The following is a 58,118-nucleotide window of genomic DNA, read 5'->3' as shown; positions in this document are numbered from 1 at the left end:
CGCCAAAACTTAATAACTTAAATTTTATTTCCTTTTTTCTCTCGAGTGAAAGACGTTCTAGATAGCTAGACTTGATGATGTCCGGTCCAAATATGATAATATTTGCCAATATTATTGATCTATGTTAGTTCAATTAATATTTTATGAATAAAATATGAATAATATAATTGTTCTACGTTGCTAAATTTTTTTGTTTAAATTATTCACAAGAACTTCAATGGCTTTCAAATATATCAAAATATTATATAGAATATTACAACAAATATTCTTTTATTTGAAAAACCATTTTATTTTTTGTGTAAAAATTTGTTCAAGATTTAAAAATCTGAAAAATATTAATAATTATTATGACATATCAGAAGTTGTATTAATATAATGAGAATCCTAGTTGAGGTTATCTTTTACAATTGAAAAAATTGTCTTTAGTAATTCACATTAAATAAACATTTATTGAACAGGAAAGTGACGCACAAAGAAGAGTAGTATTGATGTGTAATTATACAAATTGAGTTTCTTTTGTTTTTGTGTATTATTCACATTTATATACTTTAAGTAAAAATATGAAAATTAGGTATTCAATGTAAATTACTAAAATGTATGCAGTATAATAAATAATTTAAAATATACGAAAAATATATATTTTTGTATTTTATAGTTTATTTATCTAAAGTCGAAATCAAAACATATATTATTATATAAAAATATATTTTTTAATTTTTATGAATTCATTTATTTATTCTTTGACTTATTTAAAAAGAAAAATAAGCAGTTTCAAGTATTGAATTTCATGTATTGAAAAGTATTGGTTTTTATACGATAAAAATATAAATGAAATTACAAAAAAATATAAATTACCTAATACAAATCAAAGGAGAAACTTTAAACCAAAATAAATTACAAAATTGTATTTTCCATAATCAAACGATAAGAAAATCACTTACCTACAATCGAATTAAAATTGAATTTTACGTTTTGGACTTAAGAATATAATACAAACCATATCTTAACGTATATTTAAAATGTTCGTTGCTTTAAAGTAAAATAAAATCAATTTGTTTTTATTTGAATGTTCATATGTTTATAATAGTAACATTTTCCCTTAAACTAGAAACTTATGCAAACTTAATTATAAAAGAAAATTATGTAATAATTTATTTTTTAATTTAAATTAATTTTACTTTTTAAACTTAGATTAGTTCTTAAGATTAGACATCTTTGTATAATTACCTATTTTTAATTGAAAAGGTATAATTTTTTTTTTTTCCAATAACCGAATAGAAAAATATTAAAAATTTTATCGGTTTGGAAGATAAATGAAATAATCGTTTAATGAGAGAACTTGAATGATTAATACATAATAAAGCTTAAGCAACACGCTAATGGCTCTCAATTAAATTAAGGGGAATGTGCTGTTGTTTTTTCACTAAAAAAAATTTTATTTAACTCAATTATAAAAAAAAATGTAAAGACAAATATTTATTTTAAATTTATGCTTACCGACGTTATGGAAACACAAAAACAATCATGCACAGTTACTTGAAATTAAACATCATAACATTAATTGAGCATACGGAATTTTCTAAAATTTAATTACTTCCACTAGTATGCTCTATAAACTTGTAGTTATAAAGCCAACAAAGTATTATAAAATTAAATTTAAAAATTCATGATTTATTAACTAAGAATGAAATTTTTATATTTTCAAAACTTTTATAGGTATTTTTATAATAGGTATGTTTACATACTATCAAATTATCAAATTAATAATATTTAAATATTACGTATTTACTAAAGTTTCACAGTACAATCACAAATGAAGTATAAATTGATAAATTTCTACAAGTTGTTTAATTATTCTTTATGCTCTTAATTATCTAAGTTGTAACATATGTATTAAAACATCGAAGCTCCAAGGATGTTTTTTTTTATAATATGCTTATTCTTGTATTTATTATATAGAGGTGTATAACAGAACATTTTTTTTAATACGTTTTATCAATACATTTTTTCATCACATTCAACACATTTGCATAGTGTGGTGGAATATAAAAATAGTAACTAACGAATTTAAAAAAAAATTATTCATATCCAATGTTACAATAAAAATTTAATAATATGTTATCAATGGTATAATCTATAAATGACTTGGTAAAACATAAAATTATTTTAGTATACTAATTTTGCTAAAATAAATCTATTAAAAAATTATTAATTATTTAAAATTATCCTACTAATAGTAAAATTAATGAATAAAATTGTTGAACTAATACTATCATGAAAATAAAAGTTTTTTTTTATATAAAACAATTAATTCATAATTAAAAATCAGAGAGCAATAATAATTAATTAAACAATAACAACATATATTTCATAAAACATTATTTATATATTATGTTTGAAACGGCGAAGTATCATTTTTTTATAAAAAATTAATAATCAACAATTTGAAGAACTATAAGTTATGTAATAGCGACGTAAGTGTAATCTGCAGTAATTATTGCACTAAAGTATTGATAAATTATTGAAATACTTTTTTAATGTAATTTATTTGCTGATTTCTATTTAGAAAGAACTATACATCGTACTAGAATTATATGTGGTAACTTCGTTGATTTTACCTTGTATCCATTACGTGAAGAGCATTAAACATTAAACAGCTAAAATTTTATGTGAATTTTGAGAATCAATTTGATATTTATAATGTATTGGAGAAAGATTTGTCGCGCTACTCTAATATGCTCGAAAAATATTAATTTGTTTAATATTAAAACGTTTCTTATTAAATATAAGATGATTAATTATGTCCATCATACATTTAACTTTCAAAAGTATTTAAAACTATTTGATTACAATTTTCAAAATCAATTATTTTTTCAAGTTATTATAATTATTTCAATAAAAATTACACAAGTGTTGTGAAATTACTTGTGATTAGATCAATTATTAATTAATCAAATAGAATTTTACAAAACATTAATGAAACTTTTTCAATATTTGACAACTGAATGAAGCTTAGAATAAATAAGTTTTGCTATTGTAAATTCTTTAATAAGCAGTTTGGCACCTCGAATAATAAATTTAATAAACAATCTCTAATTTAAAACTAGCAGAAATATACAACGAATTTATATTTTATATAAAATTGTTGACATTTCACACCTCATAATCTTGCTAAAAGAATTTCTTCGCACGTTTAAATTTTTATTGAATATTTTGCTGTACTTGGGTTAGCATATTACATAAATAATATTAAACAAAAAATTACTTAATTCATATTAAGTTACAAATTAATTTCTAAATATTTTTCTAAATACATGTTTTACATATTTACGCTATTCGGAATAATAGTATGGATTACACTAACATTTTATTTATCTGTTAGAAATTAAAATATTTATAAAAATTTTTAATTTTTAAAGGGAAATTTTATTTTATAATATTTTTTAAATTTACAGATATGTTAATATAAATATTGTTGACTTTCAGTTGAATTTCATATTATTTTATATTATTTGATAAGTGTTCACATCTTGATAAATTTATTATTTAAATTTTTGTGATAATTTCAATGATTTTAAACTTTTTAAATGAAATTTTATTTTGAATTATAATCTAGATTGTAAATTATTTAAAAACATTTAAATTCATTAAAGAAAACAATCATTTCTTCAACTATACTTCAAATATACAGATATAAATTCAGTATACATTTTTATTATCTTTGTTAGTATTTTCATTGTAGTAATTATTATTATGTCCTTTAAAAAAATTTATAGTTTTTGTCTATCTAGACTATTTGTACATATATGTATTCACATTTGAAGTATCAATTATAAAATTCTTTTTAAATTGTTTTGTGCAATTCTGTCGCTTTCGATTTTTTAACACTTATAATTTGCATTCTTTGTGCATCTTCTTTTTACTTATAACCGCCTTATATTATTACATCTTATAATTTTTCATGGATGTTATCTGCACTCCCCAAATTAATTAGGTTTAGATAGATTTTAATTTCGGTGCTGAGAAAATATTTTAAAAAGAAAACGCATAATTAAATTTGTTATAATCTGGTCTTTATTATTTAGAATATTTATTCTTTATTATTTAAAAGCAATAGCGTATCTGTCTGTTGTAACTAAGATTTCTCGATATAAAACTACATGTAATATTCTTGAAATCATTTTAATTACTTACATTTTTATTCTGCGTTTAACTAACACAATTTTATGTATAACAAATTAGAAGTTTGAAGTTAGTTGTAGGCTACATGAATAATACTTCAAACGTATATTCTAAATTCATATTTCAACTATTACGATCTCAAGTCGTGGGTCATAATCAGCAAGTGTACAAAACGTGAACCGTTTTGTAATGATCTCTAATAAATCTCTAATAAATCTAATAAAAAAATCTCGATTTCAAATCGAGATGTTTCGTTGTACTCAAAAATCATTTTGCGGTGCAATATTGATTTTTTATCTAAAATTCATAATTTTATTTTACCATATTTTTTTCTCTGAATTAGTCATGTACTTGAAACATGTCAACGAATTTCTTAATTATAAGTGTAATTAATCTTTTACGCATTTTATTCTTAAAATGCTTTACTTATTATATTGGTGGGGGGGGGGGGATAAAATGTACGCACACTTTGATATTTAAACATTAACTAAACAGTAATGCACACGTATGATTAGAGGAGTGATATCCCACTTGCCCATGTTTTCGCTGACTGTACGAAAGATTCATCTATACTCTTTTTGCAAAAATAAACTATAATATAATTTACTTATAATAAACTATAAGATAATAAACAAAAATATCCGGTCAAAGTACCGATGTAATATATATATATATAACCATACAAAAAAATCTTCAAATTTATCAATTTGCGTACATAAAATAAAACAAGTTCTAAAAATTAGAAACTGCTGTAGGAGGCAAAGTAAACTATTATCAGGTAAAATTTGCAAAGTAAATCAATAGTTTGTTAAACCCCTTTGCGTTCTCATCTCCTACTCTTGCAATTGTCTTTTCTTTTTAATATGGGTTACCCTGTTTAGGAATAAGGAGAATTTATAGAACCAAAATGTTCATATTCGGCAGTATTCGGCAGAAAACCTTGCTTAGGGTCAAAGATCATGAGTCAGTATATTTCAATGAATCATTCGCTCAAAGCTGACACTTGATTGAGAGTAATTTAAAGGTACAATTTCGTATGCATGTGAAAAATAGCTGGTTACATTTATTTAATGTTTTACATGTGTTTGTTGTATTCCTCCAGTCCTGAAATTAACTCTTTTTTAGAACTAAACAAAAACTGTTCAAACTCCTATAAAACTTTTTAATCACAAAGATACTGAATTAATGTTCTAAATAAATAAATAAAAATGTTTTTATTTTGAAAAAAATCATGTTTCTAAAGAGCCTTAAAATTTGAAAATTGACAAAAGTTGCTTAAAAATTCGTTTTATGCACAAATATTACAAATCAAGACATTTTACTTTCATAATTACAAGATGATCTCAAAAATGATTTGATTTAATCAATTTCTCCGAATCAAATAATTTATCACTTTCAAACAAAAAACATTCTCATTTATAAATTGATAATGTTGCAATTAATTTAAAAAAATTAAGAACACGAATTTTTAAAACTTTATATCATTAAACAATCGAATTTCTTTCATCAATATTGCACTAAATCCAAAATTTATTCTATTATAATATTCAAATATTGTACAATGAAATATTACATATTTGCATCGGTTAATGCTCCCTTACGTAATATTTGCTTAATTATAGAATTTCTTTGTTTTTTAAGTTCTTACATACTACTTATTCATTCTCTCTTCTTTGATAAGTGTAAAATTATTTTAATATAATTCCTGTTTATTAATAAAAAATAAGGATTTTAAATATTTTTTTAAAATGTTGTTCATTTACATTATTAGAGTTACTAGATTTAAATTAATTATTTGAATAAATTATAATTGACCAGGGATTATTTTACAATCACAATATAATTTTCTTTCTAACAGTAACAAAAAAAATAATGAAAAATCTTACAACCTTTAACATTGATCTATAATAATGAATTATATATAATATAAAATTTATTATAATTTTCAATTTACATAAGCTTGATTAAAGTATTTTTCAAACTTTTTCAGCTGCATAAATTTTAGCACCTGCTCACCTTAGCAGATATACCAAAAACAATTATAGTAATTTAAACAAATATAATGAATATAACCCAAAACTATTAAATCATTTTGTATTTAATTAAATGTATTTCTTACTGTATTAATAAAGTATTAACATTACACTTTATACAATGAAATATTATAATTTTATTAAACACAACTTCATGTAAAATCAGATACATGCATATGCTGATATACGATAACTTTTCAGGCTTTATGTATTAAATATTTCAAAATATAATTTGTTGAAATTATGATTTTACATTAAGCATATTTAAAAATTTGACATTTTCATAGAAAATCATTTCATGTTTCTTCTTGTAGATGAAAATTTACTCTTCATTTTAATAAAAACTTTAATTTATGCAGTTCCTTAATATCCAATCGTTTTAATATTATCTTTATAATTTATATTCTTGTATTCTATTAATATTGTTTTATATATGAAATTATTATTATATATAGAATAATTATATTAAATTAAAATGTCTAATTTATATTTTAATATATAAATTATAAACTAGCTAATCATACATAATTTATAAAAACTATAAATGTAAAATGATAAACGTATCTAATTGTTGATTATTTTTTTTTAATTTATAATTTATTTCATTAATATCACTTAAAAATATAAGTGCTTTTAATAAGTTATATAAATTAATTGTTATACATGTATGAACATGTATTATCTCAGGTATTATTAATATTAATAAAAATATATATTATTGATTGAAATTTATTACGCTCATTCTTTTACATCAATTGCTATTTCTCATTATTATAGTATTGATTAAAATTTAATAGTAAAGTAATAAAGTACTTAGTTTTTATTATGTTTTATACGTTATTATTTTTTAACTTCGTATTATAATATATATATATATACATATATAGACGAAATTTATAACTATTGATTATAGAAAAGTTGATCATTTATAGAAAACAATAACTGCGTATGTACCAAAATATTTTAACTTTGTTTTGAATCACTACTTATTTAAATATAAAATTTAATGCTTGTAAAATAAAAACAATTAATAAAATTTTGATCGATAAATCATTCTGATTTATCCTGAACTTTAGATTAATTATACTTAACCTCACTTATGTATGTACATAAGGTCGTACAATAAATGTTTGTATAATTTACTTCGGACATTAATAAACAACGACTATAATACATATTAAATACCTTCTATTATATAAAGGTGCACGTGTTGTCCTCGAATAATATTTATTTTCATACGATAAATATTATTTAGTCATTGAGTTGTATTCTTCTAAAGAATTATATTTTATAGTAACTTCAAACACTTTTAAAACATGAAATTTATTATAGAGACAAAAGTCAGATGCACTTATTTTGCCTTAATCACGTAATAAAAATAATATAGCACAAACTAAAAATAAATGAAAATGATTACTGATTAACATGAAACAAAGGTAATCGTAAACTACCGATCCTAGCGGTCAGACATTAAATCGTATTTACTTGTGCATGGCAAATAATTACGAAAAAGCACGTGTAGGGTGGCATACATATATAGATAGTTCACCCCACCGTAGAGATTCAAAAATATAAAATGGAGATCAACATTTAGATACACAGAGCATAATTAAAGTTTCCAACAGTAATGCGAATTGCCATTTATGAAGTACTAAATACTACGAGTAGCAATGGAAAAAAAAAATTGTAGTAATAAATACCGCTGTTAAGAGTCTGGGATGCCTGGGTAATCTACATCTTAGGCGTAGAAACACACAAAGTCCCAACATAATCGTAAATTCGATTTACAATCGATTCAGGCGTGCATGCGTGTTGATGGATATTTTGCGTAGCTAAAAGGTGCAATTCGCAACTTATTCGAGCATTAATTTATAAAATAGTTGATGTATTTTATAAGATTTCTATTCAAAAAATTGAAATATTTTTATCTCTATAAATAATTTGGAAAATAATTGTGTAATATTTGGAATATTTTGAGCTGAAACTAATTGTCCTTTTTTTTCCAATGATTTAAATAAATGATTAATTCCACTCTATTATTTAGCGTACCTTCCTTTAATTTGTATTTCGGTATGATCTTGATTACGACAAAAATCGTCGTGCAGCAGTTTAATTAGTGTCTTATCGATAGGACCGATTTATCGAACACTTTCATTTATTTGAAATATAAAATAATATAAAACTATCTGTTTTATATTAAATTTGTCTTGTTGCTTTGTAAGCATAAAGCATTTTTTACGAAAATTTCACTAGATCTATATGATAAATGTATGATCTATTATAAAAAGAAAACTATTATAAACATTTCATTTTCAAGATTTTTCATGATTCATTTTCATATTCAAAATTTGTTTATATATACAGAATGAAATTGGTGTTTCCTTAGAAGTAAAAATCGTAATAAATTCAAGTTTAATGAATATAGTTTTTCAAATAAAACAACATCCATTTTATAAGTAATTTCATCTTGAATGATTATTAATTTCTGTAATTAATAAAATCATAAAAAATTTATAATAAATGAAATTATAATATACAAAATTGTACTTACCGCAATGTCATATAATTAATTAATATTTGTAAGAGATCGTTAAAAACATTTTTAAGCAATTAATTACATGTCTGCACATAGATTTTAGATTTTTTTTCAAATTTGACTCACTTATAATAAGCTATTTTTTCCAGTATCACATAATTTTTAAAATACTTTTATAAACATTATATTTATATTTTATTTAACCTATAGTTACAAATTAATATGGATCTTATATGAAAATGTATCGTAAAGTTAAAAAAAAACTAGCTTCTAACGTATAATTAATTAGGTGCATATAAAACAACTAAATAAAAAATTAAATACATTAATAAAAAATTTAAGATTTATTTATAATTTAAGATAATTTAAAATTTTAGATTTAATTTAAGATTTAGATTTAATAAAATCACATTAGCACCAATTTTGCAGACTAAAAAAACAGTTTAATCGAATAAAATATTTTATTTTAAATCGAACAATTATTTTTTTATGCATAATACACTTTTTTATTTCATCAAATATAATATTGCTACGCCTTAAAATTATATAAAAAATAACAGAATAAAATCAAGTTTTTAAAGTAAAAACTAATGAAGATTATAATCTTTCGAAATATATAATAATCTTTCGAAAAAAAATTAATTTTTGACTTAGTACAAGTACGGTAGCAACAAAGTTGATGACAAAATCAGCACGTTACAATCATATAGTCCCTTTATTAAATTTCACAAAAAAATAGAAAAATGAAGCCACATTGATAACGGTATATATATAATATATATATATATATATATATATATATATTATATAATGTTATAAGTATATAATATTTATTATGACAGCAGCAATGATTTAACAATCAATTTATACACTAAAACGTGTGTTAAGAAGTTTGTAATTATTACGACCAAGAAGTAAACATGTAAGAGATTAATTCAGTACTGCCAGTTTTTAAAGCTATAATATGTTGACCTTTTCATTATAACTTCGGTAAAATCAATCTTCTTGAAAAGAAAACAATTATGTTTACCAATTCCTAATCGTATCCAAGAAATACAATTTAGTAGTATAATAGCTAATTATTTACTAAAATAAAATTTTAACACTGTTAAGATTATTTTAACATTTACAAGGCATAAAAAATATGTTTTCCTCTTTCTATTGTAATTTATTGTAATTCATGAATTGTAGATATATTAATCTTTAACGTTTTATTTTAGTAAATTTTTTCTAAATACAAGTTACATATTTATTCTGCATTTTGGAATGTCGGGTACAACAATGTAACGTGTTGAAACATAATCGGACGCACTTGATTTTCCTTCATACTGTAATACTGACTGATATATAACAATTTATAATCTGACATGGGTAATTTTTAACTTTGTAACATGTACTTATCAATAGTCAAGATTAAGTAAATATATATATATATATATATATATATATATATATATATATATATATGATTTTTGTTTTGTGCTTGAAATAAAACACCCTGTAAGAATTTTGTTATCGCAAGTAACAAAAAAACTTTAACAATAAAAAGTGAAGATGTGACCCATGTCTGTTTATAGTTTAATACTAAAATAACTAGACGAGCGTACAAGAGATATTTCACAAAGTTTTACCATATAGCAATTGATATATTGTTTAACTATTTATTTTGGTATGAACTTCTAAAAATATCGCAATACACTACGATTAGTGACATTAGCAAACATGTACAGAAGACTTTTCGTTTATAATATGACTTTTTATGAGACAGTTTCAACCTTTTAAAAAGAAAATTTTTGTAAGAAAAAATTGATTTTTCACATCATAATTATGAAATCATCTATATAATCATAATGTAAAATTTTTGTAAATATTTTTGCAAATTAAATAAGCGTTTTGGAAAATGTCTATCTTAAATTATTTATTTCACATCTGAATGAGTGTATCCACATTACTTTTTTCATTTAAATTTTTATAAAATTATTGGTTTTTTTTTTTTTAAATGAAAAATCAACATCGCCCTAGTAGAAATTTACTACTTTTTTTAAGATAATGAAATAAAAATTTTTCTTTTACTTATAGAGGTTATTCATTTAATAATTACCTTCTATATTACAAGTTTTCAAACAATTATTCATATAAAGGATTTTCTTTTTAAAAAAGTTAAACCAGAAATAAATATTCATTAAGATTTTATTAAAAAAAAAAGAAGATATTAATTACTGCTACGAAAACAATTATCGACAAAATAATTAATGTCATAAAATTAGATGACAAAGCTAGGTAAAATATAATAATTCGTAAAACTTCGCATTTTCAAGCATTTTTTCACAAGGGTCAATTACCTTGGTATATATATATATACTTCTCTCATTTCCTTCATAAACTATTCCATTATTCACATTAGGCTGCATAACTTCGTTTTAATTTTTAATAAACTACGAAGATATTGGATTCGATTTTTCAACGCTTTAATGGCGCGAGTCTCTGGGATAGAACTCTGCAAGTGTACTAGCGGGAATTCGTTTCAACATCTCCTTAGGGAAAATACGAAGCAGCTGCCAGCCAATGTCAAGGGATTCAAAGACCGTACGATTTTCATAGCTTCCCTGAGAGATAAAGTTTTTCTCAAATTTGGAGAGAAACTCAAGATAGAGAAGATCATCGGGTGTCAGAGCTTCTTCACCGACGACGGCCTTCATTGCCTGTACATCCTTGCCAATAGCATAACAAGCATACTGGAAAAATAATGATTGATTTTAATAATAATCGATAAGTTGAATCGAAAGTAATATATTAAAAATAGAAGTATTATCGAGAAAAAAACTATCAAGTGCTTAAATTTTTATTGTGAAAATCTAAATTCACTTGTAATTTAATTAGCATGTAATTTAATAAGGAAAATTTAATTAGCAAATTGATTATATATCTACTCCCAATCAATAGATTAAAATACATAATTTTAATTTAATTTTAATATAATTTAATATTATTGATTAAACTATAAAATATGATGAATATTTAGAATTATGACGATACTCAATGTCTTCCTTGTTAAATGAAAAAAAAAGAAGAAATGTACATATAAATGGATAATAGTAGATATATTTTCATATTATATTTGCAAATATTTATAATCTAAAATACAAAACGATAAATAAATACCATAGTATACTTACTAATTGATTAGACACATCGGAGTGATCTTTGCGGGTCATGCCCTCACCTATAGCAGACTTCATAAGACGCGAAAGAGATGGCAGTACATTAACCGGAGGGTAGATCTGTCTATTATGTAATTGACGATCAACATAGATTTGACCCTCGGTAATATAACCCGTCAAATCAGGAATAGGGTGGGTAATATCGTCGTTAGGCATAGTTAAAATTGGAATTTGCGTAATCGATCCATTTCTACCTTCAACACGTCCAGCGCGTTCATAAATTGTAGCCAAATCAGTGTACATGTAACCTGGGAAACCTCGTCGTCCAGGTACTTCCTCACGGGCAGCTGATACCTATAATGAATTTTGCTTATTATAATGCTTTTATTTGACTTCCGTTAATAATTACGTCAAGCAGTGTAATCGCCTTGTATTATATATTAATTTAACGAAATTACTATTAAATTAATTATAAAAATATTCAAAAATATTTTAATCAAATATTTGATACTACTGAAAAATTGAATGTTTAATCGAATTCGTAACAATTATCTAATCGCATACATCTTCTTAATTTCAATAACAATAATATCGAGATATCTTTAATTTAAAGGAAATTCTTATAATAATCGACGTATTAATAAATTTAATTTGGCTTTGCTAATAAAAAAATTGACTAAATGCATAACTTTAAAATACAATTAGTTATAAATATATAATACAATACATGCAATTTAGTTTAATTTTAATGTTATCAAAGAGAAATAAATATTAAAATTTCTATTTGGTAAAGGATAGTTTTGGTTCATTGTATTCCCATTGAAATTGAAAGAATTTTTAATATGGAAACGTCAATAATATTGAAATCATTGAAATTAATAATCATGATCGGACACCTCTCGAAGAGCCTCGGCGTACGATGACATGTCGGTAAGAATGACAAGGACGTGCTTTTCACACTGATAAGCAAGAAATTCAGCGGCCGTAAGAGCAAGTCGCGGTGTGATGATTCGCTCGATGGTTGGATCATTGGCCAAATTAAGGAAAAGGCAAACATTTTCCATGGAACCATTTTCTTCGAAATCTTGTTTAAAGAAACGTGCTGTCTCCATATTAACACCCATAGCGGCAAATACAATAGCAAAGTTATCTTCGTGTGAGTCAAGAACAGATTTGCCTGGTACTTTCACAAGACCAGCTTGTCGACAGATTTGTGCAGCGATCTAAAAATAAGTAAAACACGTTGGTTTGAATTATTTGTTCATATCAAGATAAGAATTGATAATGAATTTTAGATTAACATGGTATCTGATTAAAACTTCTTGATATATTAAAATAAAATTATAGTCCATTTTATTTATCTTAATTATTAGAGTAATGGAAATCAGTATATTTTGCTGTTGAATTAAGATTCAATAGTATACTATTTAATTTGAAAATTCATCTTATTCTAGTTTATTCTATTAATCAAAATTTAATTTCTTACAAGAATTTGATAATTTTTTTTCTTATTTATTGAAATAATAATTATATATTATATTAAAGAGATAAAAATATTTTGTTTATTATCTATTGAAAATCTGAAAATTAAAAAATTACAGCAAAATATAAATCCCTTAACATAGATAGAAATAAACTGTGCAGGATTTGATACTTTGTGATAAATAAAATTTCTGTAATAAAATTATATATTGAAAATTGCTGCAAATTACTTCATTGTGTGGTAGACCCGCAGCTGAAAAAATAGGAATTTTTTGTCCTCTGGCAATAGAATTCATCACATCGATAGCAGAAATACCGGTCTGAATCATTTCCTCTGGATAAATACGGGACCAAGGATTAATGGGCTGTCCTTGAATATCGAGAAAATCCTCTGCCAAGATAGGAGGGCCTTTGTCAATGGGCTTTCCAGAACCATTAAAGACTCTACCCAACATATCTTCGGATACAGGTGTGCGAAGAATATCTCCAGTGAATTCACAGTGAGTATTTTTAGCATCAATTCCAGATGTGCCTTCGAATACTTGAACAACGGCCTTAGTGCCCGAGACTTCCAATACTTGACCAGAACGTATCGAGCCATCCGCAAGCCTTAATTGAACAATTTCAGCAAACTTGGGAAATTTAACTTCGTCCAAAATTACTAAAGGTCCATTCACACCGGATACCGTCTTGTAAGCTTTATAAAACATATATTCATTTAATAGGTATACATCTTTATACATGTGTAATTATTAAAAAATAAAATTTTATTTATCAAAAAGAATGCAGATTGTCTTTTATATTTCATAAAATGAAATAAACATTTTTTCATAATAATAGAACTATTGTATAGTAGGAAATTATTTCATTCTAGGCTTGTTTCATTTTCAACATAAGTGCAATCTTCTTTAAACTTGTTGTCTAAAATATGCTTGAAATATATTATAATTTTGATGATTATTATTTATAGTATGAAATTAATTTTACCAATAAAATAATAAGATTCTTATGCAAAAATTTTCGATAAAATAAATGTTTCGATTATAACGTATAAATCATTTTAAAATTCAACAGCCTAGAAATAAATGCTTGTCCTATCAATATATTTGCTCTTGCTTTCAGAATTATTACAAAAACTTACTTTAATAAGGCAGAAAAATTTGTGCATGCAAACAAGCACGTTAAAAAGTATCGAAATCAAATGACATTTCTTTGCGAACATCTCGTGGGCTAGCACAAGCTGAGACATCCGTCGTCTGCAGTCACATGACACGCGATCTATACTATCACGAAACTAACTTCGATTACTATTACGACTAATAAGCCACTATTACTTCTTCTCTCGACCAGCTGCTTTATTCGTCTTACTTTGCTCTTAGCTCATCCAAAAAGTCTCCGACTCTTATAATCCGATATTATCGGACCATTTGAATATATAGTCAAATGTTTGAAAACAATACAATCAGCTGACAAACTGAGAAACTTATATTATTAAAAGGTATTGCTACGCCCATCTAGAGAATACTTCGGCATAATATATACGATGTCTACTTCGCTCGGGACATCAAGTGCGCATACAAAGATAACGCCCTTTATATTTACTTTTAAAAATATCAAGTTCGTGCTATGTTCGATCAAATTCATACCGAACACTTGGAACTTAGACATTTTTAAAAGAGCGTTCTCGTTTTGCAAATTTATAATGGATACAAGGAGGCTTACGTCGAATGAAAATACGCATAGAGACAGAGAGAAAGGAGAGAGGGAGGGAGAGAGAGAGAGAGAGAGAGAGAGAGAAAGTAAGAGAAAGAATGAAAGCGAATATATGAGAGAGAGAGAGAGAGAGAGAGAGAGAGAGAAACTTACTGAGTCGAGGCTGGGCAATGAAATCGCGGGAGATGGCTAGGACATGCTCCTGCTGAGCCTGTTGAGCTCCGATCGTCTTCGAGAACATATTGCAAGACTAGTCCACCAGCCTTCACTTCGTTAACAACAAATGTGAACACGCGTATGTGTGTACGTGCGAGGGAGAGAGAGAGAGAGAGACAGGGAGAAAAGGTCCTTTAATTTCACAGGGTGATAACTGTCGTCACTGTCGCCGCTGACTTGTGTGTAGCAGAAGGCTGAATGCGTTGCGATATTGCGCCGACGGGGGATGCGCCGCAAATAACAAAGATAGTAATATGATAAGTCAGTTGAGTGGGGATGGATTGTAAAGGATAAAATACAGAATTCGTCTTGTGAGACGATAACATTTTCATCTATTGTACGGTATAAAAAAAGAATATTTTTTTAAAAAGAACTTGAGCCTCGAGGCTGCTTTGGATTTGTACAAAGAAATGTTTTTAAGACTTTCAAAATGATGATCGATCTATAGGTGTGAGAAAGATGAAAAGAGCAGGAACGAAGCACGTGGGATCACGTGGCTTAAGTTCTGGTACTTATTAAGTCGAATTCAGGATTTTCAAATGAATAGGAAATGCTTTTGATCGATTCCAAAACTAGGATAACATTATAATTGCAGTTTACTTTTTATTAACTACATTTAGAATTTTTTATAGACATAATTTTTTTTTAATAATAAAATATTTGACTCCTGGATGTGACTAACTTGGTTCTACGCTTATCATAATTTTTGGCGCTGAAATTCAAATTTTAGTAAAAGAAATGATATTAGAGATTAATAGATGCAACATTCATAGTAGATTCTACATAAGATATGAATATTTTCTTAATAAGAATTTTTATTTTTCTTTGTGCCTAATATATATATATATATATATATATATTCAATTATTTATTTCAAAATTCTTATATAAAACTATAAAATATTATAAAAACCATAAATTATTAATAAAATATTTAATATGATATTAAAATTATAATATTCTTATATTATATATTATATTATATATATTATATATATATATATATATATACACTAAAAAATTGTAATTATGTTATATTAATTCTTCTTTATTTGAGAAAATACGAAGCAAATTAATTTTAATTATATAAAATAATTAAATCAAATTAGATCAAATTACGTTTAAAAAGTGCAGTAAACTATTATTATTGTAAAAAATACAAATGATGAAGTTAAAATATATGTTAATAGAAACTATTTGAACACTATAATCTTATAATTTTTTCTATTTACATGATCAATTATTTCATGTTAAAATTTTTCCCAAACTTGTATATCTGTAATTGCTTTTTTATAAAAAATTATTAAATTATTAGGAACAAATATTAAATATATCAAATTGTTCAATAAAGTATTTGTTTTAAAATAATCTTTATATGTCAATTAAATCAATTTTTTATTTAAAAACGTTTCATAATAAATTGTAATAATACATCAAATATCTTATTTAAATAGTTCCTAAAGTTATAAAAAATATTTTTAAATTTATACAATTTTCAATATTTAAGGAAATTAAATTCATTCTTACTATACGTTTTTCATGACAATAATTTAATTAAACTACATACAAAATTTATTAATAATAAATATTATATATTTAAATTTTAGTGTATAATCTAGATGCTCTGATTTGTACTCTTAGGTATGTATAAAAATAAATGCTTTGAAACATTCCAAATTGAGAAGTAACTTTACAATATTTTAAATATATTATCAGTATCTATAAAATATAGTATACATCAAAATATATACATATGTATATTATTAGATTAAAGTACCTCAAAATGTTTGTTATAATATTTATTTTTATACAGCAAATACAAGAAATTTTTTGATCATCTAAATATACTTATTAAATATTTTTGAAATTCAGATATAGAAATTCTGTTTGTACAAATAAATACATGTTTGTAAATACAATCTCTGATAATAACTTCCACTCATGAACTTTGAAAAAAAAAAACAATACCATGCATCGCATTTGATAAATACGAGCAATCAGTCGTACAAGATAACTACTTATAACTGTACTCGTGGTCCATCTAACTAGATAAAACAAAAATATACAATCTATTAATAATGCATTATGTTGATATTAATAAATATGTTTAATTATTAGATTTGTATTACAGTAATACTATAGTAACATACATTGAATATGTACACCATTAAGTCATATTAATAATTTTATTTAATTTAAATAATTGAATCGTTTTCGCCTTTGTACAAAACAAACTTGTGATAAGTCATAAAACGAATACATGTATTATGTATCTCTGGCTAATGCAAATTTTAAAACATACGTCAATTTAAAAAATCTTTTAAAGAAAAATAATGGATTTATATAAAAAAAAGGCAATAATTTAAATTTTGTCGACAATGGTTATTAAATTACATATTAATTTGTATTGCCCAACACCTCTATTTTTCAAATATATTTCAATGATAAAAATATAATCATTACATATATGTACAGTATGCTTATCTAGTTTAAATTAATGTTCAAAAATGTTTATTTTTGAATCTTTATTTTGAAATATTAAATATTTTGAGATACTGTTAAAATTTAAAATCAATCAATTTACAATTATTTGAATTCTACTATTGAGTTTTACGATCTCATTTTTTTAAATATACAGTTAAATAATAAACATATAAATATGTCAATACCATACTTGATGTTATATAATTTTGTATGGAAAAATTAAGAAATTAAAAATTAATTTTTATTTGAAAATATTTGCTAATTATTTTTCATATTTGAAAGTGGCCTTATTCTTTAATATTGCAATATTTAAATATTAAATGTATTGAATTTGAACAATTATGTTGTAAAGAATAATTTAAATTGTTTATTATAATAATTTTATTTTACAATTTAATAATATTTTACAACAATTTATATTGCTAGATGTTTAATTGTATATGATACTAGCATTTTTAATAATTATAAAACATCAAAAAAATGTTAAATTTTTATACAAGCATATTATACATATTATATATAGAACAACATTTGCACGTTATTTTTTTAAATGTAATGAATATTAGTTATTGAAATGTATTAAATATTAACTAATAATAACTGAAAATAATACTTAAATAAAATATAAGAATAACTTTCGATTTGAATTAAAAAAGATAAAATTTTTTTTCCAAATACAACGTATAATAAAACTATAGCACCACCACTTTGTTTCTGTTGCTCAGTCTTTCTGTCTGTCTTTCTTCTCTGTTGCTCTCTCTCTCTCTCTCTCTCTCTCTCTCTCTCTCTCTCTCTCTCTCTCCCTCTCTCTGTATATATATATATATATATGTATAGATCAATGCCTGTTTATCATTACGAACTTACATTACATTATATTAAATTATTAAATTTTCATTTAATATTGTTTTTCATATATTGTAATAATATTTTTATATTGGGTTGAACATTTTTCGTATACACATATGTAGCCTTTTTTGTAAAAAAAAAATCCAAATTAATAAAGAAAAAACATGCTAGTGAAGAAAAAATTGCCTAAAAATGAATTGATTATTTTATTATTAAATTTACCTACTATAATTCCATTAGAATACGTTATGATTTTTTTTTTTTTTTTATAATTCATTATTTTATATAATATATTTTATGAATATAGAATATAAATTCTTTTTAGTGAATCATTACAGTCGCACAATAAATTCATAATGCGCGCGTGATCAGCGACTTATATATACAATACTGTAAGTTCGATTTATCATTTCGATTTATGACTATCGTGATGATGACGATTATGATCAGCATCTGATAATGAAATTATATCTACAAACGTCATTTATATAGCAGCATCCAACAAGTTTGGCAACTCTTCATTTTTTCATTTCAAATGCAAGCCATCGAGCGCTAGTGAGTTGCAGCCTGCACTCTTCAGCTAAATTTTAGAATCTTAGTGGCTTAGTCGGTTTGAACATCAACACGGTTGTGAGAACTATTCTGTGCATCGTTTGAGGTATTCAGTCAGTTCAGTTGATTTTTGATTGAATAATAGTTAGTGGTCGTTTTGCTGGCGGTAGTGTATAATTTTTCACGCGTGGAAAACAGTGAACATATATACTTATACAAGGCATTCACGTCATCGGTCTATATTCTAAAACGGGTATTTTTATTTTATTTTTCTATTCAAATAAAACTTAACGGGGCAACCCGGTCAATTTCATTTGTATTTCAACCTTTAGCAGCTGTTAGAAAAATTGGACGCCAAACGCGTACGTACTTAAAGTGAAGGTAAAAGTGATTTCTGAACACTTTTAAATTGAGATATTGAGCAATTTTAGAAAACTTATTCACATTAATTATGTCCATCATAATTCAGAGTTAAATGCAAACGGCATTGTTAGAATAATATAACATATTTCTAGTAATTAAAGAATGATAATAATTACTTTAATAAACTGTATTTTGTTATAAAGGTTAACATTTATTATAAAGATTGGCATTTCTATAGCTATAGCACAATTTACTATTTATAGATAAAATGTATGAAATATATAAATGTATATTATAATTTATTAAATTATAAAAGCTAACAGTAATAATCAATGGTCTGCAAGAGAATAGATTTTCACAGTTTTGCAACATCAAAATTTAATGTCAAACTCTTAGTTTAATTTTTGACATTTTTTTTAATCATTTCATTAATTAAACTCTATAAAATTAAAAGAGATCAAGATTAATTTTATATGCAGTAAAAATGAAAATAAATTTATATAAACTAAAATTTTTTATTTAAGAATTACGGTTAAATATCATATAATTTTATTCTGATTAAAAAACAATTAATATAATTGGAAACAATAAAATAATTAAAATAATATATAATTTTTAAAATATATATTTTTAATTACGAATTATTGAATTTTACTATAGATTCTTAAATGTAATTTTTTATTATTAAAGAAGAGTAAACTATAAAAGTAGATTCAACCGAATGACATTGCAGTTTTAAAGAAACCATAAATCTTAAACTTTAAACTAAGCTTATGATTTATGCACTTAAAATAATTAAAAAGGAATAATTCTCAGAATTTTTATTTATATTTTTTATAAAATTTTATAATTCATGATGGTATGTTATACGATTAGACCTGTATTAATTTTATGAATAACATATTTCTTAATGTATTCTAAAAAACAAGAGTTCATTTATATTATACATATATAATTATATATAAAAATGTTATAAATATATAAATTAATGTGAAAAAATTACTGCAATAGAGTTTATTATTAAATTATTACTATTAGATTTATTCATCAAACTTCTATTTTTTCGTTCTAGAAATCAAACTATTTATTTATTCAACGTGAATTATACATTTCTTTTCTTTATTATTATAAAATTTTTTAATAATTATTTCATATTGATTACTAATTTTTAAAAATAAGTTAATAATTATTTTTATTATACATTTTAATTTACTTTCATTTTGTTATTGATTAAGATTGATTTAATTTGCATTTATTTTAGTGAATCAAAATAATCCCAGACTATTGATTTTCTTGATAAAATTTTCAAATTTAATTCTTCGAATGGATTATTTGTATACATTTATTTCTAAAACAGAGAAATACTTTAAAATAATTTTTAAAAATACAATGTACTAGCTCAACAGCTTTTAAATTCAATAATAAACATTGTTTGGAATTTATTTCGCTTAAAATTAATTTGAAATAAAATATATTTTTATTTAATTAGAAGAAGTTTGTATTTCATATTGTACTCACCATTTTAAATAAAACAAGTTATATATATCGAAATTATATTCAAATAGTTATTAATTGCTATAATAATAGACTTATAAGAAAATGATGCTTTTATTATTAAATATTTGCTTATTAAATGCTAATTTTTGTAAGATTCGATGACATAATGAAAATCCAATGTAATTTGAATATCGAATGTACTGAACAGAAATTATACAAGTTATTAAATGAATTTTGTAAACAATTTCGAAAAAATGTAAACTTTAAAATCATCAATATTTGTACAACTATACAATACATTATTGTTCAGTACTTGTACAGTAAAATCATACGATCTACGTAATTTATGCTAATATATCATGTTTTATTAAAAAAAAAAAAAATTATCTTTTCAAAGTTTATAAATACTGAGACTATTTTATTTATATATAACTGAGTTTGTTAAGTGCTCATGTACCGAGAAATATAATAAGATTAAAAAATATTTTAAATTATACTAAATTTAAATGTACTTGTTACATTTTTATAAGCTAGTGTAGATTAAGCTTCAATAATCATTATCGATCGGCCATTAATTAAAAGAATTTTGCGATGAAGTATTTAATTTTAAAAAGCTATTTAAAAAATATTTGAAAAATTGTATTTGTTAATTTTATGATATTTATACAATTTGAATAACTATGAAAATATAACCTTGCAAGCATTTAAATTTTAACTTCGAAATAGTTCTCCTCGAACTACTTTTAAATTATATTTTTGTCTAAATTAAATTCATTTATTTTTACCTCACAATAAATTTTCTCTATTTTTAATGTATTTTTAAATTTTATATTGCGCTCTCATTACATTTCATAATAAATAAATGTCTCGATTTTAAATAAATTATATTTTTTTAATTTAAAAGTAATTCAATACATTTTCTAATAACATTTAATTGATCGATTGTTTACATTTTCAAATCGTTTTTGTCGTAATTTAAACGATTTATTTATTAAATTTCCAAGAAATGCGCATCGTCTTATCTGCAGTACTGTAAAAATAATATAATTGATTCGTCGTCTTATATTCTACAATAGTTTTTATTGTTTTTATTGAGATATCTAAAACAAATTTTGTTTGTTTGTTTACTTGTGTTTGTGTTTGTGCGCGCGCGCGCGCGTATGTATATTTTACTTTTAAGGTAGAATAAATTGGCATTATGTTAATATAGAAATTTTTAATTGTAATGAAAACAAATTAAATTTTTAATAATTTGATTATGTTTCTAAACAAAAAGAGATGGCTGAAGAAATAATTTAATTTTATAATCTTTTTTTTTTTTTAATTGACACACTCAATGTTGATTTTTCTTTTTATTTAAAACAAGTCTAATGTTAATAGAAAAAATTGAAAAAATTAAATCTCATTCTTAATAGAAAACATGAGTTTTTTCATACATAAAATATCATGATTTATAATAATAACTCGACAGTTTTTTTCTTTATGTATATGAAAATATCCAGGTAATTTGACGAATATGCCATCAATTCTTTGATCAATTCTTTGAAACAAACAGATATTTGTTTTTCTTAATTTCCGATTACAGTAACAATACATTGCATTATATAAGCTCGATTAATAAAGAAAAAAGAAATAATTCATCGAATCGTTAATTGTGTATTATGAAATGTAAAGCAAAGATAGTAAACTTTATGCGTTTCGGATGAAAGAGTTTCTTTGTTAACAAATTTATTTGATAATCAATTAATAGGCTGTGTTTTCAATTATTGTGCAGTCGCGTTGACCTTAACGTTCCCAATTCCAAGTAGCCGAGGAAGGCAGATTGGCGCGTATCATGTCGCTCCAAAAGATGACGAGTATGACGCGATGGTTATCAGCCCTGCGGCCGTACCGGGTTACATTTGCCTCAGCGACCAAGAACTACTATACATATGTGAACGAGCCGTCAATGCTGATACCCAACAAGGAACCTTGCTATCTTGAATGCGCCGAGGAGGCCCTCGAGTCCGCCGGCTTAGCCTCGAGTGAGTAGCCTACGTGACCGATGTCGTGACCTTTAACCCACTTGGCACGAGAAGAAAATGCTAAATTAGCTACTATTCGTCATTAAATGAAATCTTTTTAAACGAGTTCTGATTCTTGTAATTGTAAACAATAGTGAGCTTGATATAGAGTAACACTGGGAAAGAATTTTTTGTACGAATTGGTCGACCGTTGTTATTTAAAGTGCAATTCGAACTGAAAATTCTATCCTGATAACAAAAGGCTATTACTGACATTTCTAGTTTTAAGACAATTAAATTTTTAAAAATAATTTTATGTTTTTATAAATAGAGAAAACATCTGATTTTTTTTTCATTTTGAAAAAGAATATATAGATTAGTTTATTGAAATTGGATGAATAAGAATTAACTAGTAATTTAATATATTTATATATATCGCCAATATCTTATTTAATACATAATGCATGTAGACGTAAAGCGAAATACTGATCAAGCTCTTTTGAAGAATTTTGAAGAATATAATTAAGAGTATAAACCTACCATTAGCTTATCACACGATTATTCATCGTTTCATGCATTGAAAATCGCTATGCTAATAGTAAAAGTATATTTACAGAATTTGACAATCTTGATGAATAAATTATTTAACCATTAAAAGTTATTCCAACAAATATTTACTTATTATCTACAAAAATAATTTTCCTATTTTGTGAATTAAATCTGAAAAATAATTTAAATTGAGATAATTAATTTAGCTAAATATCATCTATTTTTACATAATTTGTATTATTTATGAAAATTTATGCGCTGTTTCAGCATTCATCGAATTTGAAATATCGTTACAAACATTATTAAAACATGTTTTATATTTCATATAAAATGCAAATCAAGTACTTTGAATATCTAATTAATTATATATAATATAATAAAATATAAAACACGAACAAGTAATAATAATAGAAATATACATTTTTTAATTATTTATTAATTCATTTAATTACTTTAATTTTATTAAAATATATTTTTAGCAAGTATGCTATACATAAAATTAGTGATGTATTACTGTAGTAATTAGAAATTTATATAAAATCTGTTTAGAAAATTTTTTCGAAATTATGCTGTTTTAATTTAAAAATTAATGAAACAAAACTTTAACCATTTATATATAAAAAATAATCTTATTGACAAATATTATAGATTAAACAATTTATAATTTGATTTTTCGTCTATAGAATTAATTACTTGAAGTTTTTCCTATTCATTCATTGCATATTGATAACATTGATAGCAGAAATATAATTTTGTTGATAATATTAATATTCATTTATATAATCGATTATAACATTTTTCAATGATAAGTATTTATTAATCATAATTTAATATTAACATTAAATTAATAATAAATTTCAATTTACAATCTGATAAAACATCATTTAATTTGAATAAATATGTTATAAATACAGCCTTTTTTAAACTAGTAAAAAAAATGATATTTTATTTACTTTTGTTTTTATTTTTTTCAGTTCAATAATATTTTTATTAATTATATTAATAAATTATAAAACAAGACATTTAATACTTGTACATAACCACTACATCAATAATAATTCAACAATAATTCTTTGAATTATATTGAATATATAAGGTGCCGTAAAAGACAATTTATGTCCTTGATGGCAAAATTAAAAAAACATACATTGAACATTGTTGAATGTTCGATATTTGTTAGTAATATAAATTTGTACCTAATACAAATATTATGAATAGAGATGTAATTATATATAAAAAATTTATCAAATATTTAATTTAATTAACGATTAAGTTTAATCATTATTCTAATTGCTTTTTAAAGTATTTCCAAGATTATAATTGAATATGTACTTTTATAATAAACAGAAATTATTGTATTTATTTTTACTACAATTTGGCTAAAGATATAACAATAGCGTGTATAATAATTATATTATTATATATTGTATATACGAGTGCATTTAATTTAGCCGTGATGTTTGTTCATTGCAAAAAAAATGTCTAAAAGTCAAGGATAACATAAAAATTATATATCTGAAAAGAATCATACAAGTTAATTTTTTGTTTTCTTTTTATTATTGTTACTCTAATATTTATTGAGTTGGAATATTTCATTGGAATAAATTCAAGCAAATATTGTATTCTGTAGTTTGTGAAAAATTTTCGTTAAAATCTTTAAACAAAGATAATCTTTTAAATAAGTAAGATATACTTACATAAACGATATTAAATTCTTTCACTTCTAAAAAAGCGTCGAAGAATTAGTACGATTAAAAAAAAAAAAAAAAAATGTTTCATAAGGTAGGTTTTAAAATGAATTATACAATTATAAAGTTGAAATTTTTTACATTATGATAAATGCAAAGCAATATGACTTTAATATCTGCATTCGATTACTTAATAATAACAATAATGATAGAAAACTTTTAAAATTTAGTATCTTTACTGAGACAATTTGTCATGTTCATAGTATCATGTCGATAAACCATTTTTTCTCAAACCTCCATATTATATACTTACACCCATAATTATGACACAAGATCGATTTATTTAATTAAATTTGTATTAATAGATTTGTTTTATCAACCTAATTATTATATGTCAAATATTTTTATTATTCTGATTTAATACATACTTAGAGTATCATGTTATAACAATAAATTACAATTGAAATGCTAATTGGTGGATCGATATTTGTAAAAAATAAATTCAATGTTTTAATAATGTATATTTTTTATATTTATATATTACGATTTATTTTTATACATTTCAGATTTTTATTTGTTATTCAATTACATAGAATTATAAGTGTTATATAAGTTTGTTTGTTAATTGTATAAACAACATTATAAGGTAGAAAATTGTGTTTCGTATAATTACATATTGAAATTATTGAATAAAGTTCTTAATTTAACATATTAAAATAAACGATTACCCTAAGAAGAGGCTGCTTCTCTTAAATATTTACAAATTTTATAAAAGTAACAAAGTGCTTCCATCTATGGAAAAATATGCTATTTGCTCATTTCACAAGGAACAGCACTTTGGACTTGATATTCTATTTTCACGATTTCAACTAATTATTAGAATTATTGAATAGAAAAACTAAATAAAACTTTTATTATATAATGAATTAGTAGTTAATATTAATACAAATATTGTTTAAAGTATTTATGAAAAATAATTGGTAAAATATTCTTGATTTTTTTTTCTTCTATAAAGCAAATGAAAGTTTATTTGACTGTATGACGATTAAGCTACGTACTTATCATCCAAATAGCATAAGATTGTAATAAGCTACATTTTAATTTAAAAATTCCATCTATTAAAAAATTAATAATATTATTAGTTATTATTTACTAGCCGCTAATTTCTATTACAATTTATGCTCAACTGCATAAATGTAACTTTTATAATGTAAAATTTTTATAATAATAGATATAATAAAACTTTGAATTTGCAAATCTATAATGCCATCAATATTTTTTTAATGTTTTTAGATCAAATTATATTCGTTCAAGGAGCAGCAGCAACGCCAATAGAACTTCTTCGAGGAATGACCGAAATAGGCATAAAAAAAAATGTCGACAATGTTAAATTATTCCATATGCATCTTGAAGGAAAAGCTTCGTTTGCCAGTAAAGAAGCTGGAAGTACGTTTTTAATTTTCTACTGAAAAATATATTTTCGAAGTATTTACAATGTCTTGTATTATCTTGAATACAATGAAAGTTTTAATTTTCAAAACGTATTGATTAATATTATTGGTAAATTGCAATTATGAATTTTTAACTTGTTGTTTTCGAACCTAATGTAGAAATTGATTCAACTGCTGTTGACGTTTAATCGTAATCATACACAAGCTTAATAGTTAAATTAAATGTATACAAATTAAAGAAAGTAAATAATAATAATATCATAAAATACGTTAAAAACTAAAAATTCAATTATATGAGACACGGTATCAAATACGCTTAAATATTAACAAATCAGAAATTGAAAATTTCGATAAAGAATTTACGAACCATAAATACAAACGAATACCGAAAATTCGATCATTAGTTTTTGTTAATTTGTTATCTTGATAAAATTTAAACTTTCTTTGCTGATATTAAAAATATTTGTTTAAACACTAAAAATTAAATAATCATTCAGTAATAGTTGCTAAAAAAAGAAAGTTTATTTTGAAATTCCTTTTGCAATTGTTTAAAGTAAGACGGTTTCGTGATGTCCAGAACACTTCAAATCGATCAGTCTATTCATTGGTGGTAATGTGAGGCAAGCCGTGAACGAGGGTCAGGCCGATTGCATCCCAATCTATCTAAGCGAAATTCCAAAGCTTTTTAACGAAGGTCATATCAAACCAAATATTGCGCTGATTCAAGTCACTCCACCAGATTCGAAAGGTTATTGCTCATTAGGTACCAGCATTGATTGCGTTAGAGCAGCTCTCATCCATTCCAAAGTAGTTGTTGGTAAGTTGATCTATTTTATATGTTTATTATTCTAATGGTATTAATTAATGTACACATTTTGATTTAGAATTATATATTATTAAAATAATAATATATAAAATTTCATATTTTATTCTTAAAGTGATTTCAATTACAAAAAATTGATTTTTGTGATTATATTTCATGTTTGAATAAAAAGTTTTTTTTTTAACATAAGTAAATAAAACATAATATAAAGTGACAAAATATTGTCAATAATATTAAGACCAAATATTAGAAAAAAAAACATGAAAGTTTTTTAATTTAGTTGGTTAATTTAAAAATGTATTTAAATAAACAAATTAAAATAATCGGTATTTAATAAAATGTACTTCATAATTACGGTATTATATAAAAGTTCCAATATGAAATTTCATATTAACATATTAATTGCATATATATATATATATATATATATATATATATATATATATATTTATTTATTTATTTATTTATAGCCCAAATAAACGAGTATCTACCAAGAACATTTGGCGATGCATTGATTCACAAAAGCCATATTGATTTTGCTATATGCCATAACGAGCAGTTACCGAATCATGGCGGTAAAGCACCAAGTAAAGAGGAGCAGCAAATCGGCAAAAATATTGCAGATAATCTTGTGGAGAATGGTGCAACATTGCAACTAGGTATCGGCAGTATACCAGATGCGACCCTTGCTTTACTGAAAAATCATAAAGATCTCGGTGTTCATAGTGAAATGTTCAGCGATGGTGTCGTAGATCTCTTTAATTTAGGATGCGTCACGAATAGTAAAAAGCAATTACACACAGGGAGAATTGTTGGATCATTTTGCGTTGGCACTAATAAACTCTATGAATTTATGAATGATAATCCCTATATTGGTAAGACTAATAAATTAAGTATTTTCACCCTTTTTTATTTAAAAACAAATAATTATCATTTCTCTTTTGGATAAAGAAATCGTATTTTGTTTTATATAGATAAAGAAAGTATATTTATTGAAATTCATTTTGTTTTAATTTTCAATAGCGGTATTTAATTTTAGACTGTGTAATTATAATTAATAAAAAACACATATTTAGGAACTTTAATTAATTCGATTTAGTAAAAATATAAAATTTATAATGAATATAATTTTCATATTCATTAATATCAGTTACATTTTACAAACATCAGTTTTTTTTTTTGCATTTTTAAATGTGTTTTTTTTTATAGTAATAATTTTTCTTGTATTAGTAAACAATTTAAAAATATTTTTTTATAAATAATGTAATTGTTTAGGTAATTGAAAAGTCTTTTATTAATAAATTAATTTAAAGAAAAAAATATTTTTTTAATTTTTCTTTAAATTCGTAATAATGAGAAAAAAAATTATATTGTAATTTACACATAAATGAACGATCTCAAATAATAATATTTATCTCTTTTTATGCATTTATAATAATGCTTTATAGAAATGCTAAGAGTTGATTATGTCAATGATCCAAGAATCATTGCGAAGCAGCCAAGAATGACAGCAATTAATTCTTGTATTGAAGTTGATATTACCGGGCAGATTTGTTCAGATAGTATTGGACCGAAAATGTATTCTGGTTTTGGAGGTCAGGTTGATTTCATTTCTGGTGCCGCAATGAGTGAAGATAAATTAGGGAAGCCAATTATTGCCCTCAGATCCACAACAAACAAAGGCAATAGTAAAATAGTTCCAATGCTTAATTTAGGTAAATTTCTTGAATGATAATTAAATAAATTTTAGTATGAATGCTTTTTGGCTATTTTAAGTTAATTGATCTTATAGGAACAAAATTTATAAAGAGAAACAGTATAACAATATTTATATATATGTATTGATTAATATATGTATTGATAAATACATATAATACAAACATACATTAGCAAATATAATATTTTTTTTAAATACAAAGAATTATTATTATTACAACTATTTTAGTAATATATTTTTTTTTTCAATTATTTCTTACGTTAATCATCATTATGATTAAATGTATTCAATATTATTGTAACGTATTAAATGTGTGCTAAGGAATGTTTGAAAAATCTAAATTATGAAAATTTATTTTGAAAATAAATCTTTAAGCTTAACTATTTTACATCACTAATATTAATTATATTATATTATATTTATATATTGTGATAATAAGCTTAAATGTTGATTGTGACTAGTAGTATTCATTACTAATAATTATTCTTTTATATATTCTTATTTTTTCTATTTTTAATTTAAAACAAATGATATATGAAAAGTTTTATTTCGAACTGTTAAAATAATAATTTTATATTAATACAATAATAACATAAGTTTAAAGTCTTGTATGATTTTAAATGACGATTTAATATGATTTCATAATTGTAATAGTCAATATAAATCTTATGAATTTAAGTAAAATTTAAGTAAATTTTATTATTTAATAATATAAAATTGTGTAAAATGGTTAATTTTTTTAAGCGATAATTTAAAAATTCTTTAAATAATAATTAATTTTCTCATATTTATACGTAAAATATATGATGTTAAAATGATGTTTTAGGTGCTGGAGTTGTTACATCTAGAGCTTTAGTACGATATGTTGTGACAGAATGGGGAATAGCTAGTCTTTTTGGTAAATCGTTACAGCAAAGAGCTTATGAGCTCATTCAGATAGCTCATCCAGATCACAGAGAAACTCTTGAAAAAGCTGCTTTCGATCGTTTAAAAGTGATGCCTGAGAAAAAAAATTATTAATTATGTGTAAAACAAAAAAGTAATCAATTAAGATACCATTCCATATATTCGGAATATTCACTGATTAAATTTGTAATTATTTCTAATATTTTTTAAAGACTTACATCAAAAGTACACTAAATTAATTCTCTTTTCAAAAAATAATATAAAAGCGATACTTTCAATAATTCAATAATTTTGCACAAATATATTTATCAAAATACCTTCAAAATTACAAATAAATTAGATTCAAATTCGTTTAATTATATATGAGTCAAATGCATTAAAATGCAAGTATATGAACAATCTTGTACTTTTTTACGACAATGTATATAATTATAATTAGAGATAAATATTCTTTTCTATAGACATTGTGTTCATAGACATTGTATGAAACAACGGAAAGGCTAAAAATATAAATCAATATAGCACTATAAATTGGATTATAAATATGAAAGAGCAATGCTAAGTCATGTAGAAGTAAATTTATTTACCTATACGACATGTATGCCATGTCGATATTTTCTTATGGTATATAACTGTTTAATCAGTTGTAAAATACGCTTTGAGAGAGGAAATTGACAAGTTGTCAATATAGTGTCATTTGAATATTTACCAATATTATTTTGTACTAAATTTACTTTTATATATATTTTATATGATCTTTCTTATATATCTATATATACGTGTATGTGTGTATATATATATATATATTAATGTAAAAAAGGCTAATGTAAACATTTACTGCGCACTTTATTTGAATTAAAAATCCAATTTAATACTAGGAATGTATAAAAGAGTTTATTTTATCATAATATGCAATGGAAATATTTTTAAATAAAAATGCTTCCAACATTTAATATATTTTTTTTGTATCTTACATTATATATTTATAATTATTTAATAATTAATGGATCTACAGTGGATATTTTAAGTAACATAATTTTTTAAATAAAAGTATTAAAACATATTTTTAAATAATAAAATAAAATTTTAGTAATAATTATATTAATATTTTTTATGTTATTTTTTGTTTTAAAAATTATAAATAAATTAACTTAAATATTAAATTAAAGATATTGTAATATTAATAAAACCTAATTCCTTATAATATTATTTATAGAATAAAATTTACTTGTATATAAAAATTGAGAATTTAGAATTTATATATTAATTATATAAATACGTAAATAACATTATACAAGTAATTATTTGTTTTATTCTTTTACATTAACGCTTGAAAAATGTTTACTAATATACAATTGTATAAGAAATTCTCATGCATAATCATTTTTAAAAAAGTTCAGTTTTTATATTTACATCCGATATCACATGATCAAATGTATATGTATCCTGGGTTTAATAAGGTATTTAAATACAAGGAAATCATTCATCATAATCGTAAGATTGATCGTTCTATAGAATGATCGGCTGTTCAAAAAAATCGGCAAAATAATGAGTAAAATCGGTTTCATATTAACGTGATTATGCATATCGAGGATTCCAAGTTCTAATTTATTGTAAAATTTATGGATCATATTTTTTCGATAAATTGAACAAGTGACGTTCTGATCAAAAATATAAAATTTAGATAATCATGAATGGCTGGCAGTTTTTTGTTTTCATCAAATAGGAACTATTGTATAGTAACTGATTTTTTTTTATTTAATACTTAAATATTTAATAATTACTTATTACTTTTTTTATTTAGAACTTTTACTCATTCAAATTTTGCGTGATTCATTATAAACTTTTATTGATATAAACAATAAATTTCAAAGAAAAATAAATCAAGTATTTTAATAATTAAAAGTTACATATTCTATATTTTTAATGTCGAAATCTTAAAATTCTCTTTTAAAATAAATATTTATAGAGTATTTTATTCAACTAATAACTTTATCTATAATTATAAGTAAATATATTATTTAAATAACCAATGCCTATATATATATATATATATATATATATGCATGTGTATGTGTGCGCGCATGTTCGTGTGCATTTATAAATTAATTATTTTAATTCATTATTATGAATGCACTATATATAAATAATATTGAGTTACATATTTATCTTCTTATAGTTAATAATTTTATTTTTCAGAGAAGAATATGTGTTAATGTTAAACAATAAAAGTGTAATAAACAGTTTATTTGTTAAATATTCTAATTTATTCTAGTATTATAATATAATATATGAACACTATTTTAATTACCTAATACTTGAGTGAAAAATGTTTAATGATCAAGAAAATAATATATTTCCATTTTTGCCAGCAATAAAAACTAAGGATATAAATTTAATTAAACGTGAAAAATTAAATTTTAAAGAATAATGACGTAAATCTTTGGTATCGAAGTGAACTTGGTGAAACTTTAGTGCATATTGCTGTACGCAATAATTTTAAAGAATTGTTAAGGTTCGTTATAAGTAAAGGACTTGATATTGATAGTATTGATTTTAATGATAAAACTGCATTACATTTAGCAGTTGATATGGTTAAATATCTTTTAGAATACAAAGCAAATATAAGTATTCAAAATCGTTATGGACAAAGTCCTTTTCACGTCGCTATTACAAAATGTAGAAATGAATTAGTTGAATTATTTTTACAATATGGGGCAAACGTATTAGAAACTACATCATTTATACATGAAAGTGGTTTTGATATTGCTTTAAATAATGAAGATGAAGAAATGTTTCAATTACTTTTAAAAAATAATTTTGATATTAATGCAGTAGACGTATATGGGAACACTCTTTTACATAAATTAGCAAGACATAAATTTATTGAATCAACAAGAATTTTACTTGAAAAAGGATCAAATTTTGAAATAGCTGACGAAAGTGATAAACAGCACTTTATATTGCTATTTTTTTCAGAAATTTCAATATTTCTAAACTTTTTATAGAATTTGGTGCAAATATTAATGTAACAGATAAAAATGATGAATGCCCATTACACATAGCAATTAGACTTCAGGATCTAAATCTTACTAAATTACTATTAATAAATAATGCTTATATAAATAATTATACAAATATAGATAATACACTTCGTACTGCACTATTATATTTCACTGAAGATATTGTAAATTTACTATCAGAGAATGGTGCTGTTATTGATATTATGAATTCATCCAAATATAGCCTTATTCGTTCTGCAATTAAAAATAAAAATTTAGAAGTGGTAAAAATACTTGTAAATAAGGGTGTTGATGTAAACTCTAAAGTACATGGAAGTTTTGTAACTATTTACCAAAATCAAATTAAAAATCAGGGTGAAATTCACTTGATCTTGCAATTCTCCAACAAGATATTAATATAATTAAATTTTTGTTAGAAAATGGTGCAAAATTGAATATCACGAATAACCATGAAATATTTTTAGCAATTGAAAAAGGAACTCCAGAAATTGTTGAGGAATTAATTAAACATGGAGCAAATGTCAATGTTAAAAATTATTTAGGACATTCGCTTCTTTATATGGCAATGACTACTCGTAATCAACAGAAAGTTGAAATACTTCTAAAAAATGGAGCTGATTTGAATAATATTAATGAAAGGGGAATTAACAATGAGTCTGCCCTTTATTTAACTGTGAAGGCGAATGATAATAAGTTTGTTGAGTTGCTTTTGGATCTTGGTATTGATGTTAATATTTGTGATATATATGATTCTACAGCTTTATTTTGGGCACGTAAAAGTTCACGTGCTGCTCCACCTTTAATAGAAAAAATAGCATTATTAAAATTCAATAATTTTGTTGTCAGTGAAAAAAACGAATTTGTCATACATACGGTTTATCAATTTCAAGCATATTTTTCAAAATGCTTAAAAGAATTATTGATAATAAAAAAGGAAAATTATTATAATATTTCTCTTATGAACTTTTTGACTGATGATGTATCTTTATTAGCTAAATATGTAAGCTCAAAAACAGTTATAATCAAGTTTCAAAAGGCAATTAAAAGAAATGAATTTCCTATATATCTTAAAAAATTAATACAGAATATGAACAAAGGTATTGAAAGATGGAATTTAATAAAAGAAATGAAAGTGCTTTTGTGTTTAATAGCTCCCTTTAAACTTCTGTATGATGTATTAGATAAAATAGTTGATAATTTTTCGAATAAAGAATTAAAAAGTTTTATAAAATACTCAAGTGATTTTGGAAAAAAAAATTAGATAATCTGAGGTAATAATGATTTAAATAGTTATTTAAAATTATTAGAATAAGTGACCAATTGCTGTAATATTTATTGTAGTTTAATTATACCAAATATACATGTATTTAGCCTTTTTATGAACTTTTTCATAAAATTGTATGCAAAGTATGGATAATTATTTATTTAAATAAAATAAAATTATAAATCATTCTTTAATTTAATTATATTTCTTATTCTTTTACTCCTTTGAATTTAAATATTATTTAACTCACTAAATACCTATGACAATTATACATGGTTTTAATGTTAATTAATAATATTAAAAATATTTAATAAAATAATGTTATCAATTTATATAAATTGTACTGCATATACAATGATTATATTATATTAATTAATAATTAATTTAAAAAGTAAGATCATTGTTATGGCTTAAGACATTTTTCTAATTGTTTTCTATATAAAAATTTATGTTAAAAATTATAAATATTTGATTCCTAATTTTTAATTCGTAATTTTCTTATGAAATTTTTGCAATCATATTGTTAAATTTATTATAATCAATGAAAAAGTAAGAATGAAAGAGAAAATGAAAATTCTAAAATTATATTTAATAATAATTCTAAAATAATAAAAATTATTATTAATAATTATTTATTCAATTATTTCAATCGTGACTTTAGAAAAAACTACTTTATTTTAAATAGTACACAATTTCGAAAATATTAGTAACAATGATTATTATTATAATTATCACATAAATTTTTCTTTCTGCATTTTAAAAAATATATTTTGTAAAATAAATGTCCTTTTTATAAAAGGAACATGATACATTTTAATATAAAATAATCATATTTTTTATCTTTTATATCTTAATATGCAGTTTATTCAATTAATTATGTGTCAAATATTTATTAATATTTTTTAAATGAATAAAAATTTAATTATAAACATAATTTTATAAAATTGTATTGGTTATTAAAATATAATAAAAAGTGATTGGTAAACATTTCTTTTTATATATTCACATTCTATATTTATATGTGAATTGTAGTATTCATATTTATATTCTCTAAAAATTTTACAAATTGTCAACTGTTTTGGAATTGGGGCACTTTCCAAGACCTTTGGCTCTCCGAAATTTATAATCTTTCGAGCTCTTGAATTTTTGTAAACATTTGATTCCAAGTAGTCTTGAATATTCCAAAGCCTTGCTTTAGAACGTTCTACAATGTTTATCTGGTCTCCGCATAGTAACGTCGGTTGGAATTCTCCAACTTGTCCAAAGCTATTTTCTCGCTAGTCTGCAAGTTGCTCTAGTCCGTATAGAAACACCTATCCATTGTTGGCAGCTAACTAAACTGTCGCGTGGATAGATAAAGCTAGCACGCGACAAGTCAAGGTTGCCTTTCTCTCTCTCTCTTAGTGAAGACGTCATGGCACGGAACACGGACTGTCTTAGCAGGACTGCCATGGAAGAGCCATGATCTATCAGCGGAGCCGTTACGGAAGATACATGCATCAGTTTCATATAACTACTCAAGTACAATCGCATACAGTGCCCCGAGCACAAAGCTGCTGCAGACCTTTCTCAAGGAGGAGACCACAATCATGCAACCACCACGTGGCACTACACAAGAAATGCCCAGAGATTTATGATCTCACACTTCACCATGTAAACATCCACCACCCAGAGCATCACGTCAAGAAGATACGGAGATTAGCGACCTCCTACCTCTACATGTAGCGCATGCCAACACCACGATTCTCATCCCCAACTTAGAATCATTATTGTGTAGTTTGTAAAGTAAAATACAATAATCAAGCAACAAAAGCAGATGCGTTGAATAGTGAATTGAAGCGATACCCCTTCCACTTGCCCACACTTTTCTCCCACCAGTAAACTGGTGAACTTGGTCTAATTCTAAACATCAATTAACATTATTTTGTCAATATTAAAAAATTTACAATATTTAGCCATTATTATTATTAATAATTTCAGTATATTAAGGATGTAATACCTAATATTTACATTAACTTTTCAATTAATTTACTAATAAATAATTCTATTGAAATCTTACTCAAGAATAAAATCTACATTTAATGTAAATTTAACTTTCTTCTTATAGATAATTCATTGTAAAATATTAAAAATCTTATAAAATAAATAATATTTATATTATAATGTAAATATTAAAAATATTTTTAGACTTCTCTATGATATTAGAAAAGGATATACAAAAACTATATTTTCATTTTTATAATAAACAGTTTTAAAAAATTTATTATTCTCAAAAAGGAATCTATTATAACCACTTAAAGTTATATAATAAATACAAAATTGAATATAATAATAATGAGCTATTTTCTGTTTTTTTTTTTTTTTATACTTTACAAAGCATATGAAATTCTTAATTGAAATAAGTAAGTTTTTGGTAAAATATCTTTGTAGATATTTTAATTGCCATTACAAATGAGTAAAAATATTGCTTATGCAACATATAACTTGAATTTAACAGAAAAAAATTTGTAAAAATTGTTGAATCAAATACTTATGAAAATATGATTACAAGTACATTTATAATAAATACGTAAAACATTATTTTGTAAACTCTTAATAATTACATGAATTTGAATTTTATGCTTAAATTTTTAACAATGAAAAATTCTCTGCTACTCGTTAAATTTTAACAAAAACTTTGTTGGCTCATTCGTAATATTTGGAAATCAATTTACAATCATTGAGTACAATGTTGCATGCATATATATATATACATAAAACATTATTACCATAGTAATAAAATAGTATACCCAAATATAGCTATTCTATTGTATTTGAAAATCTGATATATTAAATGAATGATAGTCTGAAAACGTTATTAATCATGGTTAGATAGTAAAGCGAAAGCAAAAGTCAATATTCTAAATTTTGCTTGATATTTATATTTGAAGATATATGAAATATAATTTTGTAAATCATATAAATCTTTATATTACTGTTATTATTGTCATTAAAAATTATTTAAGTTTTGTTTCATATTTCATATTTTCTAAACTTTTCTACAGATATCTATTTAATTTCTATTCAAATTAAAATTCTATTCATATTAATTCAATTCAAATTATTAATGGAAACGTAAATATATTATATTTACAATAACGTTTGTTTAATTGCTACACATATATTTTACATGTTTATCAATATTAGAGTAAATAAACTTGCAATATTATTTATATCAGTTTCTTAAATTTATTAATTTGATATATATATGCACACCTACAAACATTTATATGTACAGATATTTGAGTAAAAATTAAATATACATCAAATTTAAAACTGAATTCCTTTAGGCAGAGTACCTTCTTTTCTTCGTTTTTCAACATTTGCGTAATATTCAGAAAAATCTACGTACGGCTTAATTCTTGCGTTTCTTTTGTCTGCCAATTTCGTAGTGTCACATGTTTCAGTCGACGTTTCATCACTTATAGAGGTAACCTCTTGTTTCGATGTCCCACAATTACTATTATTCTCAGATACACAATAGCTCTCAGTGTTTGTTATTTGAGGATTAAAATGCATTGATGCTATAGTAGGACTTTTAAGAGCATTTGGCATTGGAAAGTTGAAGTTGCGAACAAGTAGTGTTATATCATCCCGTTTACCATTTGTAAGAGTATTTTGCGAATTGCTCATATTCACATCGTGATGAATACGTACAATCTTATCGACCACTGCTTGGGCTACTCCAGTCAATGTTGATTGTACTCTAAACTATAATTTTAATTTTTCAATCAATACTTGATTATGGTTTAAAAATTAAAATAAATATTTTAAATTCCACATAAATTAGTATTAGCTTAGGAAACTGTTTATTTTAGTTTATTTTATTTTAATCAATAACAATAATTTTACATCAACAATAAATAAAAAATTATTGCATGTAATGATATGAAATTATGTACAAATGAAAAAGGTTTATCGATATTTTTGAATATTAATATATAAATTTTAAAATAATTTATATATTAATATTTATGTACTTTTCTTTTGTTAAGAAAAAATTATTAGTATTTGTTTTAATCAATATTCAAAGTAATATTATTATAAAAAATAATTTTTAATTCATAATATAATACAATAATAATTGTTTTATCCAAATGTAAAATAAAAAGTTGTTTAATCAGTAGCTGTAATTGAATTATTGAATTATTTCAATATTAATTTATTTTAATTTTATTAAATTAATCTTATTTTGAACTTATATTATATTGCACAAGGGATAATGAGTTTATACATTATCAACGTATGGTATTAATGTATGGTTTATGATATAGTTTATTACCTGTTCAACAGCTAATAAGGCTAATTCTTTGTTAACTTGATCGGTACCAGTAGCTTCTTCCAAAGATTTGTACACGCCTCGTGACATTAATAGTAAAAATCTACATGATTGATCGAGTTCAATACCTGCATGGATTTCTGGTTCTGCTATAATTGGCTCACTACTGGCAGAAGATAATTCTTCAAATTCTTTGTAACCACCTTTAACCAAATAGTTACCTAAGCATCTTGTATTTTCCTGATTGCCTAAATGAGATCCTAAAGTTATATAAAAATTATAAAACATTGTTTCATTTATTACTTATATATTAATTACTATTTAAAAAAAAATAAAGTTAGTTTTATCACCTTGTCTAATTGATTTAATATCCAATCCAAGTTGACATAATCGAAGTATTTCATCTTCATTTTTTAGATCATGGTCAGCACTTAATTGTACAACCCTCAATACTTGATTACTATCAGTTTTACATAGTAAAGCTCTACCGTCACCGACATTAGCTACATAGAGCTTCCCACGGTATATCAAAACCACAATGGCACTAGTTCCAGCAGATAATTCACAATTCAATGTATTTAATTTATTTACCTACAAGAATATCTTTAAATAATTTTTTAAATATCTGTAATAGGAATAAAAAAGACATATTTGCAAATATGATTACCACATCGGGAAATTTTTGATATGCCTCATAAGAATTAAGGCCATCTGGAATATCGCATTGCAAACTTGTTCTTTCTGCTAATAAATCACCGATGGAATCGTTATAGCCACGTTCAACTGATATAAATGCTTGTCTATGAAAATAAAATTGAAAATTTATAACAAAGAAATATTTACTATGTTAATTCAAATAATTTAATAAAAAATTGTATTATTTTTACACGATCATTAATAAAAATTAAAAAATTAATATTTGTTTATTTAAAATACCTCAACACTTCTTTGACTTCTTCATCTGTAGTTTTGTCATTTAATTGACCTAAAAGAATCTCTGCGGTCATTCTTTGCATAGCAAATGTAACTGCTTTGGTTCCTTCGTGCCCGTTGAAAACAGCATAGAGAAATGTAGAGTCGTCGTATTTAAAATGAAAACTTCGATCTTCAAATGAATGCTCTTTCTGGCGATATCCATCTTCTCTATAGATTTGATTAGTTGAGAAACCAACACCTAAAATACTCTTTTATTGTTGTTTGCAGATAAATATAGACTATAATTAAGTAAAATTACCAGATTGTTTGCAGACAGGTAAATCGTCAGTCCAGCTTTGTTGAGTATCTTGAAAGAAATTTGATTGTTCGGCTCCAGAATTCATTTTTTTTATTATATTTACAAAATTATGTCCTTCACTTTTTATGTAGAAATGAAAAAATTGTTTTTTAGAGAAAACTTTCTACATAATATTACATACGTATATTATAAAATTAAATTATTACTTAAAAGTGTTTTTCAAAATAAAAAAAAAAAAATAAAAAAAAAAAATAAAGTATTCCTTCTTAAGACTACTGTTAAACTACTATAAAGTTGTAAAGTCAAATGGATAAGTTACATTGTTGATTTCCGTACACAGTAACATAATCCACACTTGAAAGCACTTTTGTGTTTAATATAGGAAAAAAATTCATAGGCGGCAGGTCAATCGTATTGTAAATTCTTTCGGGTATTGCGACCAGCAAAATTATTCAATTGTTTGTAGATGAAAGATAAAAAAATGTTACAAAGTAATAAAGTAATATGAAAAACACTTAATTTTCCTGAAAGAAAATATCAATTAATAGGGCTTGAATAATTGTGCATTTTAAAATAATCTTTGGTGTATATCCAAATACTTTAGAAATTATATGTAATTTAATACTTACAATTCATAACAGAATAAGATTATTATAAAATTGTAATATCGAATAAATACTGAATAACGGAAATGAAATCAGTTCTTAATATTTATGCACAAATATATGTATATATATATATATATATATATATATATATATATATATATATATATATTAAATCATTAAGAAAAGTTAATTTATGTGTTTACGATTGAATTGAATACCATGAAAATTGGTAAAAAAGTACACGTCTTAGTCAATTAACGGTATGTTGGTGGGAGAGCAGGTAGGGCCGGTTCGTAAATTGTATCCTAATAATTATCATATTGATCATAATGTAAAATATAATCATTCAAAGCTACGAAATCCGTGTGTGACGACAAATTCCTAATGACAGCAAGATTTAACGTTCTACCTAAATTCGACAGCTTCTACGCGATACACAGCTTGGTACTTGGGGCATGCGCAGTAGTCTCCACCACTTATTCCTAAATTGCGCTATATGGCAATATCGCATACTGTTGACTATCGAGTGCTTAGCGCTTGTATATCTCCATTGAACATAACTGGTCCTTAGTGCCAACTGACCGCAGGTTGCTCACATGATTGTGGTGTACTTTTTATTGTAGTGCACATGCAAACCGCGGGCAACATGGCGAACGTGCGGGATAGTGATACATCTCTGTGGCTCCACAACAAGCTTGGCACATCAAACGACAGTTGGACCGGCAGTTCGATCTGTTCGCAGCTTAATGCCGAAGTGCTGCGTAATATTAAGGATTGTTTTCCGGATCTTCAAACTCAAGTCAAACTGAAATTATTGCTCTCCTTCTTCCATATACCCAGGAGAAATGTCGAAGAGGTGGGAGTCTATTGCATTTTTACTTGATAAAAATTAAGGAATCCAAGGCTTGAGGCTTTGGATTCATTAAAGATATTGACAAATATTCTATTTTTGGCTTATGCTTGTAAATATTGTAGGAGGCAAGTGGGTTTATTTGAATTTATTGAGCTTTTGAATTATTTGAGGTTATGGTGAGATCAGTCGAAGCGGAAAACTACTCAAAATTGTTAGTGAAGTTTGAGGTAGCCAATTAGAACTACTTTCCATTTAATAATATAAATCTCTACTATTTTCCCTCTCTAGTTAATTTTGGGTTTAGACCGTAGATTTTTTTGTAAAGATGGTCTGTGCATTGTGTGATCCGTGCTTGAAAAATAAAACGCGCGCGCGAAGAAATCGGCATATTTGATTGTTGCGCGCGTTCTACGTTTTTTGAATGTACAGTAGAATACGGAGCTTATAATGAATTAAGTAAGTGGATTTAATATGACTAATATTGATTATTAAGTCGCGTATGTCTGCACTTCCATTTATTTTTATAATATATATATATTTGTTTTGTTGAAAACTATTGTCTTCATTATGAAATATGCTTTTATTAGCAGAATTGTAAGTAGTCAAGGTTTTAGGCCGAATATATAAATTATATTTTTTTATATTTAAAAATTATTTTAAGTTCTGTTTTATATTATATAAATTAATACCGATTTAAAACTGGTTGTGGCATCGTTATAAATTAATGTTTAATGAGTCACTTTGTATAGCCAAATTATTTGTAACGCAAATGATAATTATACTAAAGCGGTAGAATATAAAATATTAAAATAATAAAAGATAAGACTTATTGGTTAAATTATTATCAAATTAGATATTTCAATTCAAAGGAAATTAAATGTTCAAGTTTATTTATTTAGGAATAATAAGTAATAGACTCAAATTAAATTTTATTATGATATGTATTATTTGTAATGTACTTAACAATAATTTTCTCAAATTATAAAGTTAGTATGTAATTATTTATCATATTTTAAATTATTATATTCTAACATAATTCTAAAAAATATCGAATTATAAAAAATATATATATTATTTAAATTCATAATCAATTTGCAACAGGATTTATATTTGTCATTGATAAACTATTTTATGAAATTTTTTGTTGTAATATTTAATGATATGTTATAAGTAAAAAGTTTTTTTTTTCAATAATTTGATTTATAAATTTATTTAAATAAATGTTATATATATATATATATATATATATATATATATATACATACACATATTTATTGATACTATTATTTAAAAATTTAATCATTAACAAAATTTTTAATCATTTATTATTTTTTAATGTAAGTCAAATTGTTTTTAGTGGCGTATTGAACTGGAAGAGATTATCGAGGTTGCTTGTTTGGATAGTGAATTATGGGTTTCAATGTTATCCGAAGCAATGAAGACTTTTCCATCCACCGGTTCATTAAACACAGATATCTCAGATCTTGACGAGCATCGTCCTATTTTTGGAGAACTTGTAAACGATCTTCGAAAATTATTAAAAAAGCAAAATGATCCAGCGATGCTACCGTTAGAGTGTCATTATTTAAATAAGAATGCTCTCACTTCTGTCACTGGCCAATTACCTTCACCTACGAAACATTTTACCTTAAAAAGAAAACCAAAAAGCGCAGCTCTTAGGTCAGAGTTGCATCAAAAAAGTTTGGATGCTGCAAATAATATGAAAAAGAGTACAGCTCCGACAGTACCAGTACGAAGTAGAGGAATGCCAAGAAAAATGACAGACACAAGTAGAATATATAATTTATATTGTATTTTGAATTATATTTGTAGATTTTTTTTTGAGGTTAACCTAGATTAGAATACTTTATGTCTAAATAATTTACGCTCGAAAAAAGATTTAAGGTTAAATAGATGTTTTAACTAAATTTTGGGTTGTTTCCTTTGATCTATATATATTAATAATTACAATTTGTGGATTTACTAATTTTTAAAAACATGGCCTTTCAAAAGGATAGCATTTTTAGTTCAGTTTTAGCATTGTTAATTTTTATGGAAATAAAGTAGCTATTTTATAGTATACATACAAGGGTTATTAAAAAAGTTAAATTAAACAAATTTGTACGTAATAATTTAAATGAAGAATAGATTGTAAATATATAATTATTTAAAAATTAAAAATAAGCAAAATATGTAATTATTATTTATTATTTAATTATTGTATGTTGAATTTTTTAATACACTCTTTGTTTTTATATTTTGCTATCCAAAAAATTTAATAAATTAAAATTTATTTTATAGCACCCTTAAAAGGTATACCGAGTCGAGTACCGACGTCGGGATTCCGTTCACCAGCCCTTACAGCATCACCAATGACAAACCGTACCCCCATTAGCAGCCGAATACGTAAGGATGGTGGTATTAAACTCCTTGACATAAATGAGCAACCATTGGGCTATGCCCAAGCGAAGCGACGTAAGAGGTTGATGGAGATGGAAGAACAACAAAAGAAAGTGGAAGAAGCGAAGGTTGCGGCAACAACAACAACAACGATATCGGCGACTCCAACAACAGAGACATTGACGACGCCAGAGTATGCTCAAGGGTTGGCACCAATTGGCGCTCCCGCGGCGCCAGTTTCGACCACTACGACAGTTTTACCTCAACCATATAATACGTCAATTAGCACAACTGTACCAATTGCTGTTATTGCACCCAGTCCACAAACGCGTGAGTATTGCTCTATATTTGTATTGCTCATAGGGTTCTTTTAAAAAATTAAAAAAAAAATTTGTATAGCGAAATATTTATAGATAATAAAAGTACAATATTCTCATTAATTGATAAGTATTCATTATATTTTGGAATAACTCTTTTTAGCTGTGACACCCGTTACATCAACACCAATAGTAACGACACTTGTTACTACTCCCATGGAAACTGCACCGATAACAGTGCAAACGATCAGGCAACCTCAAACTGTAACGCAAACTCGTATATCAATCAATAATCAACAGATACCAAATACAGCAAATACAAGAAAAGGGCTCTCCCTTACGGTAAAAATTATTTATTTTCATCAAAGTAATAATATCAGTAGTATAATTAACAATTACATTGCATAATGTATTAATTGGCTGATATTGATAGATGTATTACGTTTTGATTTTTATTTTTCAGAGGGAACAGATGTTGGAGGCTCAAGAAATGTTTAGAATCGCTAACAAAGTTACCAGACCAGAGAAAGCTCTTATTTTGGGATTTATGGCTGGTTCAAGAGGTAATATTTTTATAATGTCAATAAATTAAATTTAGTATTTGTATATTATCATCTATTCATATTATATTTGTACAGATATATATTTATATGTATTCTTCATACTTTCAGATAATCCCTGTCCAAAATTAGGTAATATTGTAACGGTAATGCTTTCCGAAAATATAGAAGAAGTTGAACAACCTGATGGTACAACTGTATCGATGCAAGTTGAAACACATTTCCAAATGAATTATACAAATGGCGAATGGAAACGCATGAAGAAAAATCGACGAATTGTTAATGATGAAACGGCTAATGTGATTACAAATCATAGTAAATTTACCCATTAAATAGACGTTTATTATAATTTCTTTATTGTTTTGTTTTTCTATTTCTTTATTAATTTCAATTTTTTATGTTTTCAATTTATGGATCTCAAGAAAAAATTATCTACGATTATATTTAGATTTTACATGTTTGTAAAATATTATATTTTTAAATACATATTTTTAAAATTATAAAAATTATAAAAATTTAATATATTTACATAAACATAATAAATTCAGGATTTGACTGAACTTAAATATTTATTAAATTCATTAAAGATTTAAGTAATTTAATCTCAATAAATTTTAATGAATTTTAAAAAATTAATAAATATGTAATTATTCAGATAATTGAATATAATTATTTTTCTCATATATTCTCTTGATAATTAGTTTCCTCTTATAAAAATTCTCTATACGATATTAATGTAAAAAATGTAAATTAAAAACAAAATCTTTAAGTAAGTTTGCGTTAATTGCGTGCGTTCCAATGTTCGATTTAAACGCTTCGCTTTAATCTCAAATTGCGAATACTTTTGTAAATACACTGACAGCAAGAAGTTTCCTTTTTGTGAAATTACCTATTATATTTAGTATTTTAATCAAAGGTAATTTACTTTTTGTAAAGTATAATAAATTAGATAAAAATAATAGGGAATTGAAAGTGATGCTAATTTGCTTGAAGCGGATTAAATATAAATATTACTGTAATATGAAAATATATATTCTATAAATTTCTGTTTTTTGATTTGAAAAACAAGACTAATATTACTGTTGTTTGAATAAAATATATTGATTACAAATAATTGTTAAATAATAATTTTTATCCAAAAATTCATAAAAGAAGTCTTATATTGATTTAATGATAATATTAATTTCATTTGTAAAATTCAAGCGTACAGTCAATTGTTTTGTTTATTTTTAAATATCGTTATTAGAATGCATTTAAGCTTTACATGTATGAAAATTATATTTTGAAAAACTCTGATAAACGTTTGTAATTGTTTTTAAGTAAGCTTTTAAATGGAATATTAAATGGCTTGATAAAAAATGAAATCATTATTTTGTATACATTCTGAAAAATGTATAGTAATTTTCGGAAGGAAATGAATTAGATTACAAAAATTTTAAATTATTAGTTTTTATTCTTTATATATGTATTATAAAGTGAAACATATATAAAAGTTTGAAGTACTTTTATAAAGAATTATTTTCAAAATTGTCTAAATTTTAGTTAATATTATATTCATATTCTAAATAAAAGTGTAATAAAATATATATATTTAAATATTTTAATTATTCTATCCGTTAAAACTTAATTATGAAGATAAATATGCAAAGATTTTGAACAATCAGGTTTAGTCGATAGTTTAATGATTAGCGTATTATTATACCAGTAGATCCTCATACATAAACTTAAAATATAATAATTTTTTCTTATAATTATATATATATATATATTGATAAGATACGTAACTATATTTTTTATAGTTATTGAATTTCAAAATATTTATTATAAATTGGGATTATTTAATTTAATTATGTTTTAGTTATTAATCACATCCGTCAATATAATAATAAGTCTAGCTAGTGTTAAATAGAAGTCTTAAGTTTAAAAACATTATTATCAAAGATTTGTTACACGAACATAAATACACTTTACATAATTAACAATTGTGTTATTATCGGCTAATTTGCGATTATATAATTATTTTATTTTCTATTAGGTGTAACATGATTCTTTCACTAGACTTCAAAATGTGATGTATTTGTCTAGCTTTATATTCTCCCTTGTTAAAAATTCATACAATTTTATTCCTAATTATGAACTCATAAACAGCTTTCGCATTCATATTTTCAACTCATCAATTGATCGAATAAATCTTTCAACTTTAAACATTCTTAAGCTTTTAGGTCACTATTCTCAAGAATCATCAATTATTAGTTCTTAAATGTGATTGAAAAAATTGAGGAAATTACATTTTTACAATTAAATGTCATTAATTAATCAATAAAAATAATTATATATTAATAATTTTCTCTTTCTTCTAATTTTCTTTTTAATTACTAACATTTATTATTTCTTTCATTACAATTATATTTTCATTAAAACATTATTAACATTATGTACTTACAAATAAAATTTTATCGCTATCGCCACATTCATTATGTTAAAACTTAAACTGCCAACGAAATTCCAACCATTCCTTCAAAAAATATAATGAAAACTTTATTTTCATATTTGCCGTGTTTATCGTGTCACTTCCGTTAGCGGCATCATATATTTGCCTTCAACAGTTGTAACTGCATATTGGCTGATACCGGTCGTTCAACCTGATTGACCATTCCTAGATAATCTACAGGTAAACACATGGGAAATTACTTCATCTGGTTAACCTTAAGTAATGAATATTGGTATAACCTTGTGCTTTTCAGATTTACATTGCGAGAGTTTTGGTCTATTATAAAAAAATATTCGTGATCGTCCGGTATCCTGAGTAGTATAATGTCACGAATGTTAATTAATTTAATTCCATGTGCCAAACAATTGGTAAGCGTTTTTTATTATTATTGTTTATTTTCTTTTGTATTTTTGATGAGTTTTATATCACTTTGAATTGTTATTGTAATTTAATGTAAAATAATTTGTAGATTTGTTTATAGTAAAGTTAAATTGACTATGATTAGGATATTATTATTATAATAATTTCCATTATTAATGCAATTTATTTATATATTCTCAGGTTACAGTAACTTCATCTCCAGTCATAAGATGTTTAGGCAAGTTTCAGTTAAATAAAAATATTCGATGTCTCTCCGACATTTCATATTTAGTTGATCGACCAAAGATTGCCAAACCAGCACCCGACTTCTCAGGAACTGCAGTTATAAATGGAGAATTTAAAAATATAAAACTGAAAGATTACCATGGGAAATACATAGTTCTTTTTTTTTATCCATTAAATTTGTAAGTATGTTTGTTTATAATTTTTGTAAGATAAATGGATTGTAATAATTAAAGATGTTAAATTTATTCTTAATACTAATATGAATATATGATATTGATCGTATATATATATATATATATATATATATATATATATATATATATATATATAAATATATATATAATATTGATTAGTATAATTAAAATTTATTTCATTTAGTATATGTATGTATACAATTAAGATAACAAGGAATTTAAATAAATATTGTTTAAATATTTGCAGCACTTTTGTTTGCCCAACAGAATTAATAGCCTTCAGTGATAAAATGGCTGAGTTCAAAAAATTAAATACAGAAGTTATAGGTGTTTCAACCGATTCTCATTTTAGTCACTTGGCTTGGACTAATACACCTAAAAATGAAGGTGGCTTGGGGGGAGATTTAGGATATCCATTGCTCAGTGATTTAAGCAGAAAAATTTCAGTTGCCTACAATGTCCTTATTCCTGATGAAGGAATAGCTCTTAGAGGTCTTTTCATAATTGACAAAGATGGAATTCTACGACAGATTACTGTAAATGATTTACCAGTTGGTAGAAGTGTAGATGAAATATTAAGATTAGTTAAAGCTTTTCAATTTGTTGAACAACATGGAGAAGTTTGCCCAGCAAATTGGCAACCAGATTCAAAAACTATCATCCCTAATCCAAAGGACAGTAAAACATATTTCAAATCTGTTAATAAGTAATAAATTCAAATAAATTTTAATATAAAATGATATTTAAATAATTTAATTACGTGGAGGATTAACATATTTTTACTAAATTTTTATTCTATAATAAGGTAATAGTGTATTATAAATGGGATTTTATCTAAATGTTCATTTTAATGTTAAAATTATTTATTTTACAATAAGTCCTTTAATACAATTACCATGAAATTTATTTTGAAATAAGAAGAAATAATAAGACTTTTTCCCATACAATTTTTTTTGTAAAAATAAACTATATTTTACAACAATTTATAAGTTGTTTTTAGTAAATTTTGCTAAGGCCATGGTATTATTTTAGTTACTTGATTTTTTATGTAAAGCTGCGAAGAAAAAATTTAATACTATAATAATAGAAACAGTTAATGTATTATTATGATATAAGTATTTTACATAATTTTAATCATTCGCTTAATGTTTTTTCAACTTTCACTTGAAAAATCTTAAAATGAACAAAGTAACGTATTAAAATATTTGTTCAAATATTTCATATTTTGTTTTTGAGTATTTTAAAACTGTACTGCAATGCATATAATGACAAGGTTTAATGCATATTAAATCATTTTAATGCAAAGCCTTTATCGTAAATAGCTTGCTTCAACATTCTTATGAAGCATTATACAAGTTTAACATTTAATTTTCTAATGCCTCTATAGTTCTTTAATATAATTATTATTAATTTCGAATTTTATATCTGTAAAATTTAAAAATTACTATCATACCTTCATACATTTTAATAAAGTACTCGAAATATTAAAATAGATTATTTAATTGTTTTGCAAAATTGTAAATTTTAAAAATATATTTTCAATATCGTTATCGGTACATGTCCTTAGAAAATAAATTTGCTAATACAATATTTTCAATAAAGGTTTCTTTTTTGTCACTTTAAAAGTATGCAAATACATTATTTATCCAACAGCTTCGATTCTACAGTAGAGACCATTGTAAAAAAAAATTAAAGATATTTTCAAATTTTAGATTTTTCGTAATTTAATTTAAATTTTCTACCTAGGAATATAAATTATTTAAAATTAATTATGCATAGTAATTAATTAAAACGATTTTCTTTTGTAATATTAATTGAAAATCATACGTTTTTCACAAGAAACATTCCTACGTTTCGCACTTATTCTATGCATAAATAAAAAGAAATCCAACAGCCAGTGAGACTTTCCCCTAATAAAGTGTACCCGTTGCCAAAGGTCGACCTCTCCCACATTCGCGGCATTTCATGCAATAAGTCCCGTGAGCATTCGCAAAGAAAAGAAGCCAGGAGCAGAGCAGTCCTGCTTATAATAGTAGAAGGAAATTGGGTACCGCCCAACCTTAGATTTATAATGATTCATGCACAAATGCTGTGAATGGCGATTGCAATCGGTTCGAGATTTGCGAGATTTGCGAGATTTGCGAGATTTGCCTCCTCTAGCTATCTTGTGTCTCTCTTTTTCTGGTTGTATCAAGAGCTAGTAGCTGTGGGAGATTGAGTATTGGGCGACGGGGGGGGGGGGGTTAATCCGAAGCAGTCTTTTGGGTGACTCGATCTGCTATTGCTCCTGCCGCTACAAAGAATCAAATCAACCAACGCAAGATTGCTGTCCTCTTTATCCCTCTTCTCTCTCATTCTCTCTCTCTCTCTCTCTTTTGTCATCTGCACGTGGCCATGATAGGTTACACTGGTTTGCTCCTTCTTTCGTGATTGAAGTTAAAAAGGAAGATAGGGAAACGAAAACAGGGAGAGGGAGAGAAAAAATTGATGAAAATGTAAAAAGCATACAACGAAGAATGAAGATTTACGGATGTGGAAAGAGATTTTCGAGCACTTAATCAAACGTTTAAAGGGCATATTATAAGTTATAAAAAAAAAGAGAGTTAAAAGATTAAAAGTACTTTAAACAACAAGTATTATGTAATTAAAAATATTTTAGAAAAAATATTAACTCTAATAGATATATGTTGAGTCTAATGAAAATGTAATATTATCAAGTAATTAAAAGAATTTTCTATAACTCTAATCGTATTTAAAAATTATTGGTTATATATATATATATATATATATATATATAATGTGTTTAGAATTAAAGTTGTTTATTAAAGTATATTAATATATAAGAAAAAAGTGCCACAATTATTTACACGTTGTATTATAAGATTATACATAGTAATTAAATTAAATTAAATTTTTTAAATATTCCTTCTGAAATATTTCTAGGAATAAATTTTTTATAAAATAAATAAGATAGCTTTTCATATTTCGTTATTGTTTATATCTTTATAAAATTAAATATAGTTATAAACAATAAGCTGTGCACAATGTAAGAAGAGTTAAAGAATGTCATAAATGCTTATTTAATATTAAGCATATAAATTTTTATAGATGAATTTTATCCCATATACATTCATTATAATGGGAATATACCATATATAGTATTATTAATGTAGCTAAATAAAATTATAAATTAATATAAAACACACAACTAATTACTTTAAAAAATATTTTTAAAAGTATTTAAAGCATTTAAAAAATTGGATTATATATTATTTGATTATATATTAAATACATTTGAATAAATGATTAAAATTAGTTAACGAAATTTTATCAATATTATCCCATGCTTTAGTCCGTCAAGCACGTTAGAATTTTATTCAAGACAAAAGTAAAGTAATTATACGATAACATTTATTAAATAGTAATTGAATCTATGTTATTTTATATAATTTATTTCTTGGCTTGTAATTATTTGAGCTAATTTAAATTTAATTTTAAGAAAATTAATATTTTTACAAGATACTCATGATGCTTATGATGCAGTCCGTACATTTAATCATAATATATATATATATATGTTCATATATAATATTTTATATATATAAACATTGCAGATAAAAGAATATTTTGGTTCAAATATTTTATAAAATATTTATCTTATAAATTACTTTTTTAACTTTTTATTTTATTTCTATTGCATTTGTAAAATGATATTTAAAACTTATATCATTTATTAAAATTTTTGTAAAACTAAATAATGTTTTTTTTTATAATTTTCTGCAAACTCAAACTAAAAAGAAAGAGGTTAAAGGTTTGATATTTTCTAGTCGTCGCATTTACAAATAATATTTTTATTGATCTAAGTGATACTATTACGATTGAATTTTCTTATATGAATGCATTGATTGAATTACAAACAGTTCTACATCATTTGCAACAGCATGAAGGCCTTCGTCATATTTTCCCTCTGTATTACTTCAGTATTTGCGGTATGATAATTTTATAGATTTGTATCAATTGCGATGAAGTACCGCGTAAATTTTTTTAATTAATATGAAACATTTATTTTCTTTAATTCATTAATATTAAAGAAATACAATTTTTTTAAACATTTTCAATAATTAATCAACATACATTTATTTTTAGAGAAAGAATGTATTTCTCACAAAATTCTTTTGGAAGTATTAATTGAATATTGGATCGTTAAATTCACATCTCATAGATCCTTAAAAATTGAATTTCAGTAGATAGTTAAAACATTAATTACAAAGACAATAATTATAAAAATATTAATTATATAATTTTAAAGGTATAGTTTATTTTATTAATGATAAGAAATATTTTGTTTAAAAAGATTGATTTTAATTAACACGTAAATTTCAAATTTATGTAAATTTAGTGATTTTATAATGTTTACATAAAATATTACACAAGGATACTCAATTATATTATTTAATATATTATTTATTAAATAAGAATTTTGACATAGAGTATCATGTAAATGATATATAAGTGAAATTTTTAGTTATAACAATCTTGTGCAGTGATTTTAGAAAATGTATATCTATTTATTTTTTGACCTTAAACTTTGACGTATAAAAAGTGGTATCTATGCTTAGATAAAAGTAGAAAAATATCATTTTTAGATTAAAATTTTCTAATACACACAATCTAATGCATTTTGTTATATTTCCACAAATATTTCAATTATCTATTTAATATTATCAATTAAATTGTTGAATACTTATAAACTACCATGATCAATAAAAATTATTTTATTTAATTATAATAATTTATCAGTAATTTATAATTGATATTTTTAATTATGAAAGTCAAAGTTGTGTGAATGTATCAAAGTTTATAGAAGGAAATAAAAATATTACATAATTTATTTGCATAATTCTTTATAGGTTATTGTTACAAAAGAACAATTTAATAAATTTTCATCGGAATGTGCATCGGAAATGGGTTTTGATCCAGGTAAATTAAAAGTATCAAATACGTTTTTATATAGCATTTAACAAGAAAACTAAAATAACACCAAAGTATTTTAAAAAATAGCATGAATATAAGTTAAACAATGATTGTTGTAAAAAAAAATAATGGAAATACTGTATGATCAACATTACGTCTACTAAAAAATATGTCCTAATTTTAATATAAACAAAGTAAACTCTGTGATTCCTTTTAATTGAAATATTAAAATAGGATTTCAGCGTCGATATATATTCAAATAAAAGAAATGAATACATTATATTTTTTAATATATCTCAATTAATGAAACTGTAGCTGTGAGGTATAGTATAAAATATCTAAAGGACAAATTTAATTCTATTGATTGTTTGCAGATATGTTTTAAATAATTTATAATTCTTAATTTTAAATCTATACATACATACATATATTTATATATATATAATATTCGTTAAATAATCGTTAAGTTTTTAAAGCTATTTAGAAATCTGAATCTTAATCATCAATTTATTTATTTTTTGTATTGGTTATTGTTTCTTAATCAATGCAGTCATTACATGTTAGTTAACAAAACGTACTTATTTAATAAGGGAAACACTCATATTTAATTCATCCACTTTATATTAATGTATTATCATTGTATTATTGTATTATCAATGTAGTGATAATATAAGAATAGATAGATAGAAAACAGATAGAAGCAGAAAATATATCGACGATATTAATAATTTTTAAATACGTTTTAAAATTTTTCAAGCCCTGAACAAACAAAAAGTTTAATCAATTAGTATATTTTTGAAAAGTTTTGAAAAGTAATACAAGTTAAATATATGTATTTGTTCACTATATTTCTTGCAGATAATACTGTAATAAAGGCATAAAAATTAGAAAAATAGTATACTGTAAACATTTTTTATAATTAATAATAAAATAATAGTCAATTTAACCAATAAAATGAAAAGTAAATAGTTATTTAGATTTAATAAAATTTTTATTCACATTTTTATTACTTTTATATTATGTAGCTGAAATTGATAAAAACAAAACTAAATCTCCTACAAAAAATGAAGAAAGCTGCTATTTAGCCTGTATAGACAAGAAACAAGGAGTAGTAAGTATTTGGATGTTATTCAGATTCGATCGAGATTTAAAGATTTCTAATTTTCTTTATCTGTAAAAAGATGAAACAAGATGGAACATATGACATAAATGTGATTCTGAATTATGTCGAAACATCTGAAATGAAGACAAAGGTTCAAAGTTATATTGATGAACTGATCAAAACTTGTAAACCTGAAGGTAAAATTTAAAAAATTATAAAAGAAATGATAACAGTTGTTTTATAGAATAACTGATAATATAAAACGATTTATTTTTTAGTTGGGAATGACACTTGTAAATTAGCTGCTTGTTTTCATAGAATGCCAAAAGCATACTGGGAGAAAGAATAAATTTTAATTTTTATTAAAAATGATAAAAAAGTTTATATGTATATATTTCGTAATACCATATTTTTTAAATACAATTTTTTAAAGTACATAAATTATAGGCATGGAGATATATTTTTTATTACTAAATAAAATAATACTTATTTAAATTGTTTTACATCAAAATCACGTAAACGATTTATGTTAATACAGTAATTGTTAAATATTTCATAATACACATTAAAAATACTCAAACTCTTATATACTAAATATTATTCATAAATAAATTATAAATAGTTAGAAAGATTATTTTTTCAATTATAACTGGGGTATTAATTTCATGACTAAACTTATAGTTAAGTTTATATAGTTTAAACTATGTGAATTATGACGTTAAATAATTGCTGAAATATATTTAAAATCTTAGAATTCACTTAGAAGTGCCATCATAACAACTATAGAAGTATATAAACGTGGATTACTGAATTACTAATCTAAAACTTTCTTAATTCTTAAAATAAATAATTAGTTTTATGTTATCTTATTTTGTCAAATTATCTTGTAAAATGCAAGTGTGTGAATATATATTATATGTGAATAATTTATAAAGCTATTTCTGCATATATTCTGTTAATTTTTATATGATATTTATATATGATAATATTATAATAATTTATAAAGCATTCTGTTAGTATCAAAATAGTTTAAAATAGTTATTAGGCATACATTAATTTAGATTATTATGAAATAAATGTGAATTTATGACAAAATTGAAATAAATTTATAAAATTTGTGATCATAGAATTCACATTTGTTTTTCTTATTAATAATAATTCTTCTTAATTAATAACATATTATAATACCTCTGAAAATACTATTTATAAAACAACATTGAATTAAAAATGTATAAGAAAAAAAAATAAGATTTAAGGGGCATTGAAATCTGTGGCAGTATAAGTTTTAGAAATTGCATCTAAATTAATTTTTTAATGTTTATGTTCTTCTTGATTTCGATATTAAAAACAAAATCAATATAAAGGATTATTGATATAAAATTAATTTTAAACAAAACAATTATATTAGTGTATAATAAGAATATAAAAAAATTATTCAGTATATTTTATTGAGGGTGACGTTATATGCCTAATTTATTTTATTGTCATATATGGATTTTTTTGCGTATTCATGTATTTATAATTTTCTCGTTATTTATATGTAATTTCCTAATTATTCTTTTTTACGAAATATTAAGTAATAGTATTAAATAATGTACTGCTGTAAATACTTTTATTTATTCATAGCATGTTGTAAATAATGGACATAAGTTTTATACTATTTTGTTGTAAATCATTGTTACGATATAAATTTTCTTCCCTTTGGATCATCAATGAATAATAATGTAGTTCAGAAAAAAATATCTAACTTTACCGATTTTCATATATAATATAGTCTGAAGATTTTTATAACATTATTGTAATTCATTTATAAATCTGACAGTTACTAAATTATAGCTTATGTATAAAAAATAACTCAATTAAAATTTCCATTGTTAAAAGCGATACTTTGGAATGTTATTCTAGTATTTATTTATTGTTTATTCGAAAATGCTAACTAAAATATAATATATTGTATTTCTGTATAAAAAATCAGATCAGTAAATATGCAGAAGAAATAATCTGTGAATAAAAATGAAACGATATTGGCAAATAAAAGATTTATTTATTATGTTTGAATAACTTCATTTGTATATGTTATTAAATTTTTTTAATATCATGCTATTTATATTAATTAAAAGTTGATGAAAAGTAACATTAACAATTATCTATCATAAAAATTAAATAATATTTTTTAATAATAATTTATGTTACTAAAATATTTTTATTATATTTTTGCAAATAATAATTATTTAGATTTCATAAAGTAATTTTTTTAGGAATATGTTAACAAAATTAATTTAAAAATGAAAAAAAAATTTGACATTGACTTATGAAATTCTATTATTAATTAATGTAATTACTTTCACACTAAATATTTATAAAATTCAAATAATTTTGTAAATATCTTATAAAACTATTATTTAGATTATATATACTTGTAAATATTATTTGACTTTATTCCTATATTGAAAGTTTTTTAATTGTATAATAAATATATTTTGAGTCTAAAATAATAGTACTTTACAGAGTATAAAATTTGTATCTTTTATTTACAAAGGCATTTTTATTTATTGATTTCTTTAATTTTGTTGAAGCATTTTAGAAATTTATTTGTTAAAATGTTAATGATAATTAAATGATGATCAATTGATTTAATGAATAGGGTCATCTTTTATTTCTATTATAGTGCTTAAAATAAATTATGAAATATAATATATAAATATCAAATATAACTTTTTTTTTTAATTAATAAAAAAATTAATATATATTATATATATATATATATATATATAATATATATATATAATATTATATATATATATATATATATATATATATATATGTTTATATGATTAATTGTAATAAATGATTCTAGAAGTATATAAAAGTATATATACTTAACGTTTCTAATTGTTAAAATGATTCATATTTTGATTTATTTATTATTTCTTTATTATATTTTTAAGCTGTAACCATTTTTTAAAAATATTTATGACATTATAATGTATCTGTTAATTTAAATTAAATTTATATAGGTATACATATATACATAAATTCATTATATACGAGTTTTATTGAGATCAATAGTGTGAAATATATAATTTGAATGTCTAGCATATTCTAAAACTTTTAAGAATAAATTATTTGATGACAAATGAATAAGATATAAAAGTATATAAGATACCAATTAATTTATCTGGCCAAATATCTATTATATAAATCTCAAATGGTTTTGGAATTCTAAATGTTACATTTTTATTTATTCAAAATAGCATCGAAAATAATCGGATAAAGATAAAGATTTTTCAAACGGCAGAAATGATATCGGCACCGAGAGGATAAGATTTGTCCACTACTTTTCTTAGATATGCTCTTATATTTTCTTCAAATATGCACACACTAAGTCACCCAGGAATCGATGGTATCAGATCTGAAAGGTAACAACATATGCAATATCAATGAAAGATAAGCTATTTTTTTCTGCGTCAACCTCTTCTCTCGGAATAATTTGAATTATATTTGCAAGAAACCTTTTTTTCAATGTACCGATAAATAAGACGAAGTTACGAGTAGTATATTTAAAATAATTATTATATTTATTAAAAGCTTTCAAAAAATTTTTAACTCAAGACTACACTGCAGTTTTATTTTTTAGCTAAGATTACGAAACTAAAACCGATAAACAGCAAAAATATATAGTTAAACATATATCTTTAGAAATTTTAATTTTATATTTTTGGCAAAAACAAAAGTTTTTTAAAAAATTTTTACAAGTTATAATTCTATAATTTACGTAAAATTACGTAAAATTACGTAAAATTAAAACATATATTTTTCATCACAGTTATTGAACTTTTGGAAAATATCATAATTCGATCAACTCGGTTTAATTGCTCAGTAGAGACCTTCCTTTAATTCTTGAAAAGAAAATTAAAATAAAAAATGAATAATTACTAATTGGTATTTATCCTTATTCAGCTTTCTTATA

General features: G+C 23.6%; 6 protein-coding genes across 7 annotated transcripts; 4 read left to right on the top strand and 2 right to left on the bottom strand.

The window, feature by feature from the left end:
- Positions 1-10,955: 10,955 nt before the first annotated feature.
- Positions 10,956-15,411, bottom strand: Vha55 (V-type proton ATPase subunit Vha55). Its single transcript, XM_011506876.1, has 5 exons — positions 15,261-15,411; positions 13,625-14,091; positions 12,809-13,135; positions 11,928-12,266; positions 10,956-11,486 (listed from the first exon to the last, which is right to left on the bottom strand). Exons 1-5 carry the CDS (start codon positions 15,346-15,348, stop codon positions 11,220-11,222), a joined length of 1,488 nt encoding a protein of 495 aa, XP_011505178.1. The 5' UTR covers positions 15,349-15,411; the 3' UTR covers positions 10,956-11,219.
- A 3,727-nt stretch (positions 15,412-19,138) lies between these two features.
- LOC105367992 (uncharacterized) lies at positions 19,139-30,507 on the top strand. Its single transcript, XM_011506873.1, has 7 exons — positions 19,139-19,588; positions 22,842-23,091; positions 26,601-26,753; positions 27,336-27,575; positions 28,052-28,456; positions 29,030-29,296; positions 30,125-30,507. Exons 2-7 carry the CDS (start codon positions 22,902-22,904, stop codon positions 30,316-30,318), a joined length of 1,449 nt encoding a protein of 482 aa, XP_011505175.1. The 5' UTR covers positions 19,139-19,588; positions 22,842-22,901; the 3' UTR covers positions 30,319-30,507.
- LOC105367993 (TGF-beta-activated kinase 1 and MAP3K7-binding protein 1) lies at positions 30,221-40,158 on the bottom strand. Of its 2 annotated transcripts, XM_011506875.1 has the most exons (7): positions 40,044-40,158; positions 39,746-39,983; positions 39,477-39,609; positions 39,160-39,400; positions 38,813-39,069; positions 37,883-38,241; positions 30,221-30,298 (listed from the first exon to the last, which is right to left on the bottom strand). In XM_011506875.1, exons 1-7 carry the CDS (start codon positions 40,126-40,128, stop codon positions 30,286-30,288), a joined length of 1,326 nt encoding a protein of 441 aa, XP_011505177.1. In that variant the 5' UTR covers positions 40,129-40,158; the 3' UTR covers positions 30,221-30,285. The 2 variants fall into 2 exon arrangements, with proteins under 2 accessions (XP_011505177.1, XP_011505176.1); XM_011506874.1 differs by lacking the exon at positions 30,221-30,298 and having other exon boundaries at positions 37,747-38,241.
- Positions 40,159-40,885: 727 nt separating this feature from the next.
- On the top strand, positions 40,886-45,151 carry Nelf-A (Negative elongation factor A). Its single transcript, XM_011506871.1, has 6 exons — positions 40,886-41,507; positions 42,862-43,294; positions 43,806-44,234; positions 44,385-44,563; positions 44,685-44,784; positions 44,893-45,151. The coding sequence occupies exons 1-6, from the start codon at positions 41,280-41,282 to the stop codon at positions 45,111-45,113; spliced, it is 1,590 nt and encodes a 529-aa protein (XP_011505173.1). The 5' UTR covers positions 40,886-41,279; the 3' UTR covers positions 45,114-45,151.
- A 2,315-nt stretch (positions 45,152-47,466) lies between these two features.
- On the top strand, positions 47,467-48,814 carry Tpx-3 (thioredoxin peroxidase 3). Its single transcript, XM_011506870.1, has 3 exons — positions 47,467-47,640; positions 47,834-48,057; positions 48,320-48,814. Exons 1-3 carry the CDS (start codon positions 47,596-47,598, stop codon positions 48,780-48,782), a joined length of 732 nt encoding a protein of 243 aa, XP_011505172.1. The 5' UTR covers positions 47,467-47,595; the 3' UTR covers positions 48,783-48,814.
- Positions 48,815-50,466: 1,652 nt separating this feature from the next.
- On the top strand, positions 50,467-54,515 carry LOC105367989 (uncharacterized). The gene is made up of 6 exons (XM_011506869.1): positions 50,467-50,656; positions 51,993-52,061; positions 52,983-53,052; positions 54,072-54,157; positions 54,228-54,345; positions 54,427-54,515. The coding sequence occupies exons 2-6, from the start codon at positions 52,014-52,016 to the stop codon at positions 54,495-54,497; spliced, it is 393 nt and encodes a 130-aa protein (XP_011505171.1). The 5' UTR covers positions 50,467-50,656; positions 51,993-52,013; the 3' UTR covers positions 54,498-54,515.
- The last annotated feature ends 3,603 nt before the right edge of the window (positions 54,516-58,118 follow it).

The sequence above is a fragment of the Ceratosolen solmsi genome, unplaced genomic scaffold (genome assembly GCF_000503995.2).
Source record: "Ceratosolen solmsi marchali unplaced genomic scaffold, CerSol_1.0 scaffold6, whole genome shotgun sequence".
NCBI classification, from domain to species: Eukaryota; Metazoa; Arthropoda; class Insecta; order Hymenoptera; family Agaonidae; genus Ceratosolen; species Ceratosolen solmsi.
The sequence above is the reverse complement of the archived record's forward strand: the minus strand, read 5'-3'. Positions and strand labels throughout refer to the sequence as shown.

Bases quoted from the DNA above. Each gene is read 5' to 3' on its own strand.
- Vha55 (XM_011506876.1), bottom strand. From the start codon at position 15,348: ATGTTCTCGAAGACGATCGGAGCTCAACAGGCTCAGCAGGAGCATGTC. The intron at 14,092-15,260 runs GTAAGTTTCTCT...TGTTTTATAAAG, and splicing joins CATTGCCCAGCCTCGACTCA to CTTACAAGACGGTATCCGGT. The intron at 11,487-11,927 runs GTAAGTATACTA...TTATTTTTCCAG, and splicing joins CCGATGTGTCTAATCAATTA to TATGCTTGTTATGCTATTGG.
- LOC105367992 (XM_011506873.1), top strand. From the start codon at position 22,902: ATGTCGCTCCAAAAGATGACGAGTATGACGCGATGGTTATCAGCCCTG. The intron at 27,576-28,051 runs GTAAGTTGATCT...ATTTATTTATAG, and splicing joins CCATTCCAAAGTAGTTGTTG to CCCAAATAAACGAGTATCTA. The intron at 29,297-30,124 runs GTAAATTTCTTG...ATGATGTTTTAG, and splicing joins AGTTCCAATGCTTAATTTAG to GTGCTGGAGTTGTTACATCT.
- LOC105367993 (XM_011506874.1), bottom strand. From the start codon at position 40,128: ATGAATTCTGGAGCCGAACAATCAAATTTCTTTCAAGATACTCAACAA. The intron at 39,610-39,745 runs GTATTTTAAATA...TTATTTTCATAG, and splicing joins GAAGTCAAAGAAGTGTTGAG to ACAAGCATTTATATCAGTTG. The intron at 39,070-39,159 runs GTGATAAAACTA...ATATAACTTTAG, and splicing joins TATTAAATCAATTAGACAAG to GATCTCATTTAGGCAATCAG.
- Nelf-A (XM_011506871.1), top strand. From the start codon at position 41,280: ATGCAAACCGCGGGCAACATGGCGAACGTGCGGGATAGTGATACATCT. The intron at 41,508-42,861 runs GTGGGAGTCTAT...AATTGTTTTTAG, and splicing joins CCAGGAGAAATGTCGAAGAG to TGGCGTATTGAACTGGAAGA. The intron at 44,785-44,892 runs GTAATATTTTTA...TCATACTTTCAG, and splicing joins ATTTATGGCTGGTTCAAGAG to ATAATCCCTGTCCAAAATTA.
- Tpx-3 (XM_011506870.1), top strand. From the start codon at position 47,596: ATGTCACGAATGTTAATTAATTTAATTCCATGTGCCAAACAATTG. The intron at 47,641-47,833 runs GTAAGCGTTTTT...ATATATTCTCAG, and splicing joins TTCCATGTGCCAAACAATTG to GTTACAGTAACTTCATCTCC. The intron at 48,058-48,319 runs GTAAGTATGTTT...AAATATTTGCAG, and splicing joins TTTTTTTATCCATTAAATTT to CACTTTTGTTTGCCCAACAG.
- LOC105367989 (XM_011506869.1), top strand. From the start codon at position 52,014: ATGAAGGCCTTCGTCATATTTTCCCTCTGTATTACTTCAGTATTTGCG. The intron at 53,053-54,071 runs GTAAATTAAAAG...TATATTATGTAG, and splicing joins GGAAATGGGTTTTGATCCAG to CTGAAATTGATAAAAACAAA. The intron at 54,158-54,227 runs GTAAGTATTTGG...ATCTGTAAAAAG, and splicing joins TAGACAAGAAACAAGGAGTA to ATGAAACAAGATGGAACATA.